The sequence below is a fragment of the Phyllobates terribilis genome, unplaced genomic scaffold (assembly GCF_046119375.1).
Source record: "Phyllobates terribilis strain yellow unplaced genomic scaffold, ASM4611937v1 Scaffold_5__5_contigs__length_657084704, whole genome shotgun sequence".
Lineage (NCBI taxonomy): Eukaryota > Metazoa > Chordata > Amphibia > Anura > Dendrobatidae > Phyllobates > Phyllobates terribilis.
In genome coordinates, this window is record NW_027362765.1 from 287,772,346 (window position 1) to 287,842,841 (window position 70,496).

Sequence of the window (70,496 nt, forward strand, 5' to 3'; positions counted from 1 at the left end):
AATTTATTGGATATCACTTGCGTTTATTTGTGAAAAAAATTGGAAATTTGGCAAAAATTTTAAAGTTTGCAATTTTCGAAGTTTGAATTTTTATGCCCTTAAATCAGAGAGATATGTCACACAAAATAGTTAATAAATAACATTTTCCACATGTCTACTTTACATCAGCACAATTTTGGAACTCAATTTTTTTTGATAGGAAGTTATAAGGGTTAAAAGTTGACCAGTGATTCCTAATTTTTGCAACAAAATTTACAAAACCATTTTTTTAGGGCCCACATCACATTTGAAGTGACTTTGAAAGGCCTTTATGACAGAAAATACCCAAAAGTGACACCATTCTAAAAACTGCACCCCTCAAGGTGCTCAAAACCACATTCAAGAAGTTTATTAACCCTTCATGTGGTTCACAGGAATGTTTGGAACGTGGAAGAAAATAATGAACATCTAATTTTTTGTCACAAAAATGTTACTTTAGAAGCAATTTTTTTTATTTTCGCAAGGGTAACAGAAAAAAATGTACCCCAAAATTTGTTGTGCAATTTCTCCTGAGCACAGTGATACCCCATATGTGGGTGAAAACCACTGTTTGGGCGCACGGCAGGGCTCAGAAGGGAAGGATCGCGATTTGACTTTTTGAATGTAAAATTTGCTTGAATAATTAGCGGACGCCATGTCACGTTTGGGGAGCCCCTGATGTGCCTAAACAGTGGAAACCCACCACAAGTGACCCCATTTTGGAAACTAGACCCCTCAAACAAGTTATCTAGATAAGGTGCTTCACAGAAGTTTATAACATAGAGCCGTGAAAATAAAAAAATCAAAATTTTCAACAAAAATTATCTTTTAGCCGAATTTTTTTATTTTTTCAAGAGTAAGAGGAGAAAATAGACCCCAAAAATTGTTGTGCAATTTCTCCTGAGTACGCCGATACTCCATATGTGGGGAAAAAACACTGTTTGGGCGCACAGCAGGGTTCGAAGGGAAGGAGCACTGTGTGACTTTTTGAACGCAAAATTGGCTAGAATCAAGAGCAGACCCCATGTTGTGTTTGGAGAGCCCCTGATGTGCCTAAATTGTGGAAACCCCCCACAAGTGACCCCACTTTGGAAACTACCCCCTCAAGGATTTTATCAAGGAGTATAGTGAACATTTTTAACCCAGGGGCATAACAAGGAATTTGATAACATTATGTCATCATATTGAATATGTTGTCATTAGTTTGAGTGCAAGTGCTAGCTACTTGAGTTTGCATCGGGTACTTGGGTATGCACCAAGTATCGTGGGTGCTCAAGTCTCCGCCCCCGCATATTTCATGGTTGTTAGACACCAAAAAAAACATGCGGGGGTTGCTCGTGTCTGGCAGGCAATCCCCGTGTGTTTATTTTGGCTGCATAACAGTTGCAAAACATGCAGGGCGGGGACTCGAGCATGTCACTTGAGCACCCGCGATCCTGTGTGCATACCCGAGCACCCGATGCAAACTCAAGTAGTAAGCACTTGTGCTTGCGCTCAACACTAGTCACCATATCGTCATAATTTATTTTTCTTTACTTTCGAAAAAATTCCAAGCCCAACACAACCCGAACCCTAACACACCCCTAACCCCAACTCTAATACAACCCTAACCCTAACACAAACCTAACCGTAACCCTAATCCTAACACAACCCTAACATTAACACATCCCTAACTATAACACAACCCTAACCTTAATCCTAACCCTAACACAACCCTAACCCTATCCAGAGGGATCCATTCACTATAATGAGGCAGCAGAGTTACTCTGGACTCCATCTGGCCTCTGTTTAGCGATGTCCCTTTTTTCAGAGGTTCACAAAACTGTGGCCGACGGCACTTTTATGCACGCCTAATAAAAAGACGGACACCATGGCATCTCAGGCCAGACAGCGTCAATGGTGCCTCCATCTGCCTCATTACAAGGAATCTTCCGCCGGGGGTTCCGTCAGAATCACGTATTTCAGAGATTTACACAGAAAGCCCTGGATAAATGTTATCCAAGCTATACTGCGATCTTTGGGAGGCAGAATGAACAAATCAGCAGCAGGTGAAGAATTGGTTTTATTTATTTTTTACGCCGTTCCTCATGCTGTATAAGTGATTCGACGACTTTATTCTTTGGGTCGGTGCAATTACAGCGATAGCAGATTTATATCGGGTTTTTATGTTTGGCTGCTGTCACACACTAAAAACTTTTTCTTGCAAAGACTAGTTTTTGCATTGCCATATTTTGAGAGCTATAATTTTTCCATATTTCGGAACAAGTTGATGTTTTTATTGGTACCATTTTCGAGCACGTGACATTTTTTGATCACTTTCTATTACGATTTTCGAGAGGCAGAATAAACAAAAACCAACAATTCAGGAATAGTTTTTTTGTTTTTTTTTATGCCATTCCGCTTGTGGTAAAATTGATAAGGCAGCTTTATTCTTTGGGTCAGTATGTTTACAGCGATACTACATTTTATATTGTTGCTTTATGTTTTGGCTCTTTTACACAATAAAAACTATTTTCTAGAAAAAATTTTTTTTTTTGCATCGCTTTATTCTGAGAGCTGTAACTTTTTTTTATTTTTCAGCTGATGGAGCTGTATGGTGGCTTGTTTTTTTGCAGGACAAGACAACGTTTTCAGCGGTACCATTTTTATTTACATTCGTCTTTTTGATTGCATTTTATTTCACTTTTTGTTCGGCAGTATGATGATAAAGCGCCATTTCTTTTGCTTCATTTTTTTTTTTTTACAGTGTTCACTAAAGGGGTTAACTAGTGGGACAGTTTTATAGGTCAGGTCATTCTGGATGCGGTGATACCAAATATGTGTACTTTTATTTTTTATTTTAAACCAGAAGTTTACATACACTATATAAAAAGACACATATGCATGTTTTTCTCAATATCTCAAATGAAATCCAAATAAGCCTTTCCCCTTTTAGGTCAATTAGGGTTACCATAAATTTTAATATTTGCCAAATGCCAGAATACTGAGAGAGAAAAAATGTTTTAAGGCATTTTTATTACTTATTGCAAAGTCAAAAGTTTACATACATTTCATTAGTATTTGGTACCATTGCCCTTAAACTGAATGACTTGGGTCAAACGTTTGGGATATCCTTCCACAAGCTTCTCAAAATAGTTGGTCGGAATTTGGGACCATTCCTCCTGACAAAACTGGTATAACTGATCCAGGTTTGCCGGTCGCCTTGCTCACACCTGCCTTTTCAGCTTTGCCCATATATTTTCAATAGGATTGAGATCGGAGCTTTGTGATGGCCACTCCAAAACATTGACTTTGTTATCCTTAAGCCACTTTGTTACCCTTTTGGCAGTATGCTTCGGGTCATTGTCCATTTGGAAGACCCATTTCCTCCAAAGCTTTAACTTCCTGGCTGATGTCTTGAGATGTTGCTTCAGTATTGCCACATAATCCTCTTTTCTCATGATGCCATCTATTTTATGAAGTGCACCAATCCCTCCTGCAGCAAAACAACCCCACACCATGATGCTGCCACCCCCGTGTTTCACAGTTGGGATGGTGTTCTTAGGCTTACAAGTTTCTCCCTTTTTCTTCCAAGCGTAACGATGATCATTATGCCCAAAAAGTTAAACTTTAGTTTCATCAGACCACAGGACATGTCTCAAAAAATTAAGGTCTTTGTTCCTGTGTGCATTTGCAAACATTAATCTGGCTTTTTTATGTTTCTTTTGGAGTAATGGCTTCTTCCTGGCAGAGTGCCCTTTCAGCCCATATTGATACAGTACTCGTTTTACTGTGGATATTGACACAATCTTACCAGCTTCAGCAATCATCTTCACAAGGTCTTTTGCTTTTGTCCTTGGGTTGATATGCACATGTCGGACCAAAGCACGTTCATCTCTGGGACACAGAATCCATCTCCTTCCTGAACGGTATGAAGTCTGGACATTCCCATCTTGTGTGTACTTGCGTATAATTGTTTGTACAGATAAACGAGGCACCTTCAAGTATCTTAAAATTGTACCCAAGGATGAGCGAGACTTGTGCAAGTCCACAATTCTCTTCCTTGTATCTTGGCTGATTTCTTTAGACTTTCTCATGATGCTACACAAAGAAGCAGTGTGTTTCAGGTGTGCATTAAAATATATCCACAGGTGTGTCTCTAATTAACTCAGATGTTGCCAGAAAAAACAGAAGCTTCCAAACACATGACATCATCATATGGGCAGTACAGAATTGTTTAAAGGCATAGTAATCTTAGTGTACGTAAACTTTTGACTTAGCAGTAAGTAATAAAAATGCCTTAAAACATTCTCTTTCATTATTCTGGCATCTGGCAAATATTAAAAATTATGGTAATCCTAATTGACCTAAAATGGGAAAGGTTTATTCTGATTTCATGTCAAATATTGAGAAAAAAACATGCATATGTGTCTTTTTATATAGTGTATGTAAACTTCTGGTTTCAAATGTATATTTATATATGTATATATATTTTGTTAAAAAATATTTTTACAACTTTTTTTTACTTAGTCCCACTATGGGACTTTCACTTTCTGCAGGCTGATCACAGTTATAAGGTATAGCAGTGCAGGATCACTGCTTTACTTCACAACTGTCAGACTTGAGGACACAAGTTAGCTTGATCATGTGACGCGCCCCCTGGGCCAGTGCTGTTTGGGGATTACCCGGAGCCGGATCAGATGGGGGTAGTAGTCCTTGTGGCGGTGACCCGGTCCGTGCCCAGGGTGTCAAACTAAGTGGCAGTCTATGGCAGTAGATGTTTAACTTGATTGTCGACTATGCCACCCGTTGAGTGCGGCTTTGAAGCCGCCGCTGCAGAGCAGTCCACTGAGGCCGGTGGTATATGTGCAGCAGTGATGGTATAACCCCCAACGGGAGGGGTATGGCCTCAGGGCAGCAGGTGTAGATGATGGGGGTTGTGATGATGCAGAAAGAAGATTCAGAGTCAGGAGATGCAGTTCAGGGTTTTTACTTACTGGTGTTCTTTTGGTCACTCTGGCCTTGAGTGACCACCCGAGCCGTGCTGCGTCCACCAGGTCCTGGACTCGGCCAACCCCCAAGCAATTCTGGAGCGTGGTCCTGAGCTCCCTTTCTGACTGTCCTCTCTACTGGCCGTTCCCACCAGGGGCCCACTTATGTCCGGCTCCCTCGGGTCTCCTGTTGGGTGAACCTTCTTTGGCTTCCCTGACCCTATGCTCGGTGTGCCTTCTTAGTGGACTTGGTGAGGGGCTGCTCCACATGTAATGTCGCAGCCTCCGGTTCTTAGTTGAGGGTAGTTTCTCTCCTCCACTAATTTGGGATCCGGTTCCCTTGCGTGCCAACCCTTCACCCTTCTGGTTGTATACTGGGTTCTTGGGGTTCCTTCTTCTCCCCCTCTGGGTCCTTCTCTTCTCCTCTCTCTCTTCTCTCTGCAGGCGCTCCTGGACCTCTCTCAGGACTGACTGACCCTCTACAGAAGACTGACCCTGATCTAAGATGGTGCCCACCTTATATACTCCCTCTATGTGTGAGCTCAGGTGACCAGCACCCAATGAGCTCCTAGCCTTACCCAGACTGCTCCCCCTATCTGCCCCTACACTACTGGGATGTTCCACCCCCCTCCCACTCCAGCCAGGGACAGACACTGTCGTACCTGCACATATACTGGTGGGAGTACCGTCGGTCTGTCCCCCGGAAATGGGATGTATGTAGTGTATGCAGCTTTCTGAGCTCAGTCCCACACTCCATCCTTACCCGGGAGTGGAATACCACACCTCTGGCTTGAGGTGTAATACCCCTGTAGCAGCCGAGTCCTCAGGGTGCTACATTCCCCCCTGGTAAATCACAGCACGTCCTCGGGCTGTAAGAGAATAAAACATCCATAAACATACAATTTTTTTTTTTTCATAACAACATAAACATATAAAACATTATATATATATTTCTGCAGCATAAAACTTTTTCATAATAAACATTCTTGTAAACTTTCTTGTTCCTCCGGCCACGGTGCAACTTGTGACCGGGTAAAGTGCAACAGTCTCTTGTAGAATAACACAGCTTTCCTATAAAACCAGTAGGGGGCGCCTTAAAAAGCGCAACTATATACAAGGGGAAATATGGCCGCTTTCAGTCCTCGGCCAGTGGGGAAGAAGGAAAGAATGACCGCTCTCAGTCCTTGGTCAGTGGGAATAGGGACACACGGGTTTCAGTTCAATTTGCTGGTCCCAACGGGGACTATATTTTAACTAGCAGCAGTAACAGTTCTTATACCCTGACGGGTAACTATGTATAGTCTCTTTACCGTACTTTAATGACGGCGTACTCCTGCTCCTCCTTCACACCGTAGCTCCTCCTCCGTCAGCCAGTGTACATGGAGGGCGTAGGGTCCTTTGGCACACTTGTGCCGGGTGAACGTGACCTCGTCCCCTACATATAGGTCACGACCTCTGTGTCCCTCCGGCAGATGGGACTCCACGTCTCTTCTGGTCACAAAGACGTCGCCAGGGGTGTGGTGATCCCTGATGAAGCCCCACCCGTGCTGCAATTGAAACTTAATCACAGTCCCGGTGGTACGGGGACCATGAGCTGCACGGGGGTCTCTCCTGGTCCTGCTCTTCTGCCCTGCGCTCTGTTCCTGCAGCCGCTGCTCACGGACCCGCCTCTCTCTCCGTTCTTGCTCGAAGACTGCCAACTGCTGGCGGCAGCACTCCACACGCTCCGCTGCGGCTGCCCGAGTTTCCTGAGTGAACCCTATGAGGTCTCCTCCGGTGGGGTCCCACTCGAACTGCGCTTCTTCCAGCGGGAGCGGGGTCCTCTTAACGGGCTTCGGAGCCGGAATCAGGGGCTCGCACAGGGGCCTTGCTTTTTGGAGTTCCAGTTGGTAGTACCCCGGTGGCCATCTAAAGGGCTGCCCATCCGGGCACGTATGCTGGGCAAATAGGTCTTCACCCAGGTGTGGCGCTGTGGATGTTGAGGGCGCGGTGGTGGTAGCGGCGCCCGGGTTCGCCAGGCCTTGTGACCAGGCCTGGGGTACCCTGAACGTAAAGGGCACCGTGAAGACGGCGGCGCCCGGGGTTACTTGGCCCAGCGACCAGGCCGGTGGCTCAGTGGAGGTAGAGGGCGCTGTTGGTACTGCGGCGCCCGGGGGTACTAGACCTTGCGACCAGGCCTGTGGTGTTTCCTGCTTTGCCGCGCTCAGGGTTGAGGCGCGTGACGTCACAGGGGTTGCGGCCGCGTCTTCTGCTTGAGGCCTTGTCTGGAGCGGTGACGATGCAGCGACGGGCACGGCAGGGGGAATTTCGGGCTCTGCGACGGGGAGCTGGGGCAGGCACGCGGTTTCTCGGCTCGGGGTAGTGACGTCCCCTTTACCTGCCTCCATCTGTTCAGCTCCCTCTTCGGCGCCGTCTCCGGCCTTCACTCCTCCTGCACCATCCTCAGAGGCGGTCTGTCTCCTCGTCTCGGGTGGCGTGCTTCGCTGGCGGGTTCTTGCCTGCAGGGCCATCTCTCGGCTCCACTCCGTCAGCGTCTCTCGCTGCACCTGGGCCATCCTCCATGCGAGGCGCTCCAGCGCGGTCTGCGCACACTCCCAGTCTCGGGGAGCTGTGCCAGGATCTCCACTAAGCCTAGTGGGGTTGTTGCTTGCAGCAGGCTCCTGACCACAGGGTCGGTGCTGCCTGACTCTCCTTCCATCTCCGGGTACGACTTCTCCGGAGTCCTCTCGGCTGCACCCATCTTCGCTCTCTTGTTCTGTCTCCGCCCACATTGAAGGTGGTCCCGGGGCAACTTTGTGATTGTCAGTTCCAGGGGCAGTTCTCTCACGCTGATGGACATCTCTAGCATCACAGTCTCCGTTGGTGGGGGCGGTTTCCGCTTTTGGCGCCATTCCTTTACCTGGCCCACGATGGGAGGTGACCTCTTGCCACCCTCTGGCACGCCCATAATGGCGTCCGCTCTTCCAAGGCGGGAAATCTTCTGGAAATGGCGGGAATCGTCTCCCAGTGGCGGGAAACTCCGTGGATGGCGGGAAAAAGCTGCAGATGGCGGGCAACCGGCGGGAAACGATCCGTGATGGCGTCCCATGGCGGGGACCCTCTGGAACCGGCGGGAGACTTCTTCTTGAGGTAAATCTGAACTTTTCTTCAGGCACGCAGTACCCGGTGGTTGCGGGCACGAAATCCTGCCGACTACGCCAAAGTTGACGCGCCCCCTGGGCCAGTGCTGTTTGGGGATTACCCGGAGCCGGATCAGATGGGGGTAGTAGTCCTTGTGGCGGTGACCCGGTCCGTGCCCAGGGTGTCAAACTAAGTGGCAGTCTATGGCAGTAGATGTTTAACTTGATTGTCGACTACGCCACCCGTTGAGTGCGGCTTTGAAGCCGCCGCTGCAGAGCAGTCCACTGAGGCCGGTGGTATATGTGCAGCAGTGATGGTATAACCCCCAACGGGAGGGGTATGGCCTCAGGGCAGCAGGTGTAGATGATGGGGGTTGTGATGATGCAGAAAGAAGATTCAGAGTCAGGAGATGCAGTTCAGGGTTTTTACTTACTGGTGTTCTTTTGGTCACTCTGGCCTTGAGTGACCACCCGAGCCGTGCTGCGTCCACCAGGTCCTGGACTCGGCCAACCCCCAAGCAATTCTGGAGCGTGGTCTGAGCTCCCTTTCTGACTGTCCTCTCTACTGGCCGTTCCCACCAGGGGCCCACTTATGTCCGGCTCCCTCGGGTCTCCTGTTGGGTGAACCTTCTTTGGCTTCCCTGACCCTATGCTCGGTGTGCCTTCTTAGTGGACTTGGTGAGGGGCTGCTCCACATGTAATGTCGCAGCCTCCGGTTCTTAGTTGAGGGTAGTTTCTCTCCTCCACTAATTTGGGATCCGGTTCCCTTGCGTGCCAACCCTTCACCCTTCTGGTTGTATACTGGGTTCTTGGGGTTCCTTCTTCTCCCCCTCTGGGTCCTTCTCTTCTCCTCTCTCTCTTCTCTCTGCAGGCGCTCCTGGACCTCTCTCAGGACTGACTGACCCTCTACAGAAGACTGACCCTGATCTAAGATGGTGCCCACCTTATATACTCCCTCTATGTGTGAGCTCAGGTGACCAGCACCCAATGATCTCCTAGCCTTACCCAGACTGCTCCCCCTATCTGCCCCTACACTACTGGGATGTTCCACCCCCCTCCCACTCCAGCCAGGGACAGACACTGTCGTACCTGCACATATACTGGTGGGAGTACCGTCGGTCTGTCCCCCGGAAATGGGATGTATGTAGTGTATGCAGCTTTCTGAGCTCAGTCCCACACTCCATCCTTACCCGGGAGTGGAATACCACACCTCTGGCTTGAGGTGTAATACCCCTGTAGCAGCCGAGTCCTCAGGGTGCTACACATGCACTGCGCATGATCAAACTAACTTGCTGGTGCCTGGTGACCCGGATGTCATCATGACGACATGGGGCCATCATGGCAACGATCGTGACCCCTCGCTGACAGCGCGGGGTCTCCAATCCGAGAGCAGAGGGGCTTCTGTTCCTCTACTCACTCGCTAAATGCTGTGATTGCAGCACTTAAGGGGTTAAAGTGCCGGGAGGGGTGCGGGCACCGCTCCTGGCGCTGAGTGCTGGGTGTCAGAATCAGCTGACACCCAACGGCAATCGCGCCCCACAGTCTGTGTGTGGGCGCGATCACCGTGTCGTAATAACACGTATCTGGTCCATAACTACCAGGGCACAGGGACGTATTATTACAAACAATGTCAGAAAGGGGTTAATAGCCAGTGAAGGGGCCATGGATCCTGGCCCCATCCGAGGCTAATAATATCAGCCCTCAGTGGCCCTAGAAATGGGGCATCGATAAGATCCGCCAATTCTGGCACTTAGCTTCACTCTTCACACCTGCCCTGGTGCGGTGGCAAGTGGGGTAATAGATTTGGGGTTCATGCCAGCCTTGTACTGGCAGCTGACGTGAAGCCCAGGTTAGTAATGGAGAACGTCTATAAGGTGCCCCCATTACTAACCCCATAGTCAAGGTTTTGAAATAAACACACGGCCTGAAAAAAATCCTTTATTTGAAATAAAAGGCCACACGGTTTTAATTATTTATTTGAAAATAAAAAACACTGTATACTTACCTAACCCCTAATTCCGATGCCCTTGTCTCCTGTAAGAAACGAAAAATAAAAAACAACCATATCCCTCACCTGTCTGCCATGATGACATAATCCCGAGTGTCCCACAGCGATCATTTGTAAGACAGTCACATTAGCAGTCACTGATGTGACTGCTCTACAAGATTGCCAGCTATACACTGACAGGAGTGTAATCACTCCTGTCAGTGTACATTGCTGAGCTGCAGTGAGAGAGGTCACTGGAGTTCAATTAGCTGAGAGCTCCGGTGACCTCAATTATGGCACTATTGCTGCATGAGAATTTTCTCATGCGGCAGTGTAATAAGTGATGTCACACGAGCTCGTCAGCTGATGAACTTGTGTGACCTCTCTCACGGCAGCTCATCGCGATACACTGCGGGAGCGATCGCGCTCCTGTCATTGTATCGCCGGCTGCTAGATAGCAAAGTCACATCTCTGGATGTGTCTGTGCTATCAGTGAGATCTGTGTGGGACACTCAATATTACCTGGACTACGGCGGATAGGTGAGGACTATGGTGCTTTATTAATTTTTCTTTATTACAGGAGACAAGGGCATCGGAGATTAGGCGTTAAGGTGAGTATACAGTGTTTTTTTTCATTTTTAGAGCATACGAGAACATCGGTGATTAGGTATAGGTGAGTATAATGTGTTTATTATTTTTATTTAATTATTTATTAATTTAAACTTTTTTTTTTTTACTTTCACTGCGCAAGCAGCGGCTGATGAGAGACTGCTGCTCCCATCATTGGCGTTTGTGCTCCCTGTTAATAGTGAGAGTAGGCGCTGGCTGATGGGAGAAGTAGTCTCCTCAGCCAGCGCCTATGACCTGCAGTAAGCTTTTTACCGTGGGTCACAGTGACAGCTGTGGGATCACCAACGGTAACGATGTTACCGCAAACTACAGCCCGGCTGTCACGCAGATGACAGCCTGAGAAACCAGAAATGTTCGTGTTCAGGCCAACTTTTGCGCAAAATGTTCAGGAATCTGAACACGAATCCGAATGAGCAACGTTCGTGCCGATTAGAAAAAAATGAATGTTTTCCGAACATGTTCTCATCTCTACTCTCCTGCTGTATCGGCACCATTCCAGCGATGTTAGCGCCGGACCTCTGGAGGCTCGGTGACACTGCTATGTCATGTGAGCGCTGCAGCCAATCGGCAGAAGAGCACAGCTGCAGCGGGATGATTTCCCTGGCTACAACACAGACATTTCCCATAGAGTTTATTCCAGACACTGTCAGTCATGGTTCGGCCTCTTGACCCTTTCCGCGCCCAGTACACACACTTTTCTCTTTCTGAAACAAGCCATTTTAATTATAGATTTTTCCTGTTGGAAGCTCGAGACAGGACTGTATGAACGGAGCAGTAACAGAAATGGGCACAGCAAAGGCTCGTTGGCCACAACATGAGGCAGGTTGCGCATCATTTTAACCCTTTGCTGGGTGTATTACCACATGCACAGCAGCTGGGCTTTGTTTCTCTCAGTAGAGCCTGCTCAGGGCTTTTAGTCTCATTTTCTCGGGAGATTTCTTTCTAGACCTTTGATGTTCCAGCTGCCTCAGTACTAATTCTATCCAGGATATCGCCACGAGGGGGCGCAGTGGTAGAGAGTAGTGGCTGTAGACCTGTCTGCCGCCTCCTCCTCATGGAGAAGCGCCCCTCACATAACGTGTAACCATAGAGCACACTGTAGGGCAGATGCCAGTACTACCAATGTCTCCTCTCCGTCACTGACGCCATTTTCGGTCTGAGTCTCTTGGAGTTGGGTCTTACAACGTGCTGTGGACTACATTTCCCATAATTCTGCGCGGTGTGAGCCTCTGACTGAGCTTTTACAGCCATAGTGGAGTCCTGAGGAAACCATCACAGAGGTACGCTATCATATCCTCTTATACCATATCTGCTTCTAATACAGCTGGAGCAGACCCAGGGGTTATTATACAGGAGGAGCAGACTGTGGTGTCCTGTCTGTTGTTATTATTATACAGGAGGAGCAGACTGTGGTGTCCTGTCTGTTATTAATATACAGGAGGAGCAGACTGTGGTGTCCTGTCTGTTATTAATATACAGGAGGAGCAGACTGTGGTGTCCTGTCTGTTATTATTATACAGGAGGAGTTGACTGTGGTGTCCTGTCTGTTATTATTATACAGGAGGAGCAGACTGTGGTGTCCTGTCTGTTATTATTATACAGGAGGAGTTGACTGTGGTGTCCTGTCTGTTATTATTATACAGGAGGAGCAGACTGTGGTTTCCTCTCTGTTATTATTATACAGAAGGAGCAGACTGGTGTCCTGTCTGTTATTATTATACAGGAGGAGCAGACTGTGGTGTCCTGTCTGTTATTATTATACAGGAGGAGCAGACTGTGGTGTCCTGTCTGTTATTATTATACAGAAGGAGCAGACTGTGGTGTCCTGTCTGTTATTATTATACAGAAGGAGCAGACTGTGGTGTCCTGTCTGTTATTATTATACAGAAGGAGCAGACTGTGGTGTCCTGTCTGTTATTATTATACAGGGGGAGCAGACAGTGGTGTCCTGTCTGTTATTATTATACAGGAGGAGCAGACTGTGGTGTCCTGTCTATTATTATTATACAGGAGGAGCAGACTGTGGTGTCCTGTCTGTTATTATTATACAGGAGGAGCAGACTGTGGTGTCCTGTCTGTTGTTATTATACAGGAGGAGCAGACTGTGGTGTCCTGTCTGTTGTTATTATACAGGAGGAGCAGACTGTGGGGTCCTGTCTGTTATTATTATACAGGAGGAGCAGACTGTGGTGTCCTGTCTGTTATTATTATTATACAGGAGGAGCAGACTGTGATGTTCTGTCTGTTATTATTATTATACAGGAGGAGCAGACTGTGGTGTTCTGTCTGTTATTATTATACAGGAGGAGCAGACTGTGGTGTCCTGTCTGTTATTATTATACAGGAGGAGCAGACTGTGGTGTCCTGTCTGTTATTATTATACAGGAGGAGCAGACTGTGGTGTCCTGTCTGTTATTATTATACAGGAGGAGCAGACTGTGGTGTCCTGTCTGTTATTATTATGCAGGAGGAGCAGACTGTGGTGTTCTGTCTGTTATTATTATACAGGAGGAGCAGACTGTGGTGTCCTGTCTGTTATTATTATACAGGAGGAGCAGACTGTGGTGTCCTGTCTGTTATTATTATACAGGAGGAGCAGACTGTGGTGTCCTGTCTGTTATTATTATACAGGAGGAGCAGACTGTGGTGTCCTGTCTGTTATTATTATACAGGAGGAGCAGACTGTGGTGTCCTGTCTGTTATTATTATTATACAGGAGGAGCAGACTGTGGTGTCCTGTCTGTTATTATTATACTGGAGGAGCAGACTGTGGTGTCCTGTCTGTTATTATTATTATACAGGAGGAGCAGACTGTGGTGTTCTGTCTGTTATTATTATTATACAGGAGAAGCAGACTGTGGTGTCCTGTCTGTTATTATTATACAGGAGGAGTAGACTGTGGTGTCCTGTCTGTTATTGTTATACAGGAGGAGCAGACTGTGGTGTACTGTCTGTTATTATTATTATACAGGAGGAGCAGACTGTGGTGTCCTGTCTGTTGTTAATATTATACAGGAGGAGCAGACTGTGGTGTCCTGTCTGTTGTTATTATTATACAGGAGGAGCAGACTGTAGTGTCCTGTCTGTTATTATTATTATACAGGAGGAGCAGACTGTGGTGTCCTGTCTGTTATTATTGTTATACAGGAGAAGCAGACTGTGGTGTCCTGTCTGTTATTATTATACAGGAGGAGCAGACTGTGGTGTCCTGTCTGTTATTATTATACAGGAGGAGCAGACTGTGGTGTCCTGTCTGTTATTATTATACAGGAGGAGCAGACTGTGGTGTTCTGTCTGTTATTATTATACAGGAGGAGCAGACTGTGGTTTCCTGTCTGTTATTATTATACAGGAGGAGCAGACTGTGGTGTCCTGTCTGTTATTATTATACAGGAGGAGCAGACTGTGGTGTCCTGTCTGTTATTATTGTTATACAGGAGGAGCAGACTGTGGTGTCCTGTCTGTTATTCTTATACAGGAGGAGCAGACTGTGGTGTCCTGTCTGTTATTCTTATACAGGAGGAGCAGACTGTGGTGTCCTGTCTGTTATTATTATACAGGAGGAGCAGACTGTGGTGTCCTGTCCATTATACAGGAGGAGCAGACTGTGGTGTCCTGTCTGTTATTATTATACAGGAGGAGCAGACTGTGGTGTCCTGTCTGTTATTATTATACAGGAGGAGCAGACTGTGGTGTTCTCTCTGTTATTATTATTATACAGGAGAAGCAGACTGTGGTGTCCTGTCTGTTATTATTATTATACAGGAGGAGCAGACTGTGGTGTCCTGTCTGTTGTTAATATTATACAGGAGGAGCAGACTGTGGTGTCCTGTCTGTTGTTATTATTATACAGGAGGAGCAGACTGTAGTGTCCTGTCTGTTGTTATTATTATACAGGAGGAGCAGACTGTAGTGTCCTGTCTGTTATTATTATTATACAGGAGGAGCAGACTGTGGTGTCCTGTCTGTTATTATTGTTATACAGGAGAAGCAGACTGTGGTGTCCTGTCTGTTATTATTATACAGGAGGAGCAGACTGTGGTGTCCTGTCTGTTATTATTATACAGGAGGAGCAGACTGTGGTGTCCTGTCTGTTATTATTATACAGGAGGAGCAGACTGTGGTGTTCTGTCTGTTATTATTATACAGGAGGAGCAGACTGTGGTTTCCTGTCTGTTATTATTATACAGGAGGAGCAGACTGTGGTGTCCTGTCTGTTATTATTATACAGGAGGAGCAGACTGTGGTGTCCTGTCTGTTATTATTGTTATACAGGAGGAGCAGACTGTGGTGTCCTGTCTGTTATTCTTATACAGGAGGAGCAGACTGTGGTGTCCTGTCTGTTATTATTATACAGCAGGAGCAGACTGTGGTGTCCTGTCTGTTGTTATTATTATACAGGAGGAGCAGACTGTGGTGTCCTGTCTGTCATTATTATACAGGAGGAGCAGACTGTTGTGTCCTGTCTGTTATTATTATACAGCAGGAGCAGACTGTGTTGTCCTGTCTGTTGTTATTATTATACAGGAGGAGCAGACTGTGGTGTCCTGTCTGTTATTATTATACAGGAGGAGCAGACTGTGGTGTCCTGTCTGTTATTATTATACAGGAGGAGCAGACTGTGGTGTCCTGTCTGTTATTAATATACAGGAGGAGCAGACTGTGGTGTCCTGTCTGTTATTAATATACAGGAGGAGCAGACTGTGGTGTCCTGTCTGTTATTATTATACAGGAGGAGCAGACTGTGGTGTCCTGTCTGTTATTATTATACAGGAGGAGTTGACTGTGGTGTCCTGTCTGTTATTATTATACAGGAGGAGCAGACTGTGGTGTCCTGTCTGTTATTATTATACAGGAGGAGCAGACTGTGGTTTCCTCTCTGTTATTATTATACAGAAGGAGCAGACTGTGGTGTCCTGTCTGTTATTATTATACAGGAGGAGCAGACTGTGGTGTCCTGTCTGTTATTATTATACAGGAGGAGCAGACTGTGGTGTCCTGTCTGTTATTATTATACAGAAGGAGCAGACTGTGGTGTCCTGTCTGTTATTATTATACAGAAGGAGCAGACTGTGGTGTCCTGTCTGTTATTATTATACAGGGGGAGCAGACAGTGGTGTCCTGTCTGTTATTATTATACAGGAGGAGCAGACTGTGGTGTCCTGTCTATTATTATTATACAGGAGGAGCAGACTGTGGTGTCCTGTCTGTTATTATTATACAGGAGGAGCAGACTGTGGTGTCCTGTCTGTTGTTATTATACAGGAGGAGCAGACTGTGGTGTCCTGTCTGTTGTTATTATACAGGAGGAGCAGACTGTGGGGTCCTGTCTGTTATTATTATACAGGAGGAGCAGACTGTGGTGTCCTGTCTGTTATTATTATACAGGAGGAGCAGACTGTGGTGTCCTGTCTGTTATTATTATTATACAGGAGGAGCAGACTGTGATGTTCTGTCTGTTATTATTATTATACAGGAGGAGCAGACTGTGGTGTTCTGTCTGTTATTATTATACAGGAGGAGCAGACTGTGGTGTCCTGTCTGTTATTATTATACAGGAGGAGCAGACTGTGGTGTCCTGTCTGTTATTATTATACAGGAGGAGCAGACTGTGGTGTCCTGTCTGTTATTATTATGCAGGAGGAGCAGACTGTGGTGTCCTGTCTGTTATTATTATGCAGGAGGAGCAGACTGTGGTGTTCTGTCTGTTATTATTATACAGGAGGAGCAGACTGTGGTGTCCTGTCTGTTATTATTATACAGGAGGAGCAGACTGTGGTGTCCTGTCTGTTATTATTATACAGGAGGAGCAGACTGTGGTGTCCTGTCTGTTATTATTATACAGGAGGAGCAGACTGTGGTGTCCTGTCTGTTATTATTATGCAGGAGGAGCAGACTGTGGTGTCCTGTCTGTTATTATTATACAGGAGGAGCAGACTGTGGTGTCCTGTCTGTTATTATTATACAGGAGGAGCAGACTGTGGTGTCCTGTCTGTTATTATTATTATACAGGAGGAGCAGACTGTGGTGTCCTGTCTGTTATTATTATTATACAGGAGGAGCAGACTGTGGTGTCCTGTCTGTTATTATTATTATACAGGAGGAGCAGACTGTGGTGTCCTGTCTGTTATTATTATACAGGAGGAGCAGACTGTGGTGTCCTGTCTGTTATTATTATGCAGGAGGAGCAGACTGTGGTGTCCTGTCTGTTATTATTATGCAGGAGGAGCAGACTGTGGTGTCCTGTCTGTTATTATTATGCAGGAGGAGCAGACTGTGGTGTCCTGTCTGTTATTATTATGCAGGAGGAGCAGACTGTGGTGTCCTGTCTGTTATTATTATGCAGGAGGAGCAGACTGTGGTGTCCTGTCTGTTATTATTATACAGGAGGAGCAGACTGTGGTGTCCTGTCTGTTATTATTATGCAGGAGGAGCAGACTGTGGTGTCCTGTCTGTTATTATGCAGGAGGAGCAGACTGTGGTTTTCTGACTGTTATTATACAGGAGGAGCAGACTGTGGTGTCGTGTCTGTTATTATTATACAGGAGGAGCAGACTGTAGTGTCCTGTCTGTTATTATACCGGAGGAGCAGACTGTGGTGTCCTGTCTGTTATTATTATACAGGAGGAGGAGACTGTGGTGTCCTGTCTGTTATTATACAGGAGGAGCAGACTGTGGTGTTCTGTCTGTTATTATTATACAGGAGGAGCAGACTGTTGTGTTCTGTCTGTTATTATACAGGAGCAGCAGACTGTGGTGTCCTGTCTGTTATTATTATACAGGAGGAGCAGACTGTGGTGTCCTGTCTGTTGTTATTATTATACAGGAGGAGCAGACTGTGGTGTCCTGTCTGTTGTTATTATTATACAGGAGGAGCAGACTGTGGTGTTCTGTCTGTTATTATACAGGAGCAGCAGACTGTGGTGTCCTGTCAGTTATTATTATACAGGAGGAGCAGACTGTAGTGTCCTGTCTGTTATTATACCGGAGGAGCAGACTGTGGTGTCCTGTCTGTTATTATTATACAGGAGGAGGAGACTGTGGTGTCCTGTCTGTTATTATACAGGAGGAGCAGACTGTGGTGTTCTGTCTGTTATTATTATATAGGAGGAGCAGACTGTGGTGTCCTGTCTGTTATTATTATTATACAGGAGGAGGAGACTGTGGGGTCCTGTCTGTTGTTATTATTATACAGGAGGAGCAGACTGTGGTGTCCTGTCTGTTATTATTATTATACAGGAGTAGCAGACTGTGGTGTCCTGGCTGTTATTATCATACAGGAGGAGCAGACTGTGGTGTCCTGGCTGTTATTATTATACAGGAGGAGCAGACTGTGGTGTCCTGTCTGTTATTATTATACAGGAGGAGCAGACTGTGGTGTCCTGTCTGTTATTATTATACAGGAGGAGCAGACTGTGGTGACCTGTCTGTTATTATTATACAGGAGGAGCAGACTGTGGTGTCCTGTCTGTTATTATTATACAGGAGGAGCAGACTGTTGTGTTCTGTCTGTTATTATACAGGAGCAGCAGACTGTGGTGTCCTGTCTGTTATTATTATACAGGAGGAGCAGACTGTGGTGTCCTGTCTGTTGTTATTATTATACAGGAGGAGCAGACTGTGGTGTTCTGTCTGTTATTATACAGGAGCAGCAGACTGTGGTGTCCTGTCTGTTATTATTATACAGGAGGAGCAGACTGTGGTGTCCTGTCAGTTATTATACAGGAGGAGCAGACTGTGGTGTCCTGGCTGTTATTATTATACAGGAGGAGCAGACGGTGGTGTCCTGGCTGTTATTATTATTATACAGGAGGAGCAGACGGTGGTGTCCTGGCTGTTATTATTATGCAGGAGGAGCAGACTGTGGTGTCCTGTCTGTTGTTATTATACAGGAGGAGCAGACTGTGGTGTCCTGTCAGTTATTATAATACAGGAGGAGCAGACTGTCCTCTCTGTGTCTGGTTATTACAGATATGATCAGACTTCAGTGCCATATATGTGTCTGTTTAAAGTTCAAGTGCATCTCACTAAATTAGAATATCATCAAAAAGTTACTGTATTTTTTGGACTGTAAGATGCACCTAGGTTTTAGAGGAGGAAAATAGAAAAAAAAATGTAAGCAAAAAATGTGGTCATGATGCACTGTTATAGGGGAGGGGGTCTGCTGCTGACACTGTTATAAGGGTAATATCCCCCAATTCTGTTAATATTCTCCATCCTAGTATATATGACCCTTACTTCCTGGTATATGTGGCCTCCATCCACATCCTGGTATGCATGGCACCCCAGTCCACCATCCTGGTATGCATGGCACCCCAGTCCACCATCCTGGTATGTATGGCACCCCAGTCCACCATCCTGGTATGTATGGCACCCCAGTCCACCATCCTGGTATGTATGGCACCCCAATCCACCATCCTGGTATGTATGGCACTCCAATCCACCATCCTGGTATGCATGGCACCCCAATCCACGCCATACGCCCTCACACTGAGATGCTGTGCCGGAAGAGTCACTGCTCCCCACGCCCGGACTGTGTGTGTGGGGAGCAGTGACAATTCACTCTCTCTAATAGCGCGCACACTGTACCGCCAGGAGTGGGTTGTACCCACTGTGAGTGGGTTGTAGAGAATATTCATGGACATTAATAACGGGCACAGTGACCGCTGGCTGCTGCAGGAGCCGCGCTGCAGTACAGTGTTGCCGCTATTAAGGTAAATGAATATTCAGTGCTCCACACGCCCATGGGCGTGGGGAGCAGTGAATATTCATATTCTTTAGTAGCGGGCACAGCGTAGGCTGCAGCAGGCGGCTCCTGCCTCCTGTGCCCGCTCCACCGCCGTTGCAGCTCCCCCACAACCACCCACAGCCACCATATACATTCGGACTATAAGACACACCCAGCACTTTCCTCCAAACCTTTGGAGGAAAAAAGTGTGTCTTATAGTCTGAAAAATACGGTAATTTATTTCAGTTCTTCAATACAAAAAGTGAAACTCATATTATATAGAGTTATTACAAACAGAGTGATCTATTTCAAGTGTTTATTTCTGTTAATGTTGATGATTATGGCTTACAGCCAATGAAAACACAAAAGTCATTATCTCAGTAAATTAAAATAATTAACAAAAAACACCTGCGAACGCTTCCTAAGCATTTAAAAAAGGTCCCTTAGTCTGTTTCAGTAGGCTCCACAATCATGGGTAAGACTGCTGACTTGACAGATGTCCAGAAGGCAATCATTGACACACTCCACACGGTCCCAGAGTTCCAATATTCATTTGGAAATCAAGGTCCCAGAGTCTGGAGGAAGAGTGGAGAGGCCACAATCCAAGCTGCTTGAGGTCTAGTGTGAAGTTTCCACAATCAGTGATGGTTTGGGGAGCTATGTCATCTGCTGGTGTAGGTCCACTGTCTTTTATCAAGGCCAAAGTCAGCGCAGCTGTCTACCAGGACATTTTAGAGCACTTCATGCTTTCCTCTGCCGACAAGCTTTTTGGAGATGGAAATTTCATTCTCCAGCAGGACTTGGCACCTGTCCACACTGCCAAAAGTACCAATACCTGGTTTAAAAATAACAGTATAAGGCTGTGTGCCAACTATGCGTTTTTTAAGCTTTTCCACAGCCACAATTCTGCTGCAGAGATGCTTAAAAAACGCTTGGTAGAAGGTCTGCTATGTTCCCCAATGATAATCCGCATGTGCTGTGCACATGCTGCGGAAATATCCGCTGCTTATTATCATTGCGGAAAAATCCGCAGCACTACCAATTATTTTGTGGAATCGCGGCGTTTTCGCCGCCATTGACTTGCATTGGACCGCATGTCATCTACATCACTGCATTTGCAGATGCGGATACCATGCGTTTCAATGTGCGGATGGTACCCGGGTTTGGAGAAGAGGAGACTCTCATCCAGACCCGGGTACCATAGTGCCTGAAAAAAAAGAATAAAATAAAAAATATACATTATACTTACCTTCTGATGGCCCCAGGTGTCCTTATCCGATGCGTCTTGGCTTGCCGGCAGCTCGTGATGGTCTAAAATGGACCTGCCATGATGCCGACGTCGGCGGTCGCGTGAACCGTCACATGACTAAATGACGTCATGGCAGGTCCTTTTAGTCCACCGCGAGCTGCCGGCAAGCCAAGACGCATCTGATAAGGACATCGGGGGCCATCAGAAGGTAAGTATATTTATTTTTTACCATTCTTTTACGGTCACACTATATAAATCCATGCCGGTTGCATGGATTTATATAGTGTGACCAAGTTGTCAAGCACTTTCCAAGTGATGCTAAAATCACTTGGAAAGCGCTTGACAAGCCGCATGCGGAAATGCATGCAAAAACGCTTCACTTCCGCTTGTCCCTGGCAGGAAAAACGCATGTAAAATCCGCATGCGTTTTTTCTGCCAGGGAGATGCAGAAACGCTCAGGAAAAATCCGGAGCATTTTCCGATCACCCATGACAGTACCTACAACGAGAGACGGGATCCGCCCTTCCAGGACAGGAAACCTACAGAATAAAAGGGCGACGGCGCCTCTCCACCACCTCAGTTGGTTTCCTGTCCTTGAGGGGGAACCTTGTTAAAACAGCTGCAGAAGAAAGAAGAGAAGATTGTTTCCAAGTCGGACAGGCGCGAGCAGCAGCCGCACCATTACCTTATGGTGGCCTGGCAGACGCACATCCCGGTTGCGCAGGCGCAGGGCGCTATCCAGGAAATCGCGCCCTAAGACGCACGCCGGTGAAAAAAGAAGTAGTGGATACCCATGTCTTCTAACATGTTTCTGGCTACTATTTTGTACCAGCCTGCAGCCCTGATGACGAGCGTACCGAGGGGTCCTTGATGGGAGAACCTTAGACAGGCTTACCTGTTGAAGATCCGGATATGACTGAGCGGCGCCCCTGCCTGGGGTCGGCAGCTCCAGCTCCGTGAATCAGTGGAAAAGATGCTGTGGAACTGCGCCCCTGTCTGGGGTCGGCAGCTCCAGCCCCGCGCATCTGTGGAGAAGCTGCTGTGGAACTGCGCCCCTGTCTGGGGTCGGCAGCTCCAGCTCTGCACATCAATGGGAGCACATGTTGAGCTGCGCCCCTACCTGCCGTCGGCAGCTCCAGCTTTGATTGGCACACTATTGGAGGCGCCCCTGCCTGGTATTGACCACCCCAGTATTGCTCAGGCATGGCCGGATGGAGAGGATCAGGCGTGTGACTTGGTCCTGCTGGTGGTGAGTGATCTTCTTGAATGTTTACCTTATTTATGGGGCCCTTTCCTTGTTATGGTTACTAGGAAAGGCTAAAGGATGTTGGCGCAAAACTCATAAATGGGTGTGTGTGCGCGCTCTGTAAGACCCCATCTGGGCCAAGGGCCTCGTGCTTTAAGTTTGGCTTCAGGACGGAAGCTGGACCTTAGACCTCTAGGCTAAAGTTAGCCACATGTCTGGGCCGCACAGAGCCTCCTGATTGGCCTTCAGAATTTACCACAAAAATGAGAATCTATCTGTTCAGTAAATGTTAAAGTAACACTCAGAGGTTTTTACTGTTGTCCTCCAGTCTGTTTACTCCATCCATAGGACGGCACATGGTGTTAATACAGCACATGGTCTCTGTGAAGGTCTGCTGTCCAGCTGCGTCTCATCAGTTGGCTCCTTCGGGTGGGGCTAGTCTGACAATTGAGATTTACTACCCAAAGGAAAGGTTTATCCTTCATTCAGATAGATTACTCTTTTAAATAAAAATCTGAGCGCAGTCCCTCACAGTGCCTTATAAAGCCTCTTTGCACTTGAGCACATCATGGCGTTTTATATCACATCATAGTGCCTCACAGCGCCTCATGGCACATCATAGCATAGCGCCTCATGGCACATCATAGCATAGCGCCTCATGGCACATCATAGCATAGCGCCTCATGGCACATCATAGCATAGCGCCTCATGGCACATCATAGCATAGCGCCTCATGGCACATCATAGCATAGCGCCTCATGGCACAGCGCTTTGTGTCACTTAATAGTGCCTCGTGGCGCTTCAAAGTGCCTCATGGCACAGCGCTTCATAGCACATAATAGTGCCCCGTGGCGCTTCACAGTGCCTCATGGCACAGCGCTTCATAGCACATAATAGTGCCCCGTGGCGCTTCACAGTGCCTCATGGCACAGCGCTTCATAGCACATAATAGTGCCTCATGGCGCTTCACAGTGCCTCATGGCACAGCGCTTCATAGCACATAATAGTGCCTCATGGCGCTTCACAGTGCCTCATAGCACATAATAGTGCCTCATGGCGCTTCACAGTGCCTCATGGCACAGCGCTTCATAGCACATAATAGTCCCTCATAGCGCTTCACAGTGCCTCATAGGACATTATAGTGCCTCATAGGACATTATAGTGCCTCATAGGACATTATAGTGCCTCATAGCACTTCAAAGTCCCTCATAACGCATCATAGTGTCTCAAAGCACATTATAGTGTCTCATAGTGCTTTATAGTGCCTCATGGCTTAGTGCCTGATAGCACTTCATAGCGCCTTATGGCGCTTCATAGCATAGCATTTCATAGTGCCTTATGGTGCATTCATAGTGCCTTATAGCGCCTGTTAGTACCTCATAGTGCCTTTTAGTACCTCATGGGTCCTCATAGTGTCTCTCGGTGCTTCAGGGTGCCCCTGTGCCTTGTAGTGCTTTATAGGGTGTTTGTGCCTTGTAGCGCCCCTGTGCATCATAGTCCCTCTTTGTAAAGGTACTGGTTCCACAACTAAGTTATGTCTGACAAAACCAAGTTCAGCGACTGTAAACTGTTCATGGCAAGCTTACCGAATTCAAGGGGAAAAATAGCCTCTATTTTGAGACCGAGGGTGGCAGTATTCCTGGCTGCTGCTCAGCTGGCTCGGTGGAATGCCGGTTGGAGGCAGGTGACCATAAGAGCACTTCCTAAGTTTTGCAGGTTAATAATAAACCTTGTAGGGTTTCACTCTTAAAGGTAGGAGGCATCATGTATTGCTCATACAGCCGTTGTGGGTTTGGTCCAATCGAGCGCAGTTTTATTTCTTTTTACAGGTTGCACAGAAGTCATAAACATTAATATTTCTGGTCTTGTCCAAGCTCTAACTAAATAGGACAGACCCTGACTACTCATATACAGCTCAGGTAACCCAGCTTGATCGAATAAAGCAATATTTATCCAGGGCAACCACTGATACTTGTGAAGTCTGGCCTGTGTCTCTGATTAGCTCCAAGACACACACAGTCTGCTCTGCTTTCCAGCAGTCTGACTAAAGTGAATGCCTAGTCTGCTCTGGTGCTTGGCTCTCCAGGGGCCCTAATCAAGACCTGTAAAGCTATTATTTAACCCAGGCCTACCTAGGTTTGCTACAACCCGAAGGGGCTGTACAGATTCCTGAGAGTTAGATCATTGGAAATGGACTCTATAAGACCTGCTAGTAAATCTGCAATTCCAGATTGCTATATAGTAGTATAGACGTTTAAGGAGGTATACAATCAGGTTCCAATTCACATGAAACATCAAATTTCCTGAGAATAGTTCTTGGCATAAAATAAGGATTTAGGCTTTCAGTTTGTGTCCTTCCATTCAGATGTTAATGAGCCTTAAGGCTTTATGGAGAATTATAGTAGTTAGGACAACTCTCATATTGAAGGAAGAGGCATTGACAATAGTTTACCTCAACTATTTCGGGATTATGGGCAGATCCATCGAGCACTGCAGAACTTACTGGGCAGTGAATAAGAGTTGTGGTCTCCCAAGGTAGAATAAGGAGTCCTACTATATGTCAAAATTAATAAGCAGTCGGGTCACAACTCTGAACAAGGCAATATTACTGTTAATAACTCTAATCTACATTCCAGTAGTAGCATGGTCACGGGTACACTCCCGTGGGCTGCCTCTAAAGACCCGGTTCCTCTAACCTAAAGAAGCTTTAGGCAGTATATAAGAAGGCTCCATTCATCTATGTATGGTCACGATGTAAAGGTCTTATCATACAACAGAGTAGCTTTATCTTACGTAAACCATTATGGAGGAACTCTGCCAAGATCCCTAATTACACTTATGTCTAATCAATTCAGATGGCGAAGTCTCACTTTTTATCTTTAACAGCACCTCATATAAAGAGGAAGAGAATTGCAAGTGGACCTTTTTACCTGTAGACTACTGGAACAGAGTCCAGCCTGCATTAAATAAGCAAGGAATGTGAAAGTGAGTTTTGGATCTAGGCCCATTTTCAGTCCAAAGATGGCACCCTGGGATGTGAATCCAGTGCTTACGGCTCTAACAAGCCTTCGCTTGAACCCATGGATTCAGGGTCTTCACATTAAAGACTATTATCCCGGTGGCCCTGACTTCAGCATGGTAAGTTAGTGACATTCAAGCTTTGTCGGTTAATCCTCTGTTTATACAGATCCTAGAAGGTGGGCCGGTTCCGGAGCTACCCTATCTTCCGAAGATGGCTTCCAATTTCCATAGAAGTCAGGAAATTGTGCACCCTACTTTCTGTGCTAATCCGGGGAATCCATGGCAGAACAATAAGAAAGCGGATGTCCCCATCAAGCATTTTGTAAGGTTGCGATTCAGTCTTCACCTTGCACCTTCTATAGACACCATAGGCTTGATCTGGGATCTTCTGCTGTCCTTTCCTTTAGGAAAACTGTTCTACAGGCTGTGGTCCCACCCTAACTTTAAAGTTTTTTGCTCTGTAAATCTCTTGTTGTAGGTGCTGTCATGGGTGATAGGAAAACACTAAATTACTTACCGGTAATGTGATTTTCCTGAGCCCATGACAGCACCCTTGTCTTCCCTCCCATCACTTTTAGAAGTTGATCACTTCATTTCCTTCATGGTGTTTGATTCACGTGGTGGGTAGAAGGAAAAATCATGGGATATATAACTATTTATTAAGTAGTGTCCTCTCATGCTCTGTAACCAACTGAGGTGGTGGAGAGGCGCTGCCCTTTTATTCTGTAGGTTTCCTGTCCTGGAAGGGCGGATCCTCTCTCTCGTTGTAGGTACTGTAGGGGCTCAGGAAAATCACATTACCGGTAAGTAATTTAGTATTTCTGCATCGTGGGCACATAGCCTAACTGTGCTTGATTGGCCAGCAAACTTGCCTGACCTTAACCCCATAGGGTATTGTCAAGAGGAAGATGAGACACCAGACCCAACAATGCAGAGGATCTGAAGGCTGCTATCAAAGCAACTTGGGCTTCCATAACACCTCAGCAGTGCCACAGGCTGATCGCTTCCATGCCACGCCGAATTGATGCAGTAATTGATGCAAAAGGAGCCCCGTCCAAGTATTGAGTGCATTTACTGAATATACACTGCTCAAAAAAATAAAAGGAACACTCAAATAACACATCCTAGATCTGAATGAATGAAATATTCTCATTGAATACTTTGTTCTGTACAAAGTTGAATGTGCTGACCACAAAATCACACAAAAATCATCAATGGAAATTAAATTTATTAACCAATGGAGGCCTGGATTTGGAGTCACCCCCAAAATTAAAGTGGAAAAACACATTACAGGCTGATCCAACTTTGATGTAATGTCCTTAAAACAAGTCAAAATGAGGCTCAGTATTGTGTGTGGCCTCCACGTGCCTGTATGACCTCCCTACAACGCCTGGGCATGCGCCTGATGACGTTGCAGATGGTCTCCTGTGGGATCTCCTCCCAGACTTGGACTAAAGCATCTGCCAACTCTTGGACAGTCTGTGGTGCAACGTGACGTTGGTGGATGGAGCGAGACATGATGTCCCAGATGTGCTCAATCGGATTCAGGTCTGGGGAATGGGCGGGCCAGTCCATAGCTTCAATGCCTTCATCTTGCAGGAACTGCTGACACACTCCAGCCACATGAAGTCTGGCATTGTCCTCCATTAGGAGGAACCCAGGGCCAACTGCACCAGCATATGGTCTCACAAGGGGTCTGAAGATCCCATCTCGGTACCTAATAGCAGTCAGGCTACCTCTGGCGAGCACATGGAGGGCTGTGCGGCCCTCCAAAGAAATGCCACCCCACACCGTTACTGACCCACTGCCAAACCGGTCATGCCGAAGGATGTTGCAGGCAGCATATCCCTCTCCACGGCGTCTCCAGACTCTGTCACGTCTGTCACATGTGCTCAGTGTGAACCTGCTTTCATCTATGAAGAGCACAGGGCGCCAGTGGCGACTTTGCCAATCCTGGTGTTCTGTGGTAAATGCCAAGCGTCCTGCACAGTGTTGGGCTGTGAGCACAACCCCCATCTGTGGATGTCGGGCCCTCATACCACCCTCATGGAGTCGGTTTCTAGCCATTTGTGCAGACACATGCACATTTGTGGCCTGCTGGAGGTCATTTTGCAGGGCTCTGGCAGTGCTCCTCCTGTTCCTCCTTGCACAAAGGCGGAGGTAGCGGTCCTGCTGCTGGGTTGTTGCTCTCCTACGGCCCTCTCCACGTCTCTTGGTGTACTGGCCTGTCTCCTGGTAGCGCCTCCAGCCTCTGGACACCACGCTGACAGACACAACAAACCTTCTTGCAACAGCTCGCATTGATGTGCCATCCTGGATGAGCTGCACTACTTGAGCAACTTCTGTGGGTTGTAGAGTCCGTCTCATGCTACCACGAGTGTGAAAGCACAACCGACATTCAAAAGTGACCAAAACATCAGCCAGAAAACATTGGTACTGAGATGTGGTCTGTGGTCTCCACCTGCAGAACCACTCCTTTATTGAGGGTGTCTTGATAATTGCCAATAATTTCCATCTATTGTCTATTCCATATGCACAACAGCATGTGAAATTGATTGTCAATCAGTGTTGCTTCCTAAGTGAACAGTTTGATTTCACAGAAGTTTGATTTACTTGGAGTTATATTCTGTTGTTTAAGTGTTCCCTTTATTTTTTTTGAGCAGTGTACATTTCAGCAGGACAACATTTCTGATTTTAAACACATTTTTCAAGCTGTTGTTATAAAGTATTCTAATTTACTGAGATAATGAGTTTTGTGTTTTCATTGGCTGTAAGCCATAATCATCAACATTAACAGAAATAAACACTTGAAATAGATCACTCTGTTTGTAATGACTCTATATAATATATGAGTTTCACTTTTTGTATTGAAGAACTGAAATAAATTAACTTTTTGATGATATTCTAATTTAGTGAGATGCACCTGTAGTTTGCATTTTAAGAAAAGTGGACCCCAAACTTTCTTATGTACTTATAATAACACAGAGCAGGCACGTCCCCTCCAGCACTGCCTCCCCTGTGGTGCTCTGGCCTTGGTTGCAGCTGTGCCGTAGCAAATCCTCAAGCTCAGGGATTGGCGGCAGCCAAAACGCCAGTACCCGAGTGGCAGAGGGAGCCTGTGCTGGACCCAGGAGCCTGAGTACTTGCTGTTTCCTATTTTAGGTACATAAGAGCATTTTGGGTCCACTTTACTATTCGTAGAAAAGCTCCTAACATTGGAGTATGAGCAGCCGCTAATTTCAGTGTGTCTGGTTATTATGGTAAAGGAAGAGCAGACTTCAGTGTCCCTTCTGTGTCTGGTTATTAATCCAGAAAGGACCCAACCTTTTTTCTTTCATTTTTCCTACATTGTTTTTAGGGCTTATTTTTTTGCAATAACTGGAAGTTTTGAATGATACCATTCATTTTACCATATAATGTACTAAAAAATTGGAAGATATTTCCAAGTGGGGTGAAATGGTGGAAAAAAAACCAAACACAATTCCACTATTGTTTTGGGGGTTAGATTTTACTGTATTGTGCTGTTAAAAATGACCTGACCATATTTCTCCAGGTCAGTACCATTAGGGTGGTACCAAGCTTTATCATTTTAATTTGTGTCACCATTTTCTGAGACCCATGATGTTTTTATTTTTCCATTCGTGGAGATGTGTGTGGGCTTTTATTTTTTTTAATACATGGCGATATGTCCTTGTCATCCGTGTCATGTTAGGGGTACGTAAGGCATTTTGATTGCTTTGTACTACAATTTTTTAAGGGAGGTATGACAACCGAAAAACTGCAGTTTTGGTGTTTCAATCTTTGTTGTCTTTGTGGCATTTACCTATAGGAGTTTATTTTACTTGTAGATGGGCTTCACAGGATCACCAAGATGATGGCAATGGAGACCTTTAGTAGAGGGATGGGGATGATTGACGCCAGAATTGCACCACTTAAATTTTGCGGAAAGGCTTTTAAGTGATTAAACTGTAGCTATCAGATCTACCTCTGATCTGTGCTGTCAGTCAGCTGGCAACTGACCTCAATGTAACTGACTCAGCTCCTGAACCCCCTTTATACACCCTCACCCACTTCATAGACAGATTTACACCGTATTTTTGCAATAAGATGCTTTTGTTAGAAAGAGAAATCAGTGTAGTGTAGGGCAGGAGAGAAAATGACTAGGGCCTGCACATCACTAAAGCTGTATGGATGCTCAAGGACCTTTCAGGTAAGGTGATGCCTGTCACATGCCTTGAAGGAACTTGAAAGTGTGTGTTTATTTGTTGAGGTAGCAGAGCTGTTTGGATGTGGATGTTGCAGAAGTGTGTGTGCGGATGTGACCGAACTGTGTATGTATGCTGAGTGTGCATGCAGCAGTGTTGTTTATATGTGTGCGTTGCAGTGTACACACTGTTTGAGCTACAGATCTATACATATATAATAGACATGCTGTTGAGAAACACAATATATCTATTACCTCCCTCTTCTACCCTATTGCTTTAAAATTTTCACCCCTCCACTTCTTTACACCAACAGGGAAGTTTTAATTAGTAGGAAATACATTTTTCCTATTTTCTAGTATAAACCTGGGGGGGGGTTGTATAGTAAGGAGCATGTATTATAAAATACGGCTCACTAAGGAAGGGTTTCAGGCCTCATTCAGATGTCCATTTTTCACGTACGTGTCCAATCTGTGATTTTCACGGCTTGAACACGTACCCGTTATAGAGAGTGCAGTTGTTCACATGTCTGTGGGTTTTTGCAAACCATGGAGACATGTCTGTTTTTAATGAGTCACAGATCAAAATTTCCCATACAAGTCTATGGGTCCGTGAAAATCACTGACAGTACATGGATGGCATCAGTGTACAGTCCGTGGGTTGTGTGTGATTAACATTGCAGTAGGTAGGAGAGGATTTGTCATTTATCTTTTCACTGATGAAAATCGGATCCAATACACTCAGACCATTTTTTTTTGCATACGTGAAAAATCACTGACGCTTGGGGGGAACTTAGAATAGAGAGAAATGTGCTCTGGAAAACACATTTGGTTGTAAACATACTTACCAACTCTCTGGAATTGTTTGGGAGATCTGAACCCCTGGAAAAGTTGGCAGGTGACTGTAGCACCACCACATCCTCACCGCTTTACATTGCTGCACTAGTAGCGGGGTGTCTGATCACAGGGAAAACCGAATCTTCCCCAATGGTTATTTTTATACGGTGCATCTTACTCAACATCAACGTTAGGGGACAGACAGTCTTTTATGTATAAAGGGTTATTTTCAGCATCATAAATAGTTTTTACAAGCAGTTTGCAATATTAACCAGCAACTTTCCAATTTTTCCTTCTATAGAGCTTGTAAACGCTGCTCTGAAGGTGGTCAGAACACTGGATGTGGCCATGTTCAATGCTGCTGAGCTCCTCTGATACTGCAGAGCTAAAGCTGCCTCTGCTGGCAGCCCTGGAGAGCACACAGTTCGGTCCAAGGGCATGATAATACTACTGGTCTGAACTGTCAATCAAGCAGTAGACCACAGACAACCGGCAAGCAGGAGGCTGGGAGGTAGGGGATTGGGGCTCTCCTGATGATCAGGAGTCCATCCCTTTCAGTAATGTAGTGATGTAGCAGCTCCTACTCTTTCTCACTTAGGAATGCATAGTTATCCGCTGAGGTGCCCAGTGGGGTGTTTGAAGCCACAATAATTAAAAGGCGTCTCAATAATTGTAACCAACCGTTACCCAGGTAGGAGGCAGACTCCAATATCTTTTGCCTGGCTGAACCATAGCTCTGCCTCTCTTGTTGTGATGAAATATTTATTTTACTCTCTTTCATAGTGCCATTAATTCCACAGTGCTTTACAGACATTATGGGCACTGTCCCCATTGGGGCTCACAATCTAAACTCCCTATCCGTATGTCTTTGGAGTGTGGAAGGAAACGTGGGGATGAGGAAAGACATCATCTTCCCTTCCCTGGGTTGGAATATATTGTGGTCTGGTCTGGGGCCTCTATCTTTTTTGGCCGGTCTGATGTGTGTTCTGTAATTATTTTAAGTGCGTACTGAATTAATAGATGTGTCCTATACAAAGGAGTGAGGTATAAGCATTTTTGGAATCTACCTGATGTCTTCTTTCAAAAGGACAGTAATGATAGAGGAGGTCAGGACAAGACTCTGGGGTCCTGTCTGGTTACTACAGTATAGAGAAGCAGAGGGAAATGTTTTTAGTGTGTAAATATATACTGTATTTTTCTTTATAGTCTGTCAATCTAAGAGCCATTTTCTGTCATTTCTTTGTAGGTTAAGCGGTGCAGTCATGTGACATGTAATCTGTCCTTAAGGGGAATCGTGCGGTGATTCCGGTACCACCTGAAGATGGAGAAGGCTAGGGGACACATTACAGAGGGAATATTAACCTTCGCCCTGGAGATTATCTACCTGCTGACTGGAGAGGTGAGGGATTTTGGGAGCCGCATGCAGTCGGTTCACAAATCATTTCCGTTGTCTAAGTCCACACACTGCTTGATATCCGTTTGCCTTGCAATGATGCCCATTGTTACATGCAGTGAGTGGTTGCAGTCTTTCTATGTGAAACGCTGCGCATTCAGCAGTACGGCAGGCCTCTCACCTCTGCATCAAACAGAAAATGGAGGTCTCTTTGATGTCAGTTGCTTCCATACTAGCACGTAGGACCATGTGGCCCCGAGGCTCAGCTGTGAGACTGGTTACCGCTGATTTATTTTACACTTACTGTAAGTGCATGTACCAGAAGGATTTTAAGTTGACTCCTGGAGGTCCACAAGATCACTTGAGAATGGTGAGACCAATTCCCCAGATGTTTCCTCAGCTATGTCTTTACTTAAGATAATATACATGTAAGGGATTTTACATTGATGGCTTAGCCTTATGCCGCATTCACACATCAGTCTGTCATGTTTGAGCACAGACAGTGATGCACGGACTGTCCACGGTAGGTCTCTTGACCCAAACTTGACAGCCTTATATATGTCTAATGGCTGTAAGGAGACCTGCGGATAGTCCTTGCACATCGCGGTCCATGCTCGTATCATGATACAAGGATGTGTGAATGTAGCATTAGGTATAGATGTCTGGAAAGCAGTAGTTTAGCTAGATGCTCTTTAGGTTTTCCGGGGAAGAGACTGGCTAGAGACAACAAATCCATTGTATACCTTTTAATCCAGGCCTAGAAAGCAAACACCGAACATGTGGTCATAAAATAGGTCAGGATAAAGACAGAGCTCAAAAGTTACAAAACCTTTATTGGCAGACGATTGGCTATATGGTGGCACTGCTGGTGTCCACACATCAATAAAAGCAACAGTAAGTACACATAATTAACAAGTGTATAAATAACTAAAAAAATCAAAAACTAAGGAATGTGGTCTTCATAACTGCAGGGGGAGGGGTGGGGGTCATCACAACCCTGGACCAGACCTCAGTCACAGACAATAAAACTTTCACGCTCCTTATCTATGAACTGCTAAAATATTTATAGCCAGAACTGTTTATCTCTCTCCCACAGTAATAGCTCTGCTTCACGTCACTTGTCTCATCTATTGCATTATTCCTGTGTCTTATTGTGTATAAATATGTGACTCTTCAGATTTTGTGGTATTCTATGCCTGATGAAGAGACCTGCGTAGTCTGGAAACCTTGCAATTTATTACCATCTATTCAGTTAGCCATTAATAGATATCAACCACTGAGGACTCTCAAATCTAAATATTTTATTTAAATAATTAAAGAACTCTGAACCACAGGAAGAAAAGGCATCTACAAAGGAAAAGGAGTAGGAGAAGGCATGTAATAAATATATTAAAAAGGAAAACTAGCATAATGGTAGTACTCAATTAGTAGCCATAGATAGTAACATGTGGTGATGAGCATTAGTTCTCTATTAGTATAAAAAGGTATCAACATAAATATAGATGCAAAATGTAGTGCCAGTGCCTGATGTAATTAGGCTGCGTGCCCACTATGCATTTTTCAAGTGTTTTTGCCACAGAATTTCCGCAGCGAAAACGCTTAAAAAACGCTTGGTAATACGTGCCCCATGGTCCTCGATAATCTGAATGTGCTGTGCACATGCTGTGGAAATTTCCGCTGCGGATTATCATTGCAGAAAAATCCGCAGCATGTCTATTAATTTTGCGGACACGTAGCGGTAATTGCCACCATTGACTTGCATAATGTCCGTATGAGCACATGTGCACAAGCGGATATCATGCGGTTCAATGTGCGGATGGTACCCAGGTTTGGAGAAGAGGAGACTCTCATCCTGACTTGGGTACCATAGAACCTGTTAAAAAAAGAATTTAAAATAAAAATAAAGAGTATACTTACCTTCTGATGGCCCCCGGTCTCCTCAGCAATGCGTCCGGTCTGTTGTATGGGTCGCGGTGGTGTGAAAGGACCTGCCATGACGTCATTTAGTCATGTGAGAGGTCACGCGACTGCTGACGTCGGCGGTCGCGTGACCTGTCACATGACTAAATGATGTCATGGCAGGTCCTTTCACACCACCGCGACCCATACAACAGACCAGACGTAGCGGAGAAAACACCAGGGGCCATCAGAAGGTAAGTATAATCTTTATTTTTTACCATTCTTATTCTTTTTTTCAACTATTACTTGGTCACACTATATAAATCCATGCCGGTTGCATGAATTTATATAGTGTGACCAAGTGGTCAAGCACTTTCCAAGTGATGCTAAAATTGCTTGGAAAGCGCTTGATAACCCGCATGCGGAAATGCATGAAAAAACGCTTGACAAACGCTTCTACCTGGCGGGAAAAACGCATGTAAAATCCGAAAGGCGTTTTTCCTGCCAGGCAGATGCGGAAAAAATATGCAGCATTTCTACATCGTGGACACTTAGCCTTATAGATTGTAGAAATACTGTAAAAGTCCACAAGGGGGAGCCAAATACCAAAAAGTTGGTCAAACACTAGAGTCTTCAAATATACATCTATAATGCAAAAAGCCATAATATTAGGTAGAATTCCTGAACATATGCCTATCAAAAAATAGTGTTACAGAAAAATAGATGTAACATGATAAGGCATAAGTTAGTGCTCATAGAGGACAAACATGATGAAATACATATCGGGAAAATTTTGGTCCAGAGAAACAAGTGTGATGCACACCCCGACGAAGGATCATTCCGAAACTCGCGTCGAGGTGTGCACTAGTTTCTCAAGATCACCAAGGTATTTTCCCGATCTCCTCATGCTGGTTCTACCTAATTGTATGGCTTTTTGCATTAACTGATGTATATTTGAAGACTCAATGTTTGACCAACTTTTTGGCATTTGGCTCCCCCTTGTGGACTTTTACGGTATTTCTACTAGCTATAATTACATCAGGCACTGGCACTACATTTTGCATCTATATTTATGTTGATACCTTTTTATACTAATAGAGAACTAATGCTCGATACCACCTGTTACTATTATTTGGCTACTAATTGAGTACTACCATTATGCTAGTTCCCCTTTTTATATATTTATTACATGCCTTCTCCTACTCCTTTTCCTTGGTAGATGCCTTTTCTTCCTGTGGTTCAGAGTTCTTTAATTATTTATACACCTGTTAAATTATGTGTACTTACTATTCCTGTTTTTATTGATGTGTGGGCACCCGTCTTCTACAGTGCCACCATATAATCAATTGTCTGCTAATAAAGTTTTTTTCTTTTGAGCTCTGTTTTTGTCTTGACCTATTTTATGACCACATGTTTGGTGTTCGCTTTCTTAGATATACTTCTTCCAAATAGTCTACCATTCACTTTCTAGCGACTATATGGCCGTGGAATCCTTTGCTTTATATGTGTCGTATGCATTTTTCTACAGTTTGACTTATATTATCTGCTCAGTCCAGAACTTGCTTTGCTAGTTACCTTATAATCCAGGTCTGCAACACCAGTGCATGTGTTATGGATTTAAATTTTAATAATGTCTGTCCCTATTCACAGGATTGCACAGTAGTGATGAAAAAATCTAAAGAAGTTTTGGACCCCAGGGATTGTCCACTACCTCACTCACTGATACAAGAGAGAAGGAATGATCAGAAGATCCTGGACCTCACCAACAAGATGATTGAGCTGCTGACTGGAGAGGTGAGCGCTACTAAAAATGACTGCATGATGACTGTCATTATGTGTCCGTTTCCTATAAGAACTGCAGATGTTACTATCTTTTTTATGGAGGAGTGGGAGTATTTAAAAAGGAACACTGATTTGTACAAGGATGTCAATATGGAGGACCACCAGCCCCCAATATCAGCAGGTAAGAGAAGACTCTTTGATTGTAAAAATGAACAATTTTTGAGGACCACATTTTCAATTACTTTGTGTCTTTCCTGTAGTTGGATCCAGTAGGAGACGTCCATCAGAGAGGAGGTGTCCTAGTCCACTGTATTCTCGGACCCATGCAGAGGAATGTGTCTCACAGGAACTTCAGGTAGATGAAGCTAAGGTGGCATCAAACAAAAGTGCATTATGGTCTGTGACAATGTTTTGTGCATCTTATATACGCTGGTTTTTCTTTTTAAAGTCTAATTATTAAACATTATTTTGTATATAATCTTTATTTGTTGAGGGTGAAGATCTAATTGATTTTAAAGTTGAAGTCATAGAGGAGGAGGAAGATGGACCGCTGAAGGAGGAGGAAGTATCTACAGCAATCAGCACAGGTCCGTAATAACCAGTTCATTTATTCGTCATTCATTCTCTTTGCTCAATGAAAGTTCTCTATAGGAAGCAAAGACAAAATTCTAGACCAGCCTGACCAGGTCAGACATAATCTATACTTCACTGGACACCACTGGTCAAAAGCTGGCTGTACATTGAATACTGGACAGACATAAAGTTAATGGCAGCACTTTAAAGGGCTTTCACAGACAGGTTTTGTGCTAGCCACTCTGGCCTTCCCTCTTAAACCCCTATACAGGGATCTTGACTTAAACAGAGGCTCCTGGTTCGATTCAGTGGTATGGCTACTGACCGGTGGAGTGGGCTTGTATGGCCAGAAAACCTAGTCATTACCAGGGGATCAGAATAGGAACAAAGTTGTCAGGCAGTTTGTTAGTCAAACATGAGCCATTGTCCACAACGGGGAACAGACAAACTGAGCAGAGTAACAGGAGTGAATGGGGTAAAAATAACTTATACCTGTCACTGGAAGCAGGGAGTTAGGGGTTTAAATAGTGTAAGGCTGCACCAAAGCCTTAGAGCATGGAGTTAACAAGACATAACGTGAAGAATTAACCCACAAGCTTCCTGTTTTGATAGCACCATAAGTCCCAGAATGGTAAACAGAAGGAGAGAGTACAAGCCTGCAGGGCTGTGGAGTTGGTAAGCCAAACCTCCGACTCCTCGATTTTCATGACACCGACTCCACGACACCGACTCCCTCATATATGGCTCATGTTTCAGTAATAAATTTACTGTAGCACAGATTCATCTCAGCTAAAAGTCTAGACCCTTAGATCAGGAATAGGACTGACATTTATAGGACATTTCATAACTTTCCCAAATTCTTATGAAAAAAATATTCCCTACAAACTGCATTGAACTATTGTACCCAATTTATTATATATTTTGGGAGTTGGAGTCGGTCCATTTTATACCGACTCCACCAAAATGCACTCCGACTCCACAGCCCTGCAGGTCTGGATGTTTCACTATACTTTTCCAAAGCCATAAACCACAGATAAGCTGTGAATTACTCCATTCATCAATCCGTTGTTATACTGATGGAGGTAGCTGGATACGATGCATGATATAAAAAACTTTTTGCTTAGTCTTACTACTTAGCTATGATATATATGACATTTTTCAAAGAGTGCACTTCTCTTGCATTTACAGCAGTATCTTTTCTTTTTTTTTCAATTAACATGAGTTTTTATGTATCTTTTTACCTAGAATGCAGAAGAGAAGAGGACATCATACCAGACTGCCCTGGAGAACACCACATTGCATCAGTAATGTCCCAGCTCTACCAATTCAGGGCAGACCTGTCATCTGATTTCTCCAAAAATGTGGAATCCTTTTCAGATCAGCCCGATGTTGATTTTTGTGACTCAGAGCAGAGCGGGAGGGAGCTATATTTCTGTTCCGAATGTGAAAAATGTTTTATAACAAAGTCCAAGCTTCTCACTCACAGGAGAACTCACAGGAATGAGAAGAAGTTCTTGTGCTCTCAATGTGGGATTTATTTCTCTCAAAAAACAACCCTTGTTCAACATCAAAAACTCCATACAGATGGAAACTTGTCTAGTATGGTCCAGTATCCGATAACTCACATGGCTGAAACATCATTTCATTGTTCTGATTGTGGCGAGGGTTTTGCAGACAGTTTAGTTCTGCTGAACCATCAGCAGAATCACATGGGACTGAAGAGTTTTTCCTGTTCTGAGTGTGGGAAATATTTTGCACTGAAGTCAGGTCTTGCAAGGCATCAGCGAATTCACACAGGGGAGAAACCATTTCCATGTTCTGTATGTTGGAAATTCTTTGCTGTGAAATCAGATCTTGTAAAACACCAGCGGATTCACACGGGGGAGAAGCCGTTTCTGTGTTCTGAGTGTGGGAAACGGTTTACTCAAAAGACACACTTTACAAAACATCAGAGAACTCACACTGGAGAGAAGCCCTATTCCTGTTCTGATTGTGGGAAATGTTTCAGCCAGAAACCTCACCTTGTAAAACATCAGAGAATTCACACAGGGGAGAAGCCATTCAAATGTTCTGAATGCGGGAGAGGTTTTACTGGTAAACAAATCCTCCTTAAACATCAGAGAGTTCATACGAGTCACTTACCAACATTCCCTGGTAGTGACACTGTTCAGTTATCCAGAACTAAGAGCTCTATGAAGCCCAAACTTTGTAGTACAAGTGGTGCATCCTAAAATAAATGTATTCAATAGGCATTGTGTCATACTTTGTTTCCCCTTCTCTGATTGTGGAGCAGTTAACATAATGACTCGTGGTTTCACATGATTATTGTAAAACTTCATTCTGTGCTAAATAATTTCTCATCTTTGTCGTTTAACTCTTTCATTGCCAAGGATGTATTAAATCTGTGATAGCTTTATATGCTCATTGCTTGTTAACATATTTTGGGTGCAGCATGAAGTTTTACCTTTTAGTTTTGTGTGTGACGATAAGGTTTGCAAAAAGCATGGCATATCTACAAGCCAGGGCTGTGGAATCGGAGTCTGTGTCCATTTTGGTGGAGTCGGTATAAAATAGACCAACTCCAACTCCTAAAATATATAATAAATTGGGTACAGTAGTTCAGTGCAGTTTGTGGGGAATATTTTTTTCATAAGGATTTGGGAAAGTTATGAAATGTCCTATAAATTTCTGTCCTATTCTTGATCTAAGGGTCTAGACTTTTAGCTGAAATTAATCTGTGCTACAGTAAATTTATCACTTTAACATGAGCCATGTACGAGGGAGTCGGAATCGGTGTCATGGAAATTGAGGAGTCGGAGTTGGAGGTTTGGTTTACCGACTTCAAGCAGGGTCAGGACAAGGTATTTTGGTGCCCTAGGCAGAAGAAGCCAATGGCATCACCCCCCCCCCCTTCAACCACTCCGCCTTCCAAGCAAAGTAATGGGTCAGAGACTAAAACTCCCCCTTTTCCAATGGGTTAAGTAACAAACATTGATGACCACTTCCACTGGAATCATTACCTTTTGCACCAAAAAATACCAGCAAATGAAAAAAAAAAAAGTGATGCACTTTAGGCGTGTGACTTAACAGAATGAGACAATCTACACAATACCAGGGACAAATAACGGTATTCATTACTGACTTCCTATATTTTAAATGTCAGACCCAAAGATGGTCATGAAAACTAATGTAACTTAACTATAATGGGGTCCGTTTGGTTTCCATTAGGGTGTTTGTCAAATGCTGGACACCATAACTGAAATAAAACAGACCCCCATAAGAGATATGTCTGTGAGGTTTTGTTTCCATCATGCGATAAATACAGCTTATAACAAAACTGATGGTATTTCTGCATAAATATGTTATCAGAACCTGGAATATGGTAACAGAATCACCATCAGTTCATGAATATGTCTCCAGAACCACCATCAGTACATGAATACAACACCAGAACCACTATCAGTACATGAACACAGCGCCAAGCTCAGCAATCAATTGTAATTTCAAGTCAACCCCATATACAGGTGGTTCTCACAAAATTAGATTATCATCAAAAAGTTAATTTATTTCAGTTCTTCAATTCAAAAAGTGAAACTCATATTATATTGAGTCATTACAAACAGAGTGATCTATTTCAAGTGTTTATTTCTGTTAATGTTGATGATTATGGCTTACAGCCAATGAAAACACAAAAGTCATTATCTCAGTAAATTAGAATAATTAACAAAAAAACACCTGCAAAGGCTTCCTACGCGTTTAAAAAGGTCCCTTAATCTGTTTTAGTAGGCGGCACAATCATGGGTAAGACTGCTGACTTAACAGATGTCCAGAAGGCAGTCATTGACACACCACAAGGAGGGTAAGCCACAAAAGGTCATTGCTAAAGAAGCTGGCTGTTCACAGAGTGCTGTATCCAAGTATATTAATGGAAAGTTGAGTGGAAGGAAAAAGTGTGGTAGAAAAAGGTGCACAAGCAACCGGGATAACCGCAGCCTTGAAAGGATTGCTAAGAAAAGGCCATTTGAAAAATGTGGGGGAGATTCACAAGGAGTGGACTGCTGCTTGAGTCATTGCTTCAAGAGCCACCACACACAGACATATACAGGACATGGGCTACAAGTGTCGCATTCCTTGTGTCAAGCCACTCATGACCGATAGACAACGACAGAAGCGTCTTACCTGGACCAAGGAGAAAAAGACCTGGACTGATGCTCAGTGGTCCAAGGTGTTGTTTTTAGATGAAAGTAAATTTTGCATTTCCTTTGGAAATCAAGGTCCCAGAGTCTGGAGGAAGAGTGGAGAGGCCACAATCCAAGCTACTTGAGGTCTAGTGTGAAGTTTCCACAATCAGTGATGGTTTGGGGAGCCATGTCATCTGCTGGTATCAGTCCACCGTGTTTTATCAAGACAAAAGTCAGTTCAGCCGTCTACCTGGACATTTTAGAGCATTTCATGCTTCCCTCTGCTGACAAGCTCTTTGGAGATGGAAATTTCATTCTCCAGCTGGACTTGGCACCTGTCCACACTGCCAAAAGTACCAATACCTGGTTTAAAAACAACAGTATCACTGTGCTTGATTGGCCAGCAAACTCGCCTAACCTTAACCCCATAGAGAATCTAAGCGGTATTTTCAAGAAGAAGATAAGAGACACCAGACCCAACAATGCAGATGAGCTGATGGCTTCTATCAAAGCAACCTGGGCTTCCATAACACCTCAGCAGTGCCACAGGCTGATCGCCTCCATGCCACACCGCATTGATGCAGTAATTGATGCAAAAGGAGCCCCGACCAAGTATTGAGTGCATTTACTGAACATACATTTCAGTAGGCCAACATTTCGGATTTTAAAAACATTTTTCAAGCTGTTGTTATAAAGTATTCTAATTTACTGAGATAATTACTTTTGTGTTTTCATTGGCTATAAGCCATAATCATCAACATTAACAGAAATAAGCACTTGAAATAGATCACTCTGTTTGTAATGACTCTATATAATATATGAGTTTCACTTTTTGAATTGAAGAACTAAAATAAATTAACTTTTTGATGATATTCTAATTTTGTGAGATGCACCTGTACAATTGTATTGCATGAACCGATGACTCCCAGTTAAGGAAATACTGGGAATTGTTGCTACCCGTCATCATCAGACTGCGGACCATACAGGAACCACAGTAATGATGACACGTAGTCAGTATCATAAACGTTTACTTCCTTGTACCATATAGGTGGCATATTCTCTGATAGAAGTTGTCTCTTTCTTCTCATTTCCATCTTGTCTAGATGCTAGGATGACTTTTCACAGCCACAGCTATTTTCTGCAGACTAACCTCTTTTCCAGCACATTCCAACACGTTTCCATTCATGACCGGAGCATTTTCCATTTTTGAGTTTTCGTTTTTTGCTCCCTTTCTTTCCAGAGTCATAGCCTCTTTATTTTTCAGTCAATATGACCATGTGAGGGCTTATTTTTTGCGGGACGAGTTGTACTTTTAAACGTCATTACTAGTGATGAGCGAATATGTTCTGTTAACCCTTTCGCCGAGTATGCTCGGGCCGAGCTCTGAGTATTTACAGCTGCTCGGTGTTATGTTTGAATCCCTCCCGTGTGCATGATTTGCAACTGTTTGACAGCTTTATTACATGTGAGGAATGTGTAAGAAATAGACATTCCTCACATGTAATAAAGCTGTCAAACAGTCGCAAATCATGCACACGGGAGCGATTCAAACATAACACCGAGCAGCTGTAACTACTCGGTGCTCGGCCCGAGCATACTCGGTCAGAACATACTCGCTCAACACTAGTCATTACTAGTTTTACCGTATCGTGTACTGGAAAACGGGAAAAAAATTCCAAGTGCAGTGAAATTGCAAAAAAATTGCAATTCCACAGTTGTTTTTTTTTTTTTTTTTTTCTTTCCACATTCACTGGATGCTAAAACTGACCTGCCATTCTTATTCTCCAGGTCATTACGAGTTCGTAGACACCAAACATGTATCGGTCCTTTTTTATTTAAGTGGTGAAAACAAAATCCAAAGTTTGCTAAAATAAATAAATGGTGCCATTTTCCGAGACCCGCAGCGTCTCCATTTTTTGGGATATGGGGCTGGGTGAGGGCTTATTTTTTGTGCGCCGAGCTGATGTTTTTATTGATACCATTTTGGGGTAGATCCGATGTTTTGATCGCCCGTTATTGCATTTTATTGCAATGTTGCAGTGACCAAAAAAACATAATTCTGTCGTTTGTAATTTTTTTCTCGCTGTTTTACCGATCAGATTAATTCTTTTTTTATATTGATAGATCAGGCGATTTTGAACGCGGCGATACCAAATATGTGTATGTGGGGTATATTTTTTATTATTTTATTTTGAATGGGGCAAAAGGAGGGTGATTTAAACTTTTATATTTTTTTTTATATTTTTTAAAACTTTTTTTTACACTTTTTGCTTGTTTCTATAGTCTCCATAGGAGACTAGAAGCAGCAACTGTCCGATCACCTCTGCTACACAGAGGTGATGAGCAAATCACCTCTATGTAGCAGAAATGCTCCTGTGCTATGAGCGCCGACCACTAGGTGGCGCTCATAGCAATCTTTACATGACAACCACTGGGGTCTGCTGCAGACCCAAGGTTGTCATGCCCACCCATCAGTGACCCGCGATCACGTGATGGGGTCACCGATGGGCGGGGTAAATGACGCGCTCCGGCACGGCTCTGTTAAATGCCGCTGGCAGAGATTGACAGCGGCCATTAACTAGTTAACAGCCGCGGGTGGATCGCGATTCCACCCACGGCTGTTGCTTGCTCATGTCAGCTGTATAAATCATCTGACATGTGCTCGGTTCAGTGCGGGCTCAGCGCCGGAGCCCCCGCTGAACTGACCTTTCCGACCTGGTGCGTACTTTTACTGATCACATCGGAAAGGGGTTAAAAATAAGGCTGTCAATATAATTCTCTTTGCATAAACGTATCTGCCCTTATGAGCTACAATCACCACACCCTTTGCCACTATCAGCTATAACCATATGCTCTTATGAACCACGGTCTATACCATGGATGTCCCCTCTCCACTGTTTTCCCTCTCACTCTATCTCTTCCCCCTGTTGCCCCTGCCATGCTAACCTCTCCCCATACTGTGTCCCCATTTCACACTGCTCCTTCTTCACACTATGATCTTATACTGAATATATAACTGGAGTATGCATCATTCTGTATGAAGATACGGTGCCTGCATAGGATATCACTCCATGAATCGGAATAAGAAAACAATCCGGCACTCTTGATATTGCAAGAAATTGTGATTTTAATAAGAATCGCAATCAAAAATGAAAAAGGTGACATTTCGGTCAACAAGACCTTCTTCGGACTTAAGGCCCCGTCACACTTAGCGACGCTGCAACGATACGACCTGTCGGGGATCATTGCTGCGTCGCTATGTGGTCGCTGGTGAGTTGTCAAACAGGCAGGCTCACCAACGATCAGGGGAGCAGCGACATCGTGGAAAGAATCTTTCCACGATGTCCTGCTCCTGGTTACCAGCCTGCTGAAGCAGGAGCAGGCTGGTAACCATGGTAAACATCGGGTTACTAGGGGCACACGCGCACCTAGTAACCCGATGTTTATCATGGTTACCACTCTGCTACAGTGAGCGGGAGGTTACCGCTCACTTTAGCAGGCTCGTAGCCATGATAAACAACGGGTTACTAGGTGCGCGTGTGCCCCTAGTAACCCGATGTTTATCATGGTTACCAGCCTGATCGCTGCTCCCGCTGGTCACACACAGCGATGTGTGCTGACCAGCGGGAGGGCAACGACCAAAAAATGGTCCAGGACACTTTGCAGCGATCAGCGACCTTACAGCAGGGGCCTCATCGCTGCAAAGTGTCACACATAGCGACATCGCTGGTGAGGTCGCTGTTGCGTCACCAAAACCGTGACACAGCAGCGATCTCGCTATGTGAGACGGGGGCTTATGAATATAATGATCAAAAAATAGGGAAAGAAAAAGAAAAGAATAGTACGGTATATGCTTGTAGAAACATACCATGTATGTAATCATAGACTGCAGTTTGGTAAAAGGTTATAGACATTTTTTTAAATGATACTCAAAAGAGATCAAATTACAAATCCGAACAATAGTCCAAAGGGAGAAGTAAAATCAACATCTGAGAAGCATTTTAGTGTTAAATCAATAGGATAATCCCTAACTAAATACCACGAGATAGCTGTGGGATAGTAATGAAATGGGACCACAAGAGGAAGCCATAGGATAAGATTAGAATAAGAGCAATATTAGATGAGAAGCCAGATTGGTATACTAAAGATCTATGTGCTAAAAAGAACCACAAGGTACTTAAAATTGATGAGACAGTTAGACAAGGTGAAACATGCAGAGACAGGAGCACAAAACTGGACTTAGCAATAGGAATACTGTAAGATAGCACTATGCCGTAAAGTAAAGGGATGTGATGCCCAGCAGAGTTGCGCTAGAGTGGCTGACTTGCCAAACGTTATAAATAGACAAGAGGTGGGCACGGTTTCCGGGGTTGACGTGTGCAAAGCTGGAGGCATTTCTAACATGTGGGTTTCAGAGGTCTTAAGATTGTCCTAAGCGGTGAGGTCACTTCCGGTCGGCCGGACTAGAAGTGATGTGCGGAGGAACGCACGGAAAGTGCTGTACTGTAGGAGGAGCTGCGAGCTGTCAGTGATGATCTGCGCAGAATCTAGCGTTGCCGATGTGCTGCAAATAAAGAATGACATTCGATATGGCCATAATATTGATAACCACAAAAGGAGGGATAGAAAATAAAGGGGAAAAGAAAGGAAAATGACAGTACAAGGGAGATAAGATGGAAAGGGGAAAATAAAGGAAAATGAAAGATAACAGTTAAGATAATATACCCTGTGAAATGGAACATTAGGATATCAGTAACAGATGAGTAATAGATACCATTATTATTTAATGGCCTTCAGCTCGCTCTATAGGAAAATTGAGCTTGTGCAAGCCTAGATAGGTCCACCAGGGTCTTGTACTCTGTTACTTTGATTGTATCAAGCCATCGGGTTGCTGGTCTTCCTCTATGCCTTGTTCCTTCTATTCTTCCGACCATGATGTCCTTCTCCAGTGATTGTTCTCTTCGTATGATGTGTCCCAAGTGAGCTAGTCGCAGCTTGGTGATCCTTGCTTCGAGTGACACGTCTGGCTTGATTATTGCAAGATTGATTTGTTTGTTCTTCTTGCCATCCATGGTATTGACAACATCCTTTTCCAGCACATTTTGAAGGCGTTGATTCTTCTTCTGTCTTATATCATCCAGGTTTTGCATCCAAATCTTACTACAGAAAAGACCAGAGTATGTATGAGCCGTATATTCATCACCAATGGAATGTTCCTCGATTTGAAGACCTTGTCCAGTGACTTCACTGTTTATTTGCCCATAGCTATTCTCTTATTGACTTCCGGAGTCATTGCTGCATCTTGAGCTATCATTGATCCGAGTAGTTTGAAATCCTTTACAACTTCCAGTTCATCGCCGTCCATCTCAAATGTGTCCCAGTCATACCTGGCAGTAGTCAATATCTTTGTCTTCTTTGTATTGAGTAGAACTCCCATGTTCAAACTTTCCATCTTCTTGACACTCCACAATAAGTCCTTCATTCCATCTACGCTTGTTGCTATTAATGTTGCATCGCCTGCGTATTTAAGAATGTGGAATATGATCGTCCATCAATTTTGATTCCTTCCTAAATTGAAGAGAAATTGTGAGAGGATGCAGCCTTTTCTGACGCCTCACTCTACTTTGAACCACGCCGTGTCGCCATGTTCAGTTCGGACTGTTGCTTCTTGGTCGATGTAAAGGTTCTTAATGAGGCTGATCAGATGGTTCGGCACACCCCTATCCTTCATGGTATTCCAAAGTTTCTGGTGTTCAACACAGTAGAAGGTTTTGCCCTAGTCGATGAAGCAAAATATAGATCTCCGTGTTGTATTCTTTGGTCTTTTCCATTATCCATCTAATGTTAGCAATTACATCTCTTGTTCTCCCTTTTCGGAATCCTGCTTGTTCCTCCGACAGCTCTTTGTCAAAGTAAGACTGTAGCGTCTTTGTAGGCTCTTCAGTAGTATTTTGCTGGCATGAGGTACGAGCGCAATAGTCCAATAGTTTCCACAGTCGGTAGCATCTGGGACAGAGCACGTAAGATGAAGAGAGTGCCCTGGGCGGGAGTCCCAGAGAGTCAGTAACAGAGAAGATAATTACCTGCCATACTGGCAATATAGTTACCTACAGAGGAAAGAAGACCTGGAACCGGGGGTTGAGAATTGGACTCTTGCTAGCTGGACTGTAGTACTGAGTAGGGTTGTGGTGAAGTAGTAAAGGAACAGTGAGGCTAGGGAAAGAGCGAGTAAAGAAAACGAAGGAATTGAAACTGTGTGTGGAAAATGTTTCGTATTGTGAAGGAAACATTCATGAAATTGTGTGCCTGCTACCTACTGTATATATTCCCTACCAAATTATCATTTAGTAAAAAGTTTATTTTTGACTAATGGTCTCCCTCACCGAACTGTCAAATATCTGGTCCTGGCCAACCAAAGACATTGGTAACATGCGACGTAGAGCCTCTATAGCACAAATGAACACATTCAGCCAGGACACCCACCTTCATGTAATGTGCTGAGGTGCAAGAGACAAATACTTTCCTAACGCCACATTACAGCCTGATAGCCAGGAAAGAATAAATCTTCATTGAGACCCATTGGAGCAGTGGAGTCCAATTGGTAGATCCAACAAGATTCCAACCTCAAAAGAAGAGTTACAATATTCCCTCCTCAAATATTAAGACTAGTCTTTTCTAGTCCAAAGACGTGTAAATTATGATACCTACCCTGAAGCTCTTGTAAAAATGGACTGCCACTGTTGAAAGAGCCTTATTTTTAGAGGCTCGTCTGATAATAGAGATGTGATGCTGGATTTATCTTCTTATTTCCTGTGTCATCTGAGCTACATAATTCTTTTTAACTTTCCTTTAAGTGTTCTTACAATTGTACATGGTTTTTTGTATCCTACTAACTGTTTGCAAAGTTTGAGGTTGGGAGAATCCTCACACAATGTGACTGTCACGGACAGGCAGTGTACGTGTCACAAGGCAGTGTTTAGGCATGCGGTTCCAGGCGTCCCTGGAATCAGTGACCACTACAGTCCCATAGTGAATTCTCAGTTCTTGGACCATATGACCCTCTCACAGTTAAACTGTAGTACAGATACAGTATCTGCTTTTTACGCTCATAAGTTTTTTTTAAGTTGGAGAAGCTTAGGCTTATTTGATCTCCAAAGAAGATTGGTACTCTACAGCAAGTGGAGGGGTTCCCTGCCTGTTTCTTGACTGAGCACATAAAAAATATAAGAGGACATGGGAAGTAATGCATCTGGGATACATTTTTGGAAAAAGTCCCAGATTGGGTTGGGAGAACTGCTGCAGGTGCCAAAATGAGTGAAGCTTCCTCTGCACCTCCACCTCTTGGGAGGAGTGCAGCAGCTGTTTTAGACTGGGGGTGAGGAAGGTTACTGTAGACTGTACTGGTACTACAGAAGGAAAACTAGATGGTTATACTGAAGATGAAAGGGCTGAGTTAGATAATGGTGCTTTACTGTATTAGCACCAAAGAACCCCCAGGCGAGGAGTTAAACATGAGGTGAGGGAGCTCATTCTAGAAAGGTCGTATATGAAGTTTCTACAAAGTCAGCAATAAAAATTCCTCAGAGTTCTAGAACTCTAGAAACACGATTCGACAAGCCCAATTGACTGTACAACAATTGGCTCAGAAAAAAAGGGAGGATGATGGTGATATGGTGCATTTCAGTAAATTAGCAGTCCCTCTAAAGCACCTGTCATAGTGACCCCAGCAAGAATTGCCTCTATAGAAGGAGATGGTGCCACACTTATTCATAACCAGTGGGTCCCTTGGTCGGCCAGTGAACTAAGGTCCATAATGAAAGAAACTCCTCCTTGATAAAACCCATATAGTTTTGTGCAACACTTACAATTTGTATGCACCTGTCACAATCCTAACTGGACAGATCTGACTGTAGTGCTTAAGACACTATGTGGTGCAGCATATTATCGCCTATTAGTGGATATATTGAGTTGGGTGGCAAATGACCAAAAAGACTAAAAACACACTGACAAGAGTACCCTGTGTGATAAGATATGGGATATGTTGTCAACTGTTTCCTGGAGTATGAGGTTATCCAGGGACCAATAGAGACAGTAACTGAATACACTGACAGATCAAAGAGTCCTAGAGAAATGAGACTAACTGACAACAGCTATGTTAGTAGCATCATACATGACAGGGGCGACTTCTATCAACGAGACTGTGACCACAATCCAATCAATTGAAGTGCCCCTGGTATTACTGGGGGCACTTCAACTGATTGGGTTGTGGTCACAGTCTCGATGTGTAGTGTAAGGTTAGTGCAGAGAGTGAGCACACTGGCAGCATGAACAGTATTATAATGTGACCTAGCCTCTAACCTACCCACAACAGGTACCCATGTGCCTGGGTTCGGCTCAGATGCCATGGTAAGCTTGCTTACAGAAACAGAGCAGCTGCCTGTACAAATAGGTCCCATAAACGCACAGGCAGCATTTCTTCTCTGTGATACAGTGCCATTGTCACATTGTGTGCACATCAAGAGTATGCAGTTGAAAAAATCCCCAGAAATGTCCAAAGGAATCTGAATATGCAAATTGCCTCTTCAGAGAGGAAGCGTACTAGAACTCTATAGCGCCACCTTTTGGAAGCGGCAATTCTATAAGTCACAATCAACCCTTTAACGAGTCTTGCAGTATGACTTAGGATAAAAGTCAAATCAGAATCCCAATTTGCAGACATGGTGTTTCGGGGTATTGCCCCTCATCAGTGCAAAGTATGAGGACTGATTTGGCTAGGTGAGAGGCTCTGTACCGAGGTCTAAGGGGTAACATTTCTCCTTGTGATGAGTGTCATACCAGCTCTAGCAAGCCAGTGTAAGGAGTCTTATTCGCCATGCAATGCTCCTCTGGGAAATTAAATATGCAAATTGCTTCTTCAGACAGGAAGAGGGCTAGAACTCTATAGCGCCACCTATTGGAAGCAGCAATCCTATAAGTCACTATCGACCCTTTAACGAGTCGTGCAATAAGACTTACGATAAAAGCCAAATCAGAATCTCAATTTGCAGACATGGTGTTTCATGGTATTGCAGAGGAATGTCGAGATTTTTGGGGGGTATTACAGAGGAATTTGAGAATTTCACCAATTCGGCTGCCTCATTACTCCTCCTGACTGTCAACCCCCGACACAGTATTAGATGCAGGACCAGAATGCCTTAGAGACTTGCGGTCAGACTGCTGACAAGACATTTGCTGTTTGCAAAGATAATTGCACTCACACAATGGGAACAGATGCTTTGTCTACTCCTTGCTGTGGGAGATGTAGCTCAGTATGCCCCCTACCTTAACCCCCTTTTTGACATGCTACATAATAATACGTCCCTGTGACCTGGGCCTTATGGACCAGGTACGTATTATTATGTCTCCTCTTTAATGCGTCACCGTGACTGGAGTCGCGGTGATCGCATTAAAGTTCCGGCGCCATCTTACCTCAGGGTAGATGGTATCATCGTCCTGGGGGGTGTTACTGCCCCCCGCAAGTACGATCGCTGTGATTGGCTGTTCAATTCTGAACAGGCAATCGCATCATTTCTCAGTGTTTTAGGCAATCATATTGCCTGAAACACTGATGTCCAGCCTAGGATCGGTGCTGTAAGAGCACCGATCATAGGCTGGTGCCTCGCAACGCCAGGCCTCACCTGAGCCCGCTCTGATTGGTGCGATCGACAATGACATTGATCACACCAATCACAGCGCACAGATGCTCTGTGACCACCGTGTGACCACCCTGCACTTCCTCATAGTAGCTGAGGATTTGTACAGGGTAGTCACACTGTCCGATCGTTGCTGTGCTGGGCCTTGTGGTGCCACAGAAGCCTGTGACACCACAATCCGTGCTCCTCCTAACTGCTGCTGGTGAAGAAAGAAGATTGAAGAAAGAAGACAACTGTAAGAAGATCCCTGCTTGATCTCCCCTCATCTACCCCAATCCCCCTCTCCCCTCTTACTCCCCTTTTAACCCCCCACCACCCCTTTCTGCTACCGAGTGTTGATCAGTACTTGATCGCTCAATTTTTGGCAGTTTTTTTTTGCGTGCGTTCTGCAGCAGCCAAGAGTTGATCAGTAACAATGTTTACCAGGACTTTTTTTTTGTCCCTGTCTATCCCCCCTTTGCACCACCTCTGTGCGCACATCCTTCAGCCTCCGAGCGTTAATCAGTGAATAAAATCACTGATCCGTACTCGTGCTTGCTGTTTTCCACTGACTTTTTTTTCTCCCCCTTTGCACCACCTCCGTGTGCACATCCAGCAGCCGCCGAGCATTGATCAGTGACACAGATCACTGATCCGCACTCATGCTCGCTGTTTTACACTATTTTTTCCACTGACTCCCCGCCCCCCTTTGCACTACCTTCGTGAGCACATCCAGCAGCCGCCGAGCGTTGATCAGTGACGCAAGTTACTTTTTTTTTCACTGAATTATATTTTTGTACAGGGTAGTCACACTGTCCGATCGTGTGCCATGCTGGGCCTTGTGGTGCCACAGAACCCTGTGACACCACAATCGCTGCGCCTGCTGAAGAAGACAACTGTAAGTAGATTTTTTGATCTCCGCCTGATCTCTCCTCATCCAATCCCCCTTTCCCACTTTTTCCCCCTTTCTGCCACTGAGCACTGATCAGTACTTGTTCACTCTATTTTTGGTATTTTTTTTGTGCGTCCTGCAGTGACCGAGCGCCGATTAGTGACCGCAAATCACTGATCCACACTCGTGCTCGCTGTTTTACACTCCCCCCCCCCTTTGCACCACCTCCGTGTGCACATCCAGGAGCCACCGAGTGCCGATCAGTGACCGCAGATCACTGATCCGCACTCGTGCTCGCTGTTTTACACTTTTTTTTCTCCCCCCATTTGCACCACCTCCGTGTGCACATCCTGGAGCCACCGAGCGTTGATCAGTGACGCAGATCACTGATCCGCACTCGTGCTTGCTGTTTGCTCCACCTCCGGTAGTGGATTTTTTAAAACTTTTTCTTTAAGAAAAAATAAATAAAAAATTACACCAAGCACTCTTGCCCACACACACCTGAATAAAGTACTGATACAAACTCCATATACATAAAAAAAGTCACGCTCGTCCCAAATCCGCTATTCAGTGGAGGAGGCTTTCCTTGCCTCAGACACTGACAGTGAGGGAGAGGAACCCACCTTTCTTTATTTTTCCGCCTCTGACACTTCATCCTCCTTCTCCTCTTCCTCCTCAGGTGATGCTGAACTGCCACGAAGACGCCCCAGGACTGACCCCGTATGGACCTCCTGCCCGAAAATTATGAGCCACTGATTCCTGATTTTGTGGAGCAATCCGGAATCAAGTTTGAGACCACCGGCCTCACAGAAATAGACTTTTTTAAAGTCTTTTTCTCTGAAGATTTTGTATACTTCATGGTGGGCCAAACTAATTTGTACGCTCAGCAATTTTTGAACCAAAATCGCTCATCATTTTCAAACTGGACTCCTGTAGACGCAGTAGAAATGATGAAGTTTTGGGGCCTGGTCCTTCACATAGTGATACTGAAGAAATCAGAAGTTCGGCAATATTGGAGTGTTGACGTTTTGTATAATACTCCAGTGTTACGAATGGTCATGACCCAGACACATTGAGGCCATTCACAAGTTCTTGCATTATAATGATAATGCACGGTGTCCTCACCAAGATGACCCCAACTTTGATCGTCTTTTCAAAGTTTGGCCAGTCATTGAGCACTTCAACAAGTTTGCTGAAGTGTACGTGCCCCTAAGGGACATCTGCGTGGATAAGTCCCTAATCCATTTTAAGGGGAGGCTTAAATTCCGGCAGTACCTGCCCAGTAAGAGGGCCAAGTATGGAATTAAGCTGTACAAACTGTGTGAGAGTACCTCAGGATACACCCACAAGTTTAGGGTTTATAAAGGGAAGGACTCCTGGACTTGAACCCCTTGAATGCCCCTCTGTCCTTGGTTGGTGGGTATTCTCTGTGTGGATAATTTTATACCAGCATCCCACTCTTCAAGTCCCTCACTGCACTACGTACCGAAGCCTGCGGTACCGTCCGCAAAAATCAGAGAGGCTTCACAAAGATGATAATTGGGCAGATGCTCAGAAGGGTAGACAGCAGAGCCCAATGTAGCACCTGCTGGTAGTCAAGTACAAGAGGGATGTCCTTTTCTTCACCACCCTACATGGTGATGGTAGCACCCCCAGCGCTGTACGAGGTACCTCTACACAGGTCGTCAAACCAGACTGTACTGAGGTACAACAAAAACATGGGGGGGGGGTTGATCTCTCTGATCAAGTCCTCCAGCCGTACAGTGCCTTGAGAAAGGCCAAGGTGTGGTACAAGTGGACTGGCTGTGCACATCGTACAGATGGCAATTCACAATGTTTTCCTGCTATCACAATGTGCAGGCCAGACCTCTACGTAGTACCTTCAGTTCCAGGAGGTAGTGATCAAGGCCCTGATATTTGGCAGTTGTGAAGGAGTGGGCCCAGTACTTCCGGAACTGGAGGTGCTCGTATCATACCAGGCCAACATTTCCCGGGGGAGGTCCCTCAAAGTGGAAAAAAAAGGTAAATAACAAAAGAGGTGTTACAGAAGGGGAATACGCAAGGACACCATTTATCAATACGACACCTGCCCTGACAAACCTGGCCTGGTCTGAATGCTTCAGACTGTACCACACATCCATGGACTACTAAATTAATTTCTGACTTACGCAACTGACGTATGACAACCTGTCTACAGCTCCTACACCTCATCCTCCTCAGCCTCCTCCTCCTCTTCAGCCTCCATCTCCGAAATGACCACATCAGTCACAAGCTGAAAGCATTGCAGCACTACCTCGGCCAAGCAGCAACAGGATGTGCTGAAGATAACATGCTTAATGCTTAGGTAACAAACTGCCCAGCGCTGCAGAGTTGTTGAAAGCTGTAACACAACAGCCTGATCTGTCGTGTGTGACAATGGGCGGAACCTGGTGACGGTTTTCATCTATCAAGTTCTTTCACCAAGCTAAAGAATATGGCTGTGGTGAAATACAACTCCCACTGAGAAGCTGTTTCAGATTGAAAAACATTGTGCCCACTAGAGGATTTGATTCTGAGGGCTAACCTTTCTCCCCCGCTCAAGAGCCCCATAGCAGTTGCGAAGTTAGTGCTATCATGAACTCTCCTGATGTAGAAACCAGGGCCCAGCAGAGAATTCTCTGGTGGGACCGTCCAACCCTGCCGAGAAGCAGTCCTGGCTAAAAAAAAGTGTGTGGGAAGGTTCATGGAAAATCTATGGCTGCTTTTTTACTGAGGTGGAAACCCATGCAAACACGGGGAGAGCATACAAAATCCTTGCAGATGTTGTCCTTGCTGGGATTTGAGCCCAGGATCCCAGTGCTGCAAGGCTTCAGTGATAACCACTGATCCAATGTGCTGCCGTTCACCCTCTGATATCTAACAGGCTGGAGAAACTTGCATCTACTGCCACTCTATCTTCAGCTCCTTTGTGAGAAACTAATGTATTTGGGCAGCCACTCAGTCTATCAAATAAAATTCCTGAGAAGAAAATTGGGGATGGCTTCCTTACTGGTACTGGGGGCAGTGCTAATACCATTGCGTCGTACCATAGTTTACTGGAAATATTCCAGGCTGGTAGGAGGCAAGCAAATTCCCACAGAAAAGTACCAGCAGTAATGTTCGGGGACCCGCACTTGTAGAACGCGGAGACAACACCGGGAGAAATAGTGATGGCTGGGGATCGAGTATGGACATGAGGCATGAGGTTGTGAAAAGCTTCCGCCTCCACGAGCCTAAAAGGCCACATTTCAAGTGAAAGTAGCTTTAGAGGACTTCCTGGGAGAAATGACAGCTGGGTAGATATGGTTTCTCAAGTCCTTTCACCAAGCTAAAGAATATGGCTGTGGTGAAATACAACTCAGCAAAATAAGCTGTGGACTGGCTCTGTACCGTCCCTGGCCACATTCACCTGTCCACGTGTTTGTGGTTAGGCTGTCCTTCCCAGTAAGTGCATTGGGGAGGGCACGGTTAATGTTGTGGAACCCGTGCTTGTGGAAGGTGGAGATGACACCGGGACAAATAGTGGCAGCTGGGGGCCGAGTATGGATACCCGGTCGTCGCCGCCATAAGATTGTGGACAGCTTCCGCCTCCACAAACCTAAAAGGCCACATTTCAAGTGCAAGCAGCTGTCAAAAATCTGGCAGTATAGTATTGCAGCCTGTAGGTGGGTGGCTGGCTGCATACTTGCACTTGCATTACAAGGAATGGGGTAGGGACAACTGAACGCTGCATTGGGTCAAGGATGTGGACAATGATTGTTGCAAGTCTGCAACGACAGGTGCATGGCGGGAGACATCTTCGCATGCGACAAGGATCACTTATGATGGGCACACTTTTAGGCAGTGACCTGGGAGTCAGAGATGCTTCCAAGGGTCTTCCCCATGCTGTTCCCATGTCTTTTCAGCACTGTATGCATGTGTCTGATGATGTGTCACACACCACATGGCCAGATAAGGTTGTAAAATGTTAAAATGACATTTCCCTGTGAATGCATTTGTCTTGGTTGAAAGCAATGCAAAAGTGCAAAAACGCTACGTGTGAACATAGCCCAAGGTGTGGAGTATTTTTGGTTTTGGTTATTTATTTTGCCTTATACACAAGTCATTACCCTGGAAAGGATGCTCCTTAACATATTTCGCAGGAAAATCCATTTTGGATTCATTTTTGCATGTTTTACTGTGAGTCCGTAAAAGTGGCGTAATACCTATGACAACATTGTTGACAGCAGTGACCGGGGAGTCAGAGATGCTTCCAGGGGTCTTCCCCATGCTGTTCCCATGTCATTTGAGCACTGTTCCCATCGATTTGGGCAATTTATAGGCCCTCTGCAGACCGCCGGGGGGAGCCGCCTGTAAATGCTCGATTTTCCCATAGACTTACATTGGGCTCGTTGCTCGGGTCCCGAGCATTTTAGTGATGGCTCATCACTAATGACAACCTGACGAACAGTACACAACTGACGTATGACACTACATTATAAAATTCACATACCAGGAAACAGTATATCAGTTCCAATACGGGGGCACTTGCTGGGCATTTCCACTGTTTAGACACATCGGGCTCTGCAAATGTGACATGACGCCCACAGTCCATTCCATCAAAGTCTGCATTCCAAAACGTCACTCCTTCCCTTCCGAGCCCTGCGGTGCGCCCAAACAGTAGTTTTCTCCCACATATGGTGTATCAGCGTACTCAGGAGAAATTGCTCACCACACATCTATATGAGTTCCTTAAGGGGTCTAGTTTCCAAAATAGGATCACTTGCGGGGGCGTTTCCACTGTTTAGAGACATCAGGGGCTCTCCAAACGCAACATGGTGTACACTCTCAATTTCAGCGAGTTTTGCGTTGAAAAAATCAAACTGTGCTCCTTCTTTTTCAAGCCCTGTTGTGCGCCCAAACAATGGTTTTCCCACACATATGGGTATCAATGTACTCGGGTTAAATTGCACAACAACTTTTGGGGTCCAATTTCTCCTGTTACCCTTGTGAAAATAAAAAAATTGCAACTAAAAGATAATTTTTGTGGAAAAAAAGTGAAAATGTTAAAATAAAAAAATTTGGGTCTAAAATAAAATGTTTGTGAAAAAAAAGTAAAATGTTCATTTTTCCTTTCACATTAGATTAATTTCTGTGAAGCACCTGAAGGGTTAATAAAGTTCTTGAATGTGGTTTTGAGCACCTTGAGGGGTGCAGTTTTCAGAATGGTATCACTTTTGAGTATCTTCTGTCATATAGACCCCTCAAAGTCACTTCAAATGTGATGTGGTCGCTATGAAAAATAGTTTTGTAAATTTTATTGTAAACTTCCTAACAAAAATTTTTTTCCAAAATTGTGCTGATGTAAAGTGGGAAATGTTATTTATTAACTATATTGTGTGACATATCTCTTTGATTTAAAGGCATGGAAATTCAGTTTGAAAATTGTGAAATTTTCACCAAATTTCCAATTTTTTTTTTTCACAAATAAACGCAAGTCATATCGAATAAATTTTACCACTATCATGAAGTACAATATGTCACGAAAAAAAACAATCTGAGAACCAGTGGGATCCTGTGAAGTGTTCCAGAGTTATTGCCTCATAAAGTGACACTGGTCAGAACTGTAAAAATTGGCCTGGTCATTAACGTGCAAACAACCTTTGGGGGTAAAGGGAACCTGTCATGTCCTCTGTACTATGTAAACTATCCCCATTGCTCGTCACAGCGCATGCGAGGCTCCCAGAGATACACACTTTGCTCGCCATGACATACTGCGCAAGCGCCACATACCTCCCTCAGCACAAACCGGGAGCAGAATTCAAATGCGTAGGGGGCACCAACCCTGACTAAATGCGAGGAATCACACCCCTATGACTAAACGAGCAGGTATGATATAAACATATAAAGTGGATTTTACACATTATAATAGCTCCGATTCTAATGGAAAAAGCGTGTTAGTGATGCACTTTGCATCACTAACAATGCAATTGGGGCAGTTTACATAGTACACAGGACATCACAGGTTCCCTTTAAAGTTCTCTTACATATCCAGTCTTCTGAATTGGTAGCTGAATACAGATCTTAGGAGGAGGGGTATTCCCCCTGAATGGTTCAGAGTGCCTAGAGGAGCCATGCTGATGGGCACCCAGTGGCTCCTAGGACTCTGATCCCTTACCTGGTTGCTATGACACATGATGATTGAATTGATATAGTATCATTGATAAGCTCCTTGATTCAGTTCAGTTGCAGCTACCATATATTAGTCCTGCATAAAGCATCACACACTGAATGCTGGCAAATGTGTAAAAATTCCTCAGAAATATTTGCTAAAACGCACTGTTACAGATCAATTTTATACAACTATTAATTTGTGATTCGCATGATGGTGTGTGTGGATGTCTCTCCAGGATGGGTACAAGTTAGGAAAGCCCAAAGCCACTGCTGAAGTTACTGTCTGAAGTTGTTTGTAGATTTGGTGCAAAACCATCTGGATCCAAGCCTCCCACTGCAAAAAGGTTCACCCCTCTCTGCCCAAAGGCCTCCTTGGATGAGGAATCTGCTTCAAGGAAAACTGAGCTTGATTCTGCATTTAATTGAAGTGGAGGTAGAGAGATCATATAAACATCCCACTTCTCTGCCAGAGTGAGACCCTCACGCCAAACCATTGCTCATCAGGTAGAGTGCTTACCCAGTGAGCAACGTTTTAATTCCTTACCCAGCTGGCTGCCTTCTGGACTAAAGGACTAGAACGGTTTATTCTGACAGCCTTCCATGGGGTGAAGATGAGCCTCTCTGCTTGTTTTTCTTCCACTGCTCTTCAACGCTATGTGGATGGACAACTCTTTACTACAACTGCATCATGTCACAGTAAGAGACCTAAATGTGATGCCCAGCTGTGCTTGGTATCACAAATCCCAGAAGGGTGTATTGAAGGACTCCTCCACAAGAGGCCCCCATAACCATTCACACATCTCCACCTTCCACCTCAGACCACCAGAGGGAGCTCCTTAGGGAGATATATAAGGGAAGGTGGAGCCAGGCAGCAGTCAGTCTTGAGACTACAGTCTGTGTGAGTCGAGTCTATTCTGGTTTAGCAGTGAGTCCAGTGCAGTCTGAGAAGAGTTACCTCAGAGGACAAAAGTCTGTTCCAGCTCCTGCAATTGCTATCCTGCAGTGGAGCTTATCCAGACTCCGTGTAGCTCGGTGAGGTGAGCTGTAGGTGTGCCGGCGCCATAAGATCGGTGAAACGCGGCCCGCTGCCATTAGTGTGAGTAGCCTATTGAGGATCCGAGTAGGCCGAAGGCGAAGAGTAGAGAGAGTTAGTTCAAAGGGGGCAGAGGAGCTTAACTAGCTCACCCCGAAGAAGAAGTAGCTACCGGACACCGGGTCCGAAGCTTGCCGGGATCTCCCCGACCCAGTAAGATAAACCGGAATCCCTGGAGAACTACAGGTCCCAGGATCGCTAAAGTGCTGATACGTACCAGAGCCAGGAGACACATAGGCCCCGTAGGTCGGGAGCGTGCACTCCAAGAGAAGGCCCTACCACAAGGTCAGCCAGCGCAGGACAGAGACAAAGTTAGGCCTAGCTTCAGGCAGGTCAGAAACTTACTATGCAGCAGCAAGAACCAGGAGGCCTAAAACCTGCTCATTGGGGAGGATCCGGACATACACCCTTCACCCTACAGTGCTCCGGGGAGTGCCTGAAATTCCACCAGTAAAAGGTACTGAAGTGACTATCGTGTCCGTCCCTGTTCTTGCTCTGACCCGGCGTAGTCTCTTTGTCCTGCATCCCCGTTCCTATACTGCCCTGAGGCCCAGCTCTACCTGTGGAGAGCAATACCATCAAGCTGCCCTATCATCAGCCTCAGTGGACTGCGCAGCGCTGGTGATCCTCACCAGAAACCACAGGTGGCGTCACGAACTCTTTCTTTTATAAACTTAACATCGATAACGCCCTTTTAAAGAGAGACCCCAGAGTACGGGCCCGGGAGCCGACCACCGCGACCTCCTTAAGGCTAAAGGCCCGGGTAACCGAGTCATCCCCCATCCCCTGGGCTTGTCATTCTCTTCTGACATCACGAACAGGATTGCGTGCCCGCTGCAACGACGCCGTGTTTTGCCCGTTGCCACCGGGTACTGTGCGCCTTTATTTTGAACTGTGTACGTAAAGTTGTGGTGAAGATAGCTGCCATTGTTGGGCCGTTGAGCGAGAACAAGGGCGTAACCGCGGGAAAATAAGGGGCGTACCTGCAAAAGAGCGCGAAGTCCCGGACACGCCCCACGCCTCGACGTCAAATCAGGAAGCGCCAGGTCCTGTACGGAGCGTTGCTGAACGCTCTGACGAAGGACACAAGCGACGCAAGGTCCTGGAGGCAACCGTCACCTGCGGAGCTGCGGCCTTACCAGAAGAAAAACCAGAAGGTAGGCGACGGTTAACTAAGGGGGCGCTAAGATGTCCGTCGAGCAGCAGAACGCCGACCTACCGGTCAACGTCCCTGAAGCCCAGCCCGCGCCTGATAATGGGCAGGCTGAAGCCGCTCCACCAGCAGCGCCTGTAACACCTGTGATTCCTATGACTTTACCGTACATCCCAGGAGCAAAGTGGCTCCCCCAGTACAACGGCAAACCAGATACCCTATCTGGATTTAAGCGGAAGATATGTGGTATCTTAGACATGTACTCTATGACCGGCAAACAAAGAGCTGCCGTTGTATTAGGACAACTGACCGGTGCTGCGGAGCGGGAAGTGGAAACATGGTCGGCCGCAGACCGGGAGACAGTGTCCGCGATATTCCAAAAATTACAGACTGTCTTTGAGGACCATACTGAGGCGGACCTCCGGATGAGGTTCTACAGCTGCTCCCAACAACCAGAGGACAATGTTCGGGACTACGCCTGGTGTCTCCAAGGGGCCCTGCGGGCTCTGAAACAGGTTAGTCCGACCAGCTTTGAGAATGAGAACCGAATGCTGAAGGAACAGTTTGTCCGGGGACTGAGGTCTCCAGAGGAGAGCAGGACTGTGCGTTGGTGGTCCCTGGATCATCCAGATGCCACCTTTGACAATCTTAAGGACATGGCTATAAAAGGATTGCAGCCCCTGGAAACAAATGCCATCCAACGTTACCAGGGTGGGACTACTCCAGTGCCTGCTACACCCACCTTTTCCCCAGTGGCTGCTGAAGCTAAGGTTCCAGCAACGTCCCCTAAATAATTGGACTGTCTGCGCTCTGAGGTGCGTCAGTTGAGCAAAACCCTGACCACCGTGCTGAGTGCCCTGCAGCTGCGGACAGAGCCTGAGGAAGGAGGGAAGATCCTGCTAGCCGACAGCCCTGAGGATGTCCCCTGGATGCGGAGGAGGAGGAGGCCAACACCACCCTCGCCAAGGACCAGTGACGAGCGCCGTCCGCCGAGGGAACCAACCTGCTACCGATGCCGCAAGACCGGACACCTCTCCCAGAAGGGTCCTTTAAACGAGAAAACCCTGGGTCCGAGGGCCGCCACCCAGGAGTAGACTCACCAGGCCCATCAGACTGGTACAACAGGTTCGTCGGAGGAAGACCTTTCCTGTCCATTGTGTTGGACGGGATCCCGACGCATGCCCTGCTGGACACAGGATCTCAGGTAACCATCATGCCTGAAGTCCTCTACAAGAGGTACTGGTCCATGAACGATCTGTGTCCGCCAGCTCCAAATTTGTCTGTATATGCCTCAAATGGACTCCCCCTTAACCTACTCGGGGCTAAGAACGTGACTGTAAAAGTGGGGAGAGTGGAGCTGAAGGACCAGGGACTAATTGTAGTGGAGACTAACCCTGATGACAGCAACCCATATATGGTACTAGGCACTAATGTTGTTGGTAACTGTTTGGGAGAGGTTGTGTTCTTGCTCCAACAGATCGCTGACACTGCCAGACCGAGACAGAGGAGGGCGCTGCAGAGAGAGATCCGCGTCCTGATGTATCAACAGCAAGTACAGTTAACAGATGGTGAAATCGGTAACGTGAGGGTAACAGACCCTATACCCATTGTTGTTCCCCCAATGAGTGAACTGCTCATCTGGTGTAGAGCTGCACTAGGTCTTAGAGGACAGAGCTACCAGGCGGTAGTAGAACCCCTTTGCTCTGAGCACAGACCCACGCTCTAAACCGCCAGGGGAGTGGTAGATGTACGTAATGGGAGGGTGCCTGTCAGTCTTCTTAACCTAGCGGAAGATGAGGTCAAACTGCCACGTTATGCCACTGTTGCTAAACTACATGCTGTCAACAACAACTGTATCCATGTGGTGGAGTCCTTAACTTCACCAGAAGAAGTGGAGGATAATGACCCTGCAACCCAGGTGGAGGATTGGTGTCAGCAGCTCCATGTTGGGACAGACACCACTCCTGCCCATCAAAAACAGGGAGTACACCGGGTGGTTCAAGAATACTCGCAGGTGTTCAGCAAACATCCACTAGACTTCGGGAGGGTTAAGGGGGTTCAACATCATATCCCCACAGGCAACCATTCCCCAATTAAAGAACGTTATCGGCCTATACCCCCAGCGCACTACCAGAAGGCAAAAGAAATGCTGCATGACATGAGGAAGGCGGGAGTAATTAGGGATAGTTGTAGTCCCTGGGCGGCTCCCCTAGTGCTGGTTAGGAAAAAGGACGGGAGCATGAGGATGTGTGTAGATTACCGTCAAGTAAATTGTATTACACATAAAGATGCATACCCTTTGCCACGCATAGAGGAGTCCCTAGCTGCCTTAAAGTCTGCAAATTACTTTTCTACCCTTGACCTCACTAGCGGTTACTGGCAGGTCGCTGTGGCTGAGGAGGATCGGGAGAAGACTGCCTTCACCACCCCGATGGGACTCTGCGAGTTCAACAGTATGCCGTTTGGACTCTGCAATGCCCCCGGAACGTTCCAGAGATTGATGGAGTGCTGCCTGGGACACCGCAACTTCGAGACTGTGTTACTTTACCTGGATGACGTAATTGTGTACTCCAGAACGTACGAGGACCACTTGAAACACCTGGCAGAGGTATGTGAGTCACTGTCCCCGTACAGGATGAAGTTGAAACCCTCAAAGTGCCACCTACTCAAGAAAAAGGTACAGTACCTTGGACACATTGTCAGTCCGGAAGGCGTAGCACCAGACCCAGAGAAGGTCACAGCCATCCAGAAGTGAATGGAGCCGAAGAACCTCAAGGAGGTGCGTCAGTTCTTGGGACTAGTAGGATACTACCGGAGGTTCGTAAAGGACTACACAAAGAAAGCAGCTCCTCTGCAAGACCTCCTGGTAGGGCAGTCCCCCAAAGGCAAAAACCCTCCATTCCACTGGGGTAAGGAGCAAGCAGAGTCGTTTCAGGAGATGAAGGAGATCCTGACAGGTGATGAGATCCTAGCCTACCCTGACTACAGCCAACCGTTCCTGCTGTATACGGATGCCAGCAACGAAGGCCTGGGCGCTGTCTTAAGTCAGAAGCAGAATGGGCAAGAGAAAGTCATCGCGTACGCAAGCAGGAAGCTCCGTCCGACTGAGAGGAACCCAGAGAACTATAGCAGCTTCAAGTTGGAGTTCCTGGCCTTGGTCTGGGCCATCACTGAAAGATTCAAGCAGTATCTGGCTTCCAGGAAGTTCACTGCCTTTACTGATAACAACCCCTTGACCCATCTTGAAACAGCTAAGTTGGGGGCTCTGGAACAACGATGGATGGCTCGGCTGTCAAACTACCAATTTACAATCAAATACCGGGCGGGCCGCAAGAACGCCAACGCCGATGCCCTGTCTAGGATGCCTCACCAGTCAGACACAGAGGAAGAAGTGGATGACTTGGAAGAGATTGAGCTACCTGCCTTCCACCGGAATGGGATGATACACGAGCAACGAGCCTCCAGGAAGCTGCGTGAAAAGACGTTAAACCCCCTGCCTCATCACAACTGGAAAGAGACCCAGGACAGCGACCCGGTTGTCAGCCGCATTAAACAGCTGATAACCCAAGAAGGTGCCTCCCTGGAGAAAGATGCGTCTCTGCAAGCAAAGCAGCTGTGGAACGAGAGAAGCCGGCTGTTTATCTACCGTGAGAAGCTGTGCCGGAGGTACGTTAATTCAAGAACCCATGAGATGGTGTGGCAGATAGTAGTTCCCAAGACGGACATCCAGATGGTATTAGAAGCTTACCACGATCAGGCGGGGCACTTTGGCTGGAAAAAGCTAGAGACCCTGCTGAAGTGTCGATTCTACTGGGTAGGAATGCGCAGCTCCATTGAAAGGTGGTGCCGGGACTGTGGACCCTGCGGCCTAAGAAGGAAAGACTTCAGCAGCCAGAAGGCACCCCTGCAACCCATTAAGACGACTCGACCTCTGGAGATCGTGGCCCTGGACCATGTCAAGCTGTCCCCCAGCAGGTCAGGGTACTCCTATGCTCTGACTATGGTGGATCATTACTCACGTTTCCTGGTGGTCGCCCCTGTCAAAGACCTGACAGCAGAGACAGCAGCAAAGACGTTCCAAGCGTACTTCTGCAGACCCCATGGATACCCTGAGCAGGTACTGACTGATCAAGGCCCGGCCTTTGAGGCTGAATTGTTCAAGGAATTCTGCCATCTCTACGGGTGTAAAAAGATAAGAACTACACCTTACCACCCACAAACAAACGGTCTCTGCGAAAAGATGAACAACATCATTATCGACCTGCTAAAGACCATACCACTTGAGGAGAGAAACCAGTGGCCAGACCTACTACCAGACCTAGTGGATCTGTACAATCATATACCAGTCAGTTCCACCAATTGCACTCCGGCATATCTCATGCGGGCAAGGCCAGGAAAGCAGCCCATGGATTTGGAGCTTGGTGTTGTAGAACCTGAAGCAGATATGACCACTGAGGACTGGGACACCACCAGACAAGAGCAGTACAGAAGTGTACAAGCTTGTGTCAAGGACAGTCTTACTCGGGTGAGAGAAAAACAGGAAATTCAATACAACAAGAACGCATCTGCAGAACCTTTCACACCTGGTGAAACAGTACTAAAAAGGAAAAGACGCAACCACAAACTCGACGACCAGTGGGAAAAAGACCCCTACACTGTGTTACCGTCAAGATTTGACAACAGAAAGACATGCATAATTACTCGTGATGGAAGAAAAACATCTGCTACAGTGTCCAGGGACCACTTAAAATTGTGTCCACATCTACTAAAGACTCAGGAAGAAGTGTCTTTCACAACCCAGGAAGAACCTAAAGAAACAGTGATCCACACTGACCTAGGAGACTTCCCAGCGGATTGGCCTCAGATCGGAGGTGCAGTAATCATTCCAGTACTCCAATTCTATGAACTGCCAGAGAACCCTCCACAGCAAGTTGTACCTGTAAGTGCTGTAGAAGACCCAGCTCAAGAAGTATCCCCGGATGAAGGATCCCCGGCAGGAGTGGAGCAAGAGGGCCCAGCCAATGGTAGACTTGCCAGTCCAAGAGAGAGGTTAAGGCAGTTTTACAACATGGTTACACGTAGAACTGGTAGAGTAACTGAGGATACAGATACTGACACTCCACCAACCACAGCACTACGTAGATCAGTACGCAGCACAAGAGGTAAACCTCCTGCTAGGTACACACAGTAGATGATCAAAATTTCAGAGAGTGTAGATAGTTACCCCTGGGGTATTGAGTATTAAATTGTAATGTACTGCATAACTGTTTATTTTCATGCATACGTTCATTAATTTGTGCTTTTTCCTACTAATTCTTTATTCTTTATTTGCATAATGAACTGCGTGGCTGAGGACTGAGTGAAGCCCAAAAACTCTTTATTGTATATAATTGCGCTCCTTGGAGTGCCCCTTTTAGGTGACCTCAGAAGAAAAACCTGTCTGGAGTGGCACGTGTGGAGGTCTGATTCGGGATCTTCATGCCCTGCAGCCACCCCAGGGCCTACGTAGAGGGTTTAGGACAGGTCCCTCAAAACCACAAAGTACTCTACCTTGTGAGATGGACATCCTTCCTGGGAACCTCACCAAAAGAGACTTGGATCCTGAGGACACTCTGCTTTGTTATAGTTATGCAATGTTTTAAGATTCGTGCCTCCCATAAAGGGAAGATTGTTCTAATATTGCTTATGTTTCCCATTGTTCCTGTTGTTATAAAATGTACTTCAGCCCGGGAGTGCTGAGTTTAACTAGGGGGGAATGTGACGCCCAGCTGTGCTTGGTATCACAAATCCCAGAAGGGTGTATTGAAGGATTCCTCCACAAGAGGCCCCCATAACCATTCACACATCTCCACCTTCCACCTCAGACCACCAGAGGGAGCTCTTTAGGGAGATATATAAGGGAAGGTGGAGCCAGGCAGCAGTCAGTCTTGAGACTACAGTCTGTGTGAGTCGAGTCTATTCTGGTTTAGCAGTGAGTCCAGTGCAGTCTGAGAAGAGTTACCTCAGAGGACAAAAGTCTGTTCCAGCTCCTGCAATTGCTATCCTGCAGTGGAGCTTATCCAGATCAAGACTCCGTGTAGCTCGGTGAGGTGAGCTGTAGGTGTGCCGGCGCCATAAGATCGGTGAAACGCGGCCCGCTGCCGTTAGTGTGAGTAGCCTATTGAGGGTCCGAGTAGGCCGAAGGCGAAGAGTAGAGAGAGTTAGTTCAAAGGGGGCAGAGGAGCTTAACTAGCTCACCCCGAAGAAGAAGTAGTTACCGGACACCGGGTCCGAAGCTTGCCGGGATCTCCCCGACCCAGTAAGATAAACCGGAATCCCTGGAGGACTACAGGTCTCAGGATCGCTAAAGTGCTGATACGTACCAGAGCCAGGAGACACATAGTCCCCGTAGGTCGGGAGCGTGCACTCCAAGAGAAGGCCCTACCACAAGGTCAGCCAGCGCAGGACAGAGACAAAGTTAGGCCTAGCTCCAGGCAGGTCAGAAACTTACTACGCAGCAGCAAGAACCAGGAGGCCTAAAACCTGCTCATTGGGGAGGATCCGGACATACACCCTTCACCCTACAGTGCTCCAGGGAGTGCCTGAAATTCCTCCAGTAAAAGGTACTGAAGTGACTATCGTGTCCGTCCCTGTTCTTGCTCTGGCCCGGCGTAGTCTCTTTGTCCTGCATTCCCGTTCCTATACTGCCCTGAGGCCTAGCTCTACCTGTGGAGAGCAATACCATCAAGCTGTCCTATCATCAGCCTCAGTGGACTGCGCAGTGCTCGTGATCCTCACCAGAAACCACAGGTGGCGTCACGAACTCTTTCTTTTATAAACTTAACATCGATAACGCCCTTTTAAAGAGAGACCCCAGAGTACGGGCCCGGGAGCCGACCACCGCGACCTCCTTAAGGCTAAAGGCCCGGGTAACCGAGTCATCCCCCATCCCCTGGGCTTGTCATAAACATTAGTGATGATCGAGCATATTCTATTAACCCCTTTGGTGAGGACGCTCGGGTGCTCGCCGAGTATTTTGGCGTGCTCTGCATTTCTTTTAATGTCGCCGTGCCTGCAAGTGTCACGGCTGTTAGATAGCTGTGACACATGCAGAGATTGCCTGTCAGACAGGTAATCTTTGCATATGTCACAGCTGTCTAACAGCCGTGACACTTGCAGGTGTGGAGACATTAAAAAAAACGCAGAGCACGCCAAAATACTCGGGTTAATAGAACGCGCTCAATCATCGCTACTAAACATAGCTGACTGTTGGGTGTGTAGCCATGTGCCAATCATTGCTGCTTGGGGGCTTCCTCCCACAGGGGTTCCCTTAAAGCGCACCTGTCAGCAGGACTGTACTCAGTAAACCACATACACTGTCACGTTGGCGCCGTTACACTGATTAATATGATACCTTTGTTGATGAAATCCGTGCTGTGATTCTTTTTTAATCTTTATTTTCAGCTTTCAGTTAATGAGATTCTTGTGCTTCAGGGCAGCCTTTAGGGAGGGGCTTTATCTTGTCCTCTACTTATGTATTCCATTGTATGGCTTCAGACAGGTCAGCGTGCCTTCAGTGACCTGCCTACTAGTTTAAATACTGCATGTGTAATTGTGGTACAAATCAAGAAATTTACATGTAGAAAAACGGCCCCGCCGCATGCGCAGTAGCATCTATTTGTGGTTTACTCGGCACAATCCTGCTGACAGGTGCGCTTTAAGTTATGCTGAAATGCTTGTTTTTTTGTGTATTAAAACTCTTTTTAGTAGCAATATTACTAGGACCTAAGAGAGTAAAGTAAAGTTATATGCAGCTGATTTTGCATTTGAGTTGTGTTCTAACATTAGGTATCAGAGCCACTGTAGAGCTATAGATGAATGTTCTGATATGTGTTGCACTATAATCACGTACTAGAATAAGTAACACATTGATTTCATCACTTTGGCAGAAACACAACACATTATTATTTATTATTATAGCGCCATTTATTCCATGGCGGTTTACATGTGAAAGGGGGTATAATACAAGAACAATTACAATAATCTTAAACAAAACGTGACGGCGACTGGTACAGGAGGAGTGAGGACCCTGCTCGCGAGGGCTCACAATCTACGAGGGATGGGTGAGGATACAGTCGTACAGTAGAGCTGGTCGTGCAGCAGTATGGTAGAGCATGGTTACTGCAGGTTGTAGGCTTGTCGGAAGAGGTGGGTTTTCAGGTTCCTTTTGAAGGTTTCCACAGTAGGTGAGAGTCTGATATGTTGGGGTAGAAAGTTCCAGAGTAGGGGGGATGCACGGGAGAAATCTTGTATGCAATTGTGGGAAGAGGAGATAAGAGGGGAGTAGAGCAGGAGATCTTGTGAGGATCGGAGGTTGCGTGCAGGTAAATACTGGGAGACTAGGTCACAGATGTATGGAGGAGACAGGTTGTGGATGGCTTTGCATGCCAAGGTTAGGGTTGTGAACTGGAGTCTCTGGGCAATGGGGAGCCAGTGAAGGGATTGACAGAGAGGAGAGGCCGGGGAATAGCGGGGTGACATGTGGATTAGTCGGGCAGCAGAGGTTGCAGTAGTCAAGGCGGGAGATGATGAGGGCATGCACTAGTGTTTTTGCAGATTCGTGGTTGAGGAATGTGCAGATCCAGGAGATATTCTTTATAATGTCATTTGTAATAGTGTAGATACGTCCTCTGCATATATAAAGTTACCTGACAGAGCAGTTCTCACCTTATAGCTGCAGAATTAGTTTATTGTTACACATATGTAAATATGCCCAAATGCCCAAAAAGGCAAAAGTATTTTAGGAGTGATACCTTTATTGGCTAAACAGAAAAATATTTGCAGCTTTCAGAGCATAGAGGCCACTTCATCAGGCTGGTTTACAAATGAATTAATAAGACAAAAGCAAAACATTTATGTTGCAGTGACATTTGTGGATGGGCAGATGCCTCCTAAAGATAAGCCAAGGTTCTAAAATTAAGGCTTTTGTTACAAAGGGAGAGGTGGTGGGAGTGATGGCTTACTGATCTGGAGTCAGTCTGGTGGAGGTGTGAACTGTGTCGATGTAGTCATTCTTTCAGTATAAAGTATAAAAATCTGTCATACATTGTCCCAGCCCGGAGAAAGGTTTTCTCACTGGTGTGTTCTGCTCATTCCTGATTGTGTGTCTGTGTAGATTGAACCTTGGTTGTAGCTTTTGCTTAGTTTCCCCAATATAGGTATCTCCAGGGCCACTTGTACGCTGAATCATGTAGACTACATTTGAGGAGACATCCAGGATTTTATAGTCCTGTTTTGTGTTGGGTATGTGGACTGTATTTGTTGGTAAGATGTGGGTATGTGGAACCCCAGGGGTCTGGTTACCACAGTAATAGCAATATTACGTCTGAGAGCAGGTGGGAGGTCTCCTGGTCAGGTGCCCTAAGCATGCCACACCCCCTGCCCAGTCCTGGGAGGGGAAGAACTTCCCCTATAAAAACTGGGGGCTGAGGCAGGGTTAGAAGGGGAAGAAGAGGAGTCCCAGACAGAGACACAGTCTGGTCTGGAGTGGAGCAGATACAGGGAGAGCAAGATCAGGAGCTCTGTGGGAGCAGTGATAAAAGGGGTCAGAGACTGGAAGCTGTAGAGCTCGTCCTGACTGAAGAGATCTCACCGGACACGGAGTCCGAGGCTGTGGGGACTGATCCATACCCAGCAGCAAAAACCGACCGGCAGGGGATTTCAGGTCCTCTGGCCAAGAAACCCGAAGGCACGGTCACACGCAAGGGGACCAGCACCGCCGGCGTGGAGCGGAGGCTACCAGAAGGCCCCGAGTCACCGGCCATACGGGTGAGCACCACACGGTACACTCAGGGACGTGGGCTACTTCTACCCGCTTCTAGCAAGGTAGCCAGGAAGAGTACAATAGTTGGGGAGGCCTACAACTCCGCCTGGCCAGGGGAGATCCTATCTGCTCACAGACTGACCAGGCCCCGATCGCTAGCCAGTACTCCCGGGAGGGTCTACCTTTGCCACCAGTAAAGACCCTGAACTACACCGCACCGTCTCTGAGTGGTTCCTGGTGCCCGCGTGCAATTCTGCTATCCCCATCATCCACGTCCGCTGCCCTGAGGCCATACCCCTCCCGTTGGGGGTTATACTATCCACGCTGCACAACCGTACCACCGGCCTCAGCGGTCTGCCCTGCAGCGGCGGTTTCATAACCGCATTCAACGGGTGGCGTAGTCGAACTCTATAACATCTTATTCTAAGTTCTGCCACTTGGTTTGACACCCTGGGCACGGACCGGGTCACCGCCACGAGGACTACTACCCCTATCAGATCCGGCTCCGGGTATTCCCCGCATGCGCAACGCTGCCCAACATGGCCCAGGGGGCGCGTCAACTTTGGCGTAGTCGGCAGGATTTCGTGCCCGCAACCACCGGGTACTGCGTGCCTGAAAAAGACTGTTAAACTTACCTGTGGTGAAGATTCCCGCCATCCGACGCCATCTTCTGCCTTCTTCCTGCCATCCGTGGAGTTTTTCCCGCCATCCGACGCCATCTTCTGCCTTCTTCCCGCCATCCGTGGAGTTTTCCCGCCATTGGACGCCATCTTGAGGACGCCGCGCGGGAAGAAGAGGGGCGTGGACTCCGAAAGCGCGCAAGAACTGAAGCTCCGCCTCACGTCCGGACGTTGCGTAAGGTCCTGGAAGGAGCCCAGCAGACGCCGACGTCACAGGAGCGCGACGGAAGGTCCTCGACCCTGACGATCCACTGCGGAGCCGCGGCCTACGGAAGACGATCATCGCAAGGTAGGCCACGGTCCACTAGGGGGGAGGAGGATGTCGGATACAGAGGAGAGCTTCACTGCCACAGCCACCGCTGCTGCGGTCATGCCTTTCACTATGCCCTATATCCCGGGGGCAGCCTGGCTACCCCAGTACTCAGGGGAGTCACATACCCTGACTGACTTCAGAGAAAAGCTGGATAGCCTCTTCCAGGTGTACCCCCTCACAGAAGAGCAAAAAGTGAGCATCCTGGTGGCTCAATTAACAGGGGCAGCCCAAAGGGAGGTAAAGTCCTGGCCACTTGGGAGGAGGAGGACTGTCGCAGAGATACTAGCCCGGCTGAAGGACACCTTTGATACCCGTACCTCAGCCGAGATCAAGCTTAGATTCTACGGGTGCAAGCAGCGAGCACATGAGAATATAAGGGACTATGCACTAAACCTACAAGAGGCCCTGAGAGCCATTAAGCAGGCCGACCCTGACGGTGTGGGAAACGAAGACAAGCTGTTGACTGAACAATTTATAGAGGGTCTACATTGCAATGCCCACCGAACCCAGTTGCGGGCAATGGCCTTACAGGACCCTCATCTGGACTTTGCACAGTTCAAGGACAGAGCCATCCGGGTGCTCAGAGAACCGGCACCAGGTGGCGCTGTGACCCACAGACGCCCTACTACCACTTAGCACCAGGAGACGGCGCCCTTGTCGGCAGGGCCTGTGGGAGCTGATGCGCAGGCTTTAAACAATGACCCAGATACAGACCTGCACCATCAGGTCCAAGAGCTAACTAAAAACGTTGCTGCGCTAACCCGAACTGTGCAGTCTTTACAGGTTTCTACTCCAGGGAAGATTCAGCTGGCATCCGGACCGGAGGATATCCCGTGGCGACGACCAAGGAGGACCCTACCGGCCAGAGGAAGACCCAGCGACCGATA

The 70,496-nt window shown here is 46.0% G+C and overlaps 1 protein-coding gene across 2 annotated transcripts; it reads left to right on the forward strand.

The window, feature by feature from the left end:
• The first annotated feature begins 11,853 nt into the window (after window positions 1–11,853).
• LOC141271131 (uncharacterized) lies at window positions 11,854–38,430 on the forward strand. Of its 2 annotated transcripts, XM_073681233.1 has the most exons (7): window positions 11,854–12,004; window positions 31,253–31,405; window positions 34,949–35,092; window positions 35,183–35,261; window positions 35,341–35,435; window positions 35,574–35,667; window positions 36,899–38,430. In XM_073681233.1, the coding sequence occupies exons 2-7, from the start codon at window positions 31,328–31,330 to the stop codon at window positions 37,882–37,884; spliced, it is 1,476 nt and encodes a 491-aa protein (XP_073537334.1). In that variant the 5' UTR covers window positions 11,854–12,004; window positions 31,253–31,327; the 3' UTR covers window positions 37,885–38,430. The 2 variants fall into 2 exon arrangements, with proteins under 2 accessions (XP_073537334.1, XP_073537335.1); XM_073681234.1 differs by lacking the exons at window positions 11,854–12,004; window positions 31,253–31,405 and having other exon boundaries at window positions 34,957–35,092; window positions 35,160–35,261.
• Window positions 38,431–70,496: the final 32,066 nt, after the last annotated feature.

What these genes read in the sequence shown, in the direction of transcription:
- LOC141271131 (XM_073681233.1), top strand. Translation starts at nt 31,328, where the DNA reads ATGGAGAAGGCTAGGGGACACATTACAGAGGGAATATTAACCTTCGCC. An exon ending in TCTACCTGCTGACTGGAGAG is followed by an intron (nt 31,406 to 34,948) that starts GTGAGGGATTTT and finishes CCCTATTCACAG; the next exon opens with GATTGCACAGTAGTGATGAA. An exon ending in ATCTACAGCAATCAGCACAG is followed by an intron (nt 35,668 to 36,898) that starts GTCCGTAATAAC and finishes CTTTTTACCTAG; the next exon opens with AATGCAGAAGAGAAGAGGAC.